Source organism: Zosterops lateralis (genome assembly GCF_965231275.1).
Source record: "Zosterops lateralis genome assembly, chromosome: 3".
Lineage (NCBI taxonomy): Eukaryota > Metazoa > Chordata > Aves > Passeriformes > Zosteropidae > Zosterops > Zosterops lateralis.
The window spans coordinates 78,664,479-78,736,567 of NC_139764.1; the positions used below are offsets into that span (position 1 = coordinate 78,664,479).

A 72,089-nucleotide genomic window follows, 5' to 3' on the forward strand; every position below is an offset into this window, starting at 1 on the left:
ATAAGCAACAAGTTTTATAAATTCCATGTTTTACATTGTACTATAATGGTAAGTTTAATAACCAGATGTCAAAGATGGATATTATCGACACCAGGAAGGGAAATAAACAATGGGACAAAGGTATTAAAAAGAAAAGACAGTATGCTGGGTAAAATGTGCAAGGAAATACTGATAGAAAAAGGAGTAAGCAAGCAGAACATACTGACAGCCTCAGTAAACTCCATGTATTCCAGACTTGCCTTGTTCTTTATCTTCTTATTCTGAAAAGTAAAAGCAAAAAAATAGGGGAAAAAAAAGAAAAAGATAAAATATGTTGCAACTTTCTGAGCTGAGCTGTTTCTCTTTCCTTCATATTCTTTTAATAGTAAGGAAAGGTTTTCTGGGCAACCTTATGGGAAGGCAATTCTTTGTCTACTTCAACTGTTAAAAATAGTAGTCATAGCTCTGAGCCTACTGATCCTTGAAGCCACACAACTTTTCTGTCCAAATGAATTTGAGTTCAGGGACTACTAAGTTTGTTTGCTGATCTTAACCAAGTGTTAGGATCAACCTGTTTTCACCAGTCAGAATGACTTTATACCCAGAAAAAATGTAATTATAACTGCATTCTTTATTGCACTGTGCTGGATACATTTGTATTGCTGTATCAGGAACCCAAACTTAGAACAAAGGCTTGCCTTTTTTTGTGGGAGGGAAGGTCTGCTTTTTTCCTTCTTTAGTTCCTTTGCTTGTAGAAGTAGGTCCATACCCACACATTAATGAATACCACAGGCCTTCTGTCTTTCATGTGGGACAAAAAGTGATGGTGTTTTTCTTCTTTGCATTAGTTTATTTTTCAGGAACATTAATGTGAATATATATATTTTTGCACATGATTTTGTGGCTTGATTATGAAGCATGAATACTGATACATGTGAATTTAATAAGTGACATTTAATTTTTTAAGGTTGTGGTGAAAGAAATTTTGGTTATAACTCAGATAGAAAGAACTTTAAGAAGTGAATATCACAGAACATCTACAGTATTAATTGCCAATTAACTTTTCAGAGTGTGGACTCCTAAAATTCAGATGCCAGCTAGGGGAGAAGCACATGAAATTTAATCAGCAGGTTGTGGGCTAAAACTTCTGGACCTCCTCAGCTATACTGTAATTAGTTACAGTGGTATGAACACCAAATTATCTATGCACTAAGCTCAAGACACAGCCATAGGGACTTTAGGGCTGAATAGATTCTGCTTTGTTCAAATATAGCTAATACAAGCAACACATCTGCTGATGATTAGAAACCTCAGTGTGGCTGGGAGACAATGTATTGTAAATTGTATGAGCAAATTACTGTTGGCTCTGCCTGTTACTATGACAGTAATAGTGTGTAAAATATGAAGCTACAGCCAAGGTCAGAATGGACAGTATCTCAGTGAGTAAGATACTAAGGCATGGCTTTCAGTGCTATTCTGGCCAAGTATAAATTTATGCTTACTATGTTTTTTAATGTGGCACAGCTTAGGTCTCTGAAGATGACAGAACAAAAAACCATGCTGGCCTTAATTCTCAATTGATTTATTTAAATATAATAATAGACACAAGTAACCCTGTATAGATAGCTGTTTCATATGGAATATTTACCCCTGTTCTCTACAGCCCTGTCATAACAGTGCAAAATCTACTGAGGCATTCTGCTTATGTGAATTTAACAGATGACATAACTTATTGGTGCTAAGATTTGCTTGTATCTGAGCTGTCAGAAATATGAGATCATCCTTCTTTCTTGCTTAGGCTGACCTTTTCCTCCAGAAAATATTTTAACCATAATTTCCATTACAGTCTCACTTTAGGCATTACATACAAGAAAAAAAAAAGGACAGAACATTTAAAAAAAACCCCCCACTTTCATCCTCCTCTCCAAACTTGAAAAGGGTACCTATCCTGACACTCCACATCAAATGGAAAAAGTAAATAAAGAAGAGAGAACAAGGTAAGCTAGCAACTAGTCCTGAACTGTGTAATAAATAAATAACTGTCTTAGCACCCCAAGTGAGAATCCTCAAGAATACTTGTCGTAACTTGTTTCATATATTATTCACCTTATGTTGCTGAGTTACTTATAATTTCACTGCCACAGTCTACCAATCATTTCAATTTATTTTCAGCTGTAATATATAGTAGTTATACATCCAGGGGTAGCAGAGTAGAAGTTGCTCAGGCAACTTAATGGCAAATTGCTGAATCTTGTATTTGAATTCAAGAATGAAGATTTAAAACAGTCTGGAACTAACCTGTTCCTAGGTCCAGAAAACTGCAGACTTTGGAGTATGATGGTGGAAATCACTATCTGGTTCTTGCAGGTAGTTTTATAACAATGAATTTTGAAGGTAGAGTAGAATAGCAACTTTGTTAAGACTTTGTGCACTTTTGGTTTAGTAACACATATCTTTAGAAATATAGCAGTGACAACTGCAATTGTTCTCTACCTGAAATTCTTGCATTGGTCATATTTTCTTATACCAGATTCCATGACAAAAAGTGTTGGAATGCTGGAAAGCTGACTGGTTCAACAAAATGTGATGTTACTGCTTTCTTTATTGTGTGGGTGAGGTTGAGCTCTTTCCCCACATCACTGTCTGGCTTGCTGGCCTTTCTAGATCTGGAGTTTTGCTTAGTAATTGTCCTTCCAGTGGTCTAGCTCTCTTGTGCATCTCTTTGAAGTGTTTCAGTCACTGGATGTCTGAGCTGCCAGCTCCAATCTCTGAACAGAGGGCTAGTAACCCTACACGATTCCTTGGTATATGTTGTCCTTCATTACTTGTTTTAGCCTCTGAGCTCCTTCTTGGATAGAGTCAGTCTGCTCCATTCCTTATTAAATGTTGAAGGCCTGCCCAAGTCCAGCCTTCCCTTTCGTATATTAGATTGCTTGTCCAGACTCCCTCTTCCTCAATGGTCTCAAAGGGAGCTTCTGATTTCTTTTCTCATTTGAAAACTCTAATTTCTTCTTTTCTCATTTGTGACTTCAAGCTTAAGTGGAAATTTGTCATGATCCTTTTGTAATTTTTTCACTTCTTCTCCTTTCTTCCTACTTTGTAGTGTCTTCCTCTGCTTGCTCTTTCTCTTTTGTCCCTTCCCCCCATACTTATATTGATCTCATCCTGTGCATGAACACATGCTTTTCTGAGATGCTGAGGTCAGATATTGCAAAAGGCTTTTGTTTTTTTCCTATTCCTTCAATTTAGTCTCTCTGGGCTAAAGTTGTGAGCAGTGGGCAATGCTGTAGCAAGCACCTTTGTGAACAACTGCAATATATTTAAAAGTAGCTCATAAGACAGCACATGAGCAGAGTACATACAGATGCAGTGGTCAAAATTAGCAACCTTTCTGCCTTTGTTGTCAGGGTGCACCAACTCCATCACTTGGGCATCCTCAGATTTGGTGGTACACCTCTGATGGACACTTCCAGCACAAACTAGTGTGGTCAGTACAAACAACCCAGCAGTCAGCACCACTTCACAAATACCAGCGTATTCTGTGCTAAAGAGTGGGAAGCCCAGAAGAACTCTGAAGGAGAAGGATATTGACCAACTTGCCATTGTAACAGGCAGTTTCCAATCTTCCTTTTGAAGCTGGACTGCTCTGTAGAAATAAATGCAAATTTCCAGTAACTTTGATAGGTGTCTGTATCTGAGTAAGTGAATGTTACTTGGGGGAGACAAGAGCTGAGCTCTAATCAAGTCTTTCAGGGCTCTACATTATTTTACCCAAAATTAAAATCCCAAATGAACAGGGTATGAGACACTTTTCTGTAGCATTTTCTGTTGCTTTTTCAGTATGGTTGCCATTCTCAATCTAATCTTCACCTTCCCGATAGCCGAGTGTAGAGAACACCAGTGGCTGTTCAGTGCTGTGGAATTGATACTAGTGGCCATGCTGTGTATAAGACAGTCATCATTTACCTGGGTCCCTTTGTGGGTCAAGCCCTGGCTGTCTTATTAAAATAACGAGAAAAGATAGACAGGGGGCAGTGCATCTGCAGTCCTCAGAATTTTGTTCCTAACAGTGGTCCACCTCCTCTCCCAGAATGGATTATACTCTTCTCTTCACCTTTGTAGCTCTGCCCAGTCTGCAGCTTCTGCTCTTTGCTTTTATTTCACCCAAATGTTCTCAGTCACCAGCTGGTTCTCCCACCCCAGTCACTGGATCACAAGGCAGACTAGGGCTGAGTGACGTATTGAGTAGTATCTAAAAAGGTAGTAAATAAAAGCTTATTCAAAGCTTTGAAATGAAATACATAATAATGAACAAATTAATTGATTTTAGCTTAAGAAAATAAGTCTAGTGAGATTTATTTGAAGTATAGATCTTTATTATATGTGTTTATTTTTATAAAAAGTGCATGGATGCCAAAGTTCCAGATATTTTTTAGAATAAGTTCATGAAGTTGTCAGATGCGACTTTGAAGCTTTTCCCAGCCTTTTGAAAGTTATAAAACTGGGTGGGTTCAGTGCCTCAGATGGAATCTCCTAGACGTAAAATCCATCTACTAAGGTGTTTCATATTTTCTAAAAGCCAAAATCGTGCAAACTGCAGCCCGAGCTACGAGGTGCTTGTTAAGCGTAGGCAGAAAACAGTGTCAAATGTTCTTTAGGCTGCCTTTCATAATCACTTGTTGGCTCCACTCCTGCAGGACCTCCTAGAAGGAGGTCTTGGCCATGTTCTAAAATAATACATTTATCCATAAGCAGCAAAGGCTACAGCTGCAGCCTGGTGTTTGTGTGAGATTTAAACACCAATGGAAAGGCCTTTTAACTTCTCTGAATTCCTCATTAAATTGCTGGAGTAATTTTCTGCAGCCACCTCAGCTAAGAGTAGCAGTCCAACAAAGAAGCACTGGAAGAGATTGGCATTGTATAAGTCCTTTTGAAATGTGGCAAACTGAGGAAGAAATTTAGATCTCTCATCAAGAAAAACTGGAGCAGGAAAAGTATTTTCGCCACTAGCTGCTGTGGGGAGGGATTCTGTGGGGACAGCTCTCCAGCAAGAAGCTGGTGGTGAGAAGTTCTACAAAAGACTGTAGTCTCAAAATGCTGAATGTCTTTGGGGTGCTGTTGTCTTCTTAAACAAACAAACAAACAAACAACCCCCCCCCCCCCAAAAAAAAAAAACCAACCCAAAAAAACCCAAAAAACAAACAAAAAAAAAACCCCAACAAAACAAAACCAAAACCCCAAACAACTAAAAAACTTTCTTAAGTGCAATGTTTTCCCTAGCTGGGCTTTCCACTTTTTAACACATGAGCTAGTCAGCCTTTGCCATCTGTTCAGATCTCTGGGAACTGCAGAGAAAACGGGATAGAAGCTTCAAGGCTGTGCATCTATGTGTATGGTTATGAACAGATTTATTTGCCCAAGGAATAATGAAAAACAATAGCCTGAAACTGAAGCCAGAAAAAGTCATATTGGAAATAAGACACTTATAAAATAAGATTTTAACAGGGAAAAGACTAACTTTTGGAAAATACCCCTGTAGGGAATATTGGTATCTCCATCTCTGGATATCTGCAAACCAAACCAGGGCCCAGGTCTGATTGATGTGCTGCACTCACAGGGGTCAGCCAAGCTCAGCCTGCTGGGCTCAGCACGGGAGCAATAGGGGTGAGTTAAAGACCTGTGAAGTCAGACCATGAGATCCAGATCTAGCATGTTCTCCTCCCTTTTTCGGTATGAGAAGCTTTGTCAAGATGACAGGCTTGACTTTTACATCCACTTGTTTTTACTAGATGTGTTATGATATAGTTAAGAGGTATAATAAATAGTTTTATTTCAAGTCTTCTAATGTGTATGAGCTTCTGAAAGCAGTTTCCCAAGGCTAGCATGATTTGTAGAAGTTTCCTGAGGCAAATGTAGTCAATTTTGACATATTTTTATGACTTCTTCTAGACTGTTACAGATTTCCTACCTGGTCCCTGTGAAGTGATAGTACATCTACCATATGAAGAAGTCCTGAGCCTGTTGGATGCACAATGTAGGACTCTGTGACACATTCAGGTGAACTGAAAGGGGTGGGACCATCTGCTCAATATTAGGATGAAATGTTCAGTCAGTGACAGTTAATATTTCTTTCTCACACATGACCAGAAATATTTTACCTTTGGAAAATACCATCTGTTTTCAAAAACTAAAACTAAAAAAATCTGAATTTTACATTATTACAATAAATATCATGACATGAGTCCATGGTGGCACTGGATGGGCCAGATTTGGATGTGAGTGTGAGTGACAGCTGTAAAAATTAGCCCTGTTACTAGAGAAAATACTTAAAGAGAGAGGAAAAGAAAGTTGAAAACAACTGAAATTAAAAATATTTTTCCCTAACATCCCTTGAAGAGAAATGTGTGCCTATATCCCTGTCTTTGAGGTGAAGTTTAAAAATGTGTTTGATTTTATTTTGTTTAGAATATCTGTGATTCTGTTGTTGCCATGTCCAAAAATCTGCATTAGATATTTTGTCACATTTCAAAATGCATCAAAATTTCTAGATGTTTCACAAATCTGCTTAGCTATACAAAGCTTTTTTAAAAGGATTAAATAATTTGACATTCTCTTGACTTTGGAAAGGCCACAAGATTTATGTTTAATAGAGATCTTAAAGTAAAAGTGATCATTTTGTTACAGAATTAGGGAAAGAAATCAGATTGCAGCTAAGATGAATGTTCATGCTGACAGGTATTGGGTCTGAAAAACTTTGTACTGCTTGTGAAATGGTGGTTTGGATTTCTTTTTTTTTTTAAATTTTTTTTTTTTTTTTTTTGGTTTTGGTTTTGGTTTTGGTTTTTGGTTGCTTGGGTTTGTTTTTTTTTTTTTTCTTTATTGTGGAGGAAAGAGTGAAAATACATCAGTGCTTATGAAAAAGGTATCATATATGGTGAATTATCACTGTGCAGTAAATAACCAAAGGGGAAGAGATCTACAAGACTTCACCTGGAATTTTATTGGCCTTTATATATTTCTTTCTTCCCAGAAGAAGTTGAATCTGGTTAGGAATTGTACTGGGACACATATGTGGAGGGGTAACCACTGGTGAGAGTCCAGTAGATGCACCAGTCAGAAGGGAAAGAGAATCCAGCTGTGTAGCTGAGGACATTACCCAAAAAGACTTTGGAAAAGAAAGGTCGTCAAACTGTGACACTAAAAGGCACTGTAGTAAGAGTTTAAAGCAGGTGTAGAACAAAAGGAGTGTGAGTGCAACTGAGTATTTGCTCACATAATTATGTTCCTCCTTCCGGTTCAGATTCAGTAGCACAAAGCATTCATCATATCCTGGCCTAAAATACTGTGAAGACCTTCTGTGCTTTGCTAAGCATTTGTGACAGGTTGTCTTAGAGGCTGAGCACATTTCAGTGGTGTATGAAGAGGTCCCCGTATACATTGGCCATGTATCAGCTGAAGTTTGTAAAACACTTTGGAATCCACTGGGCCATAAATCCGCGTAATGTAAGGCCATTATCATGTTTGCTATGAAAGCTAGATTTGTTGCCAAAAATGACAAAGTCTCCTTTAAACTTTGAAAGACTGTAGCTAGACTCTCCATTAAAATAGGGCAAGAACAAAGTAAGATGGGACTAACCAGTAATTTTTGTGTTGCCTTGCTACTACCTCCTCTCCCTGTAGGCAGTGTTGATCCTATTCCTTTTCACCTTCTTCCTCTGGATTCTCCAAAGTCCGTGGCTATAATCATGGGGTGGACTTGGCAGCAGTGTGCAGGACCTGGAATGTGTTTTTCCAGCAGCCGTGTCTGGCTTTGTGGCTGAGTTCTTTGGCTGACGCTGTGGCTGGCTCTGCTGGCAGACACATCTTTGGGGGCTGCTTTGGGTTCACGGGGCTGTCAGCTTACTTTCTGTTCTGCCCTGGATGCTTTTTTCCTTGAATCACACTTCCTTTTTTTTTTTTTTTTTTTTTTTTTTTGGGGTGGGGGGGAGGACTATGTTTATGGACAAACTTTATGAAAACACCTGATACAGCAAAAATCTTCCCATATTTCAGTGTTCTTGTAATTGTTTCCCTGGGAATCAAGTGTAAATGTGCACATTTGCTCAGGAAAGTAGCTGCTGCTGTACACATGGTCATTTCCAATTAAATCTGCTCAGCTTGGGACCATCTGTAGCAAATTCTGTCACTGGTAATGCAGCGAATCTCAATTTCCATGACAAACAGTGTCCTATTGTGTCCTTTGCTGAAATAAGACCTGGATCTGCGAAGATATTTAGATGACTAACCATTAGGTAGGTGCTTCATTTTCACTGACCCCTATTAAGTGCACTGGCTGCTTTGGAGTGTGTGGGCATTAAACGTTGCAGAGAGTTGGAGCCAGCAGGTCATGGCTGTGATGCCAGCTTGGCAGAATGGATTCTCTTTCTCAGTCTTTCATTTCCACCTGTTTGCTCCTTTGTTGACTAATTGGTCTGCTGAAATTTTGGTAGATTTCTGTGAGTAGTTTCACCAGGAGATGAGATAGGAAACTGAAAGACCCTCCCTGGATCCTGGTGAGGATTCTCTAGATTTATTTAGCTTTTTCTGATATTTTGAAATACATTTTCCATGATCAATTTTTATTTTCTCTCTCACATCTTTCTTCCTCCTTCTCACTTTTCCTGCTTTTACTTTCTAGATTCATTCCTTCTGGTATGGCCTGAAAAGTAAGGAAAAGAAAAGCTAAAAACTTAGAGCACTGTAAATGACACAAAATACTTCAATTTGAAAAATCTGTCTCTGCTTTTTGGAAATGTTTGAATGGAGAATGTTGGTCACTGTAATCTTAGGAAATGGACTCAGGCAACAATTCTCAACCTATGTTCAAATTATTTTTTGGAAGAAGGGGTTTCCCTTTCTGTATTAGGTACTCTTACAAGCATTTTGCATTTTGGCGTCTGTACCCCTTAGCTGAAGCTGTGAGCACGTACTCTAGGCTGTACCAGAATGTCAGCAAAGTTCCTTTGACTTGTACCCTCTTTTGGCTGTGGACCCTGGTTCCTAGCTGTAGAGGCACTTGTTTACTACCGGACTTTTTTTTTCTCAAATGAGACAGCTCTTGGTATAATCTCCTCTCCTGCATTGTTGAGTACTGATTGACTAGCATGGAAGTCAATCTTCCTAAGGAATTCTATAAGACCTTTAACCTCCCCTCTCTCTGGGGAGACCTTGTAGCCCCTTCCAGTACCTAAAAGGGGCCTACACGAGAGCTGGAGAGAGACTTTTTACAAGAGTCTGTGGTAATAGCACAAGGGAGAATTGCTTTAAATTGAATGAGAGTTATTTTAGATTAGATGTAAGGAAGATATTTTTCACAGTGAGAGCAGTGATGCACTGGAACAAGTTGCCCAGAGAGGTGGTACTCCCCCTATGCCTGAAAATATTCAAAGCCAGGCTGGATGGGGTTCTGAGCAACCTAGTTCTAGTAAAAGATGTCCTAGTTTGTTGGAGTTGGAACTAGATGAACTTCAAAAATCCATTCCAACCCAAACTGTTCCTTCCAACCATTCTGTTTTTTATGTCCTTTATTCGGCTGAGCTTGAGTCCAATTATTTCCAAAGCAGATTTTTTTTTTTTAATTTTTTTTTTTTGAGGCAAATTTTCCCTGGAGTTCACCTAGAGTACATTTTTATCTTTTACGCCTTCTAATCCATCTTTAAAACACAGAAGCAGGACTAAGAGGGAATTAGTAAATAATGATATGGCTTTGTGTAAGAGGATTGGGAATATCAAGTTTCTCTTTTGAAATAAATGGGAAATCCAGCCTTTTGACAAGGAACAAACTTTTCTTCTTACAACAGCAGGGCTGAGTAGCAAAGGAGAAGTACAAAAGAACATTTCTGAAGCTGCAGAGGAAAAGAAGACCCCCTGAATCTTGATTACAAATGCAGAATATTCTGGTTTTCTGTTAGTAGTTCCAACTTTGTGTCCTAAACAATTGTGTGGGAACAAATTTTTTTTGTTGGTTTGTATTAAATGTGCAGTGCTATTGATTTTATTATTTTGAAAAATATCTGACAGAAAATGTCTTCAGGAAGTGTTTATGAGTATAGTTTGCATGAGGGTGTTATTTTCTTTGCTCCAACATTTTAGAAAAGTGGGGTTAATTGAGGTAAATGGCTATTTCAATTAATTGAGTGACCATTTGTCTTTTGCATTTTGATTTATAAATACCACAAAAGAAGATATTATCAAACAATAATAGCTATCAAGCTCTCTTGCCAGCCATCCCAAAATATATTTTTTTTTTTTTTAGTGATTTGTCTAGTTTACTCTCTAAGTTACAAAGAAAAACGAGACTCCTGCTGCTTTTTTTCAGATACTTGTCTGTAATTAACAAAGCTCATTGTTAAGAATTTCCCCTAATATATTTATTTTCTGTATTTTTAGTTACACCTTCTTGTTCTAGCCTATTTAATTATTCCCTTGCTTGCTGTTTACCCTCTTCAGATACTTGAAGTGTTTAACATATGGCTTTTGGACATTGTGCAGACAATCAAACATCATTCCTTTAATGTCTCTTCATAAATCAAACCCCTAGCTGTTCAATTATTTTTATGGCCTTTTTTTCCCCCACATGCCCATCTTTCTGCTGCCTTTTTCTTCTATTAAAATGTCCAGAATTGTGCAGTGATTCCTGCATATAATCCCCCCAGAGGGAGGCTGAATCATTCACCATTTGCTGGTACAGTATCTGTGGCCTCATACACAGCTAGCTATGAACTTCAATTTGGGTTGCCCTCTGACATCTGATAATTTGGTGCTTTGTAACGTGTCTTTAATTGTAGTTAAATGAGAAAAACGTTTTGGACTGTTTGAAAGCCTGAATAAGTAAATTTATGGTATTTAGAAATTTTAGAAGAGATGCTGTAAACTAATGAGCACAGATTTGCATAACAACCAAATAAATAAGGACTAAATGTGATACTGCAGTGTCAGAGAAGGAGACCTAAATGGAACAAGCTTTTTAACATGGCACATAGGAAAGACGTGTAGTATTCACATACAGTGAAGGATGATTGGTAGTATTAATGAATCAGGAAAATGAGTCTGTAAGGATCTAAGACATCACCTCATCCATTATCCTGTCTAGAGGTAGGATACAGTATAGCTCTGTTGCTCCTGAGCAGTTTATCTTTCCTATTATTATGCATGTCTACTAAAGAGGCTGTAATTCCTACAGCAAATCTATTCCAGCATTTACAAAGTAATCTTACTAGAAGGGTTTTTTTTTTTCTGTTTTCTGACCTGCATAATGCAGATGTTTGATTAAAAGTTGCCTTTTTTTGACTTGAAATGACAAAGTTGATGAAATATGGGGCTGGGACCTGGGTCCACCTGTTTCTTGCAACAAGAAAAAGGAAGACATGAAAGAAATATCATTACTGTATAGCTTATCATTATTAATCTACTTCTTTAGTCATAAAATATTTGAGCAGCCATAATCAGTGCTCTTGAGAATGACTGTCTGGAAGGGAGATGCTGACAAGGAGAAATGCTATTAATTCAACAAGAAAGGCTCTACCCATGCCAGAGACCCAGCTGCTGATAAAGCTGATTGCAGTAAGTGCTGTGTTGATTTGCTGCATTCAAAGGTCTGTGATTTATGTAGACTGAGTTTGTTTGAAAAGTAAAAAACTGTGGTGTAATTTTTGCACGAATTCCTTATGTGTGTACCCCAACTCTGAACTAACTAAACTTCACTTCCAAAGCACTATCAATTAAAAACTGTTCTAACAGATAAAAATAGCAGGGCAAGATGCAAAGCCTGCAAAACTACTCTGGAAGTACTGTAAGAAGCTCTTTCTATTTAAGTTAAATTTAGAATAATAAATTATTTAGGGAAATGGGGGGTAAGTACATTGCAAGTGATTTGTAGCTTTATTGATACTTCAATTCCACATTCTAGCTAGTGTCAGGAAATGCAGAGAGATATCATGGACAAAATGCTACCCAAGTCTAGAAAGTGTTTTTGTGGTCTAGGAAATGGACCAAATTAGATATTAAAGGCAAAATGTAGCACATCTTTTGAAAGTCTCGGAAGTATTCCAGTTTCCATGTAAATATTGCCATTTACAGGAAATGTAGTACAGACATACACGTGAGTCCTCCTTATCCAAAACCAGACTAATTTGATGAATAAGTAAACACAGTTTTAAAGTAGATGCTCAGTTTCTCAGTTTTGAGGTGTGGTTATTGAAGAAATCAGATGTTCAGATGATTACATGCCTTACCCTGTTGCCCTTTGCTACTCATAAATGAACCAGCCTTAATATCCTCTCTGTAGATGAGCCTGGGAATTTTTTTCCAGATTTTTTTTCTCAGAAAACATACAAGAAATGCTTCATGCCTCAGAGAAGGGTGCAATAGGTAAGAGTAATTCTTCGGAATTTGCCCCTATCAAATAGCAATAAGGTCATCAAATATGTCAAGAGCGTGAGCCAACATCCTCTCTTCCTTTTAAAAACAACAACAAAGGAAATCCAATAAAATGGCCCCATTGCACAACTCCATAAGCAAAGATCACAATCAAAATGCCACATAACCTTGTAGAGTTTGGTTTACACTACCTCACTTAAAGCACCCAGCTGAAATGCCTAAATACTGAGAAAAGTTCTTCAGGAAGTTATCTACAGTCAGTGGAAAGAGATGGACACCAGTAGAAGGCAATATAGGTCTTCAAGTCTAAACTGTAGTGGTGGTAGACAAAACTTCTACTTGCTTCCCCAAGTCAAACCTGAATATATATTTAAATTAGATAAAGTAATTCAGTTTACCAAGTAAACCATGCACATGTATGTTAGTAGTCTGCTTCCATCGCGCAGACTGAAACTTTCCCACAGCCCTTTCCCACTCAGCCCCACTGTGGGATATTTTGGAGAAAGGGATACTGATGTACAACAGACCTAAAAAGCAATAAAATTAGACGCTGGGGAAAAAGTAAGGAAAGAAATTTTCAGAATCAAGATTTTCTTATGTAAAGTGTCCTGTATCTAATATGATCCTTTCTTATTTAAATTGGGATCCAGTCATGTTAATGATGGAATTCCTGCTTTTTAAGGATGACACTTAGAACTGTATAGAAAATTGTTTTATACTACTCAAAATGTTTGAAACCCACAACTAAGAATGTATGTTTCTCTATATTGTGCATTTTATATATACGTACGAAGTACATAATAACCTATTGTATTTTTCAAATACATTTCTGGTTTTGTAAGCCCATGCCATCATTGACTTCTTCTATCTTGAGTGTAACTGAGAATCAAAACCTGGAAGCCTTCAACTGGAAACTTTTTCAAGGAAAACTGTATCTAGCAGTATGTTCTTTACTAAACAGTAGTCCTCTACAGTTCTATTTTACTGAAGTTTTCTGTTCCAAAAATGATATTCATCTCTTGCAACTGACCCCATCTAAATGTGGATAGAATGCACCTAACCTAGTCAGCTTCATCTCCATTTATATTCAATGAAAAGAATGGGCATCCCCAGGGAGCAAATGCATCTGTGCCTTTCTTTTCCTAAAACAAAACCACAGAGTGGTGCAGGTTAAAAGCAAACCCTAGAGTTCATCTAATCCAGTTCTAGTTTCAAAACCAGGCCAGTTGCTCAGGGCTTGTCCAACCTGATTTTTTGAAAATCTCCTGGGAAACCCATTCCCAGTGTTTGATCAGCCTGTGGTAAAAAGTTTTCTCCTTTTATGTGATCAGAATTTCTGATTCAACTGAGCTTCAAGGGGCTTCTCTTCCATCTCATTTTGTGCCTGTACACCTCTGAGGAGAAGCTCCCTCTGTCTTTCTTACTCTCTTTCCTGAGCTGGTTACAGGCAACAGTAAGGTCCACCCAAGCCTTCTGTTCTGAAAATTGAACAAACCCAGTTCAGGCAGCCTCTTCTTGTGCATCCTGGGCATTGGTGTCCTGCTCATCCTTCCGACCCTCCACTGGGCTCAACCCCAGCATGTCCATGTCTTTGTGTTACTGAACAGCCTAAAACTGGGTGCCCTACTCCAGCTGCAGTCTCACAAGGGCAAATGGAGGCAAACATTTTGGCCTACAGAAACAGTATTAATTTTGCCCACATGGTTCAGTTGGCCTTTGCAAAGGGACACTGCCAATTTTCATTCAGCATATTGTCCATCAGGATGCCCCAGTCCTTTTCTGCCAAGCTTTTCCAGATGCTTGAGCCCCAGCTCTTATTTCTGCCTGGAGCTATTCTCTCACAGATACAGGACTCTGTATTTGCCTTAGTCCTCATGAGGTTCCTTCCCAGCAGTGTAATTTCTTCAGCTTGTCCATGTCCCTTTGAACTGCAGCCTGTGCTCCTGCATGTTGTCTTGTATTACCTGCAAAGAGGCTGAGTGTCCTCAATTATTAGTAAAGACTGAACAGTATCAGCCTTGCTGAAGTCAAGATGTACAACACCTTTTGTTCCTCCAATGTCCACGGAGCTCGTCAGTTCGTCACGGGAATCAGTGGGATTGGTTGGGCATGATTTGCCCTTGCTAAATTCCCTTCACCTTCTTGCTTTTCATGTGATCAGCAATGGCTTCCAAGAGGATTTGCTCCATAATGTGCCCAGGGGTTGAAATGAGGCTATTTGACTTGAGTCACCCTGCTTGCCCTCTCTGAAGACGGGTGTAGTGGTGACGATTTTTTCCTGTCTTCAGGAACTTCCCCTTGCAGTGACCTTTAAAAGATGACATCTCTTTCTAGAATGATGTCAGACAGCTCCCTCAGCACCCTTCGATGCAGCTGATCTGCTCCTATGTGTTGCATGTGCCCAGTTTGCTGAAGCTGTCCCTGACCCTGCCTTCCTCTACAGCAGATTCCACGTCATTCCCATAAACTCTGCTGGTAGCCTTTGAGAACTGCAATGCCTAGTGAAAAATGAGGAGAAAAAAAGAGATGGACAACCTCTGCCTTTTTCATGCCTGTTGTCACTCACTCCCTTCCTCCACTGAGCAACCTGCCCACATTCCCATTAATATTTTCCCAACTGGACATATTTTTCTCCAATGAATTTAAAGACAGAGTAGGCTGATTAGCTTAGTCTTCATTAATTTTCAAAAGCCTAGAAAACAATGGCATCAATTGTATCTCAGCTCCAAATAAACCTTTGTTTTGTGAATGATTGTTACCATTACCAACCTGCACTGGGCTGTTGGCATATTTGCAGTGGCTGATAACTGCCTTCAGCAGCCCAGCAGGCTAGTGCCACCACATTGCACAAGAAGCAAGGGCTTTGATCAAGCATCAAAACCAGGGGTTCCAGGCTTTTATTCTTTGTTGTGTACTGACTTGAATAATGGTTTTAATTATTTGAAGAGTGATTCATGGCAGGGGAGCACAGCTACATCATCAGTGCTGTCTCAAGCAGTTACTGAGCCTGTGATGATGTGGATCACCAGAAGTCTTCCAGCTCTTTGGAGGTTCCTGATGGTGTGCAGAGAGACATGTGCTTGGCTTACTTGTCACATACAGGAGTTCTATAAGTTTAACTTTTGACATGAAGTCAAATAAAGATGTCAAACACTAAATTTCTCTTATGAACTAGCACTAGAGTAAGGTGATACAGAAGGTGACTAACATATTTAGAAGCAGTTAAGGGAAGTCCTTCTGCTGCTCTTCTGTGATGCTGGTTTTTTGGGGGGGCAGTTTTACTCACAGGAGTACAGGCAGATATTATCTTTACTTGTTCTTCCAATGCTCAGTGTCTCTTGAATGTTGGGTGTGCTTTTGGATGCCTGATTTAGATCATGTTCTAGACATCGATTTAATGAAAAAATCAAAACATGTGACTTAATCTGAACAGAGAAAAAGACAGTTTCTACCTTCAAGCTCCTAAGGAGAATGTTCTAAATAATATTTAGGGGGGTTACAGTGAGGGGTGTTATGACAATAGTGAGTGGGAGAAGAAGTACATGTATGAGAACAGAAAAATAAATTGGTGAAAAAGAAGAAAAAGGTTATCTCATTAACCTCTCTGCTAGTGCAGTCCTTCCATAATATCTGTTGTAATAACTTTTCCAGGAGATGCTTGCCTGCCAAAAGAGCAGTGTTTCCATGGAGCATGCAACACGCTGAGGGTCTGTGCAGCTTCCGGTGAGGGTGAGGAACGAATTCCAGGTGACTTTAATGCCTTTCCAATCCAGGTCTAAAGCCTACAGTTAGCCCAAGACAACAGTTAATTGTGACCTTAGTGTGTTTAAAGGCCCAGATCCTCCATAGTAGGCAGTGCCAGATTAGTAAGGCAAAAATTACTTTATAGATCTTTAGGCTGTTGTAAAGCTATTATAAATTAATCTTGGCTACTTGTGACCCTGAAGAGTACATCTGGCAGCAAGAGAGGAATGTGGTATTGATACTGCACCCTCCAGCTGAAGAAGAGAAGGTGGCATGCAGCCACTATTCCTGCTTTGAATTATCCAGTATTTCCCCTGAGGAAAGACCATCAGGAGAGCAAGACTGCTGGGTCTCTGGCTCTTTTGCACTGCTGAAGTGGTAAAAAGCAGCTGAGACAGACCTGAGAATTGAAACTGTGCAGCTCATTTCTTTTAACACACTAATATGCTTTCTTCCTGTGTCTGAGCTATATGAAAAATGGAAAAACTTTTGATTGGCTTTAATTGCACAATATGTTAAATTATAACTAAGCACTATTCTTTCATTAATTGCCCACAGATTTCTGAAGACACTTAGTGACATGGAATAATTACACAGGAGATGTGCATCTCTCATAAAACGGCTAATCATCAATAAGTTTATTTCTTGCAATAATTATGTAATTGTTTTACATTAACTATATTTAAATATAGTAGCATAAATCACAAAATACTAAATTATTATATAAAATAATATTTAAAAAATCTAAACTGTGTAAGTTAATCCTACAGAAATATGTCTTCAATAATCAACTGGTGTTTTTGAAAAAATGCAATTAGAATCTTATTAAATCTAAATTAAAAGCTTACATGCGAAACAATTTAAAAATAGATATTGAAACTTAAGAATTCATACTCTTTAGTGTTTGTTCCTATTATAATGCAGACTTAAGAATTTAATAATTTTTTCCAGGTGGACAAAAACAAAAAGGGTTTAAATTTGTAGCTAGTTTCAGATTTTAAAGTAAACAGTCTATTTAAATGGAAGGACATGGCTTGCTGTGTTGTACCCATATGGGAACATTTAATATTAAATACATCATAAAAATAAGGGAGATTAACATTTTTAAGCAGTTTTGTGCCATTTGAAGGGAGGTTTTATTTTTATTTCAGGCACTGAACTGAGCTTGGTTTTTCCAACATATGAATTCTGAGTCAAGGAGAGACATGGTGAAGCAAAAGCGAGGATGCAGTGGACAGGCATTCCTCTTCACAAGGTGAATATCAGAGTTAAGACATCTGTAGAGAGCACAGGCTACGAGGGCATAAAATATAACAAATGTGCTCAGTCACTGGAGTTGTGCTAAGCTAAATACAACTGGTTAAGCCTAAAGCCATGGTTTGCTCTCCTTGCTTCTGTAGAAGGGTTAAAATCCCATTATTAGGAAGCAAATTTTGGGTAAATATACTTCCAAACTGGGCTATTATGAGGTACTTCTCTTACCACGACAAAATATGTTTATGCATTGAAATCTGTGCTTGGCATTTCTTGTGTCATGTCCACAGGGCAAAAGCAGAATTAGACATACAAGCAGAGGCGTCCCCGTAGAGACAGCAGCAATGGCAGAGTGTGAATTCTTCCTGGTATTGCATAGTGATGTGTAATATATGATCTGTAGTTGGAGGCTGTAGTTTTGAGCTTGGATGTTCTACAGCTGATAGCTTCACATACTGAGAGCTATCAGGATAACACAATAGCTATATGACAGTCATGATTTTATTGACTTTCCAATACTGCTAAATATTTTTCAGGCTTTATGGGAACTTTTTCCATCTTTACTATACAGTTAATAAGCACAGACATCTATCAAATATCCATTGTTCTCAAAGGATTGCCTTTAGGAACTCAAGGGATGCTTGCTTGCTTTTTTTGTGGAGGGAAGATAATTAACTTATTGGAAGAAAATCAGGCACATTGGAGCTGGGTATACTTACAGTGTTTCCAAGAGTTTGTGGTGGGTTTTCTGAAACATAAATTTTCTTCTCAGCCACAGGATTGGGTCAGTGGCTCCTGATGAAAATAGTGAAGTGACTAGAACATGGTTTTTTCTCTCTAGAAGGTTGTAATAACAAGACTGTATCATCATCTCTATGACTTGTCTGTCTCACTTGATGTCTGAGGAAAGGAATGGTCTTGCAGCAATAAAACAGAGGCATTATGAACAAACACAGTGTGTTGTTTGATCTTTCACAACTATCATGTAACAGCATATCCTCTGCATCTCTCTGTGTCACCCTATGTGCAAAGGCCTGTAAATGAATGTAAATAATTAGATGTCAATCATGCTGGGGAGTTGTTTTTTGGTTTAGTTGCAGAAGAAATGCTGAGCTACCAAAGCATATGGGCAAGTAGAAATACCTAGGAAGAGCAGGGTCTCTATGATGTGGGAATTCACTGTCCTGCTGGGAGTGTTTAGGCTGGCCAAAAGTGGATGTCTGGCAGGTGCATAGACTGGGTTCTGTGATAGAGATCTCTCAGTATTTTGAAATACTGCCATACACGAGTTTCTATGCAGAACTGCCCTGGACAGGCACTCTGAAGGTCTGAACCAAAGAGCTTCTCCTTTTCTGGGGGAACACTTGCTTTCCATTCTGGTCCCATTTAAGTGTTCTGTAGAAGCTGCTGATGTGATTTAAATATTCATTAGCTTAGAAAAGACTTGTGTAACATTGTCCCTTGTGCTTTCATTTTTGAGCTGTTACAATGGATGGGCTAGATACTCAAATCCTTCTTTTGTCTAGAGGAACACTTTTATTCTGTTTTACAGAGGACTTACTTTCTAAGAAAGGATTTGTAAAAAGTGGTTTTCAGTCTTTTTCTGGCCTCAGCAAGCTGTTACCATTACCAATGAAGATGTCCCAAGTGAAATATCTGCCTGCCTAGCAGCAGCTGATTAGGTTTAAGGATCTATTTGATCCTCCTTTCTACCTTTCTGAGCCTTTGATATATGCTCCAGATAAAGACTTAAACCCTACTATTGTGCTCCTGCAGAGGTCAGGAAGGAGTCTTACCATCTAAAGTGTGGGATTGCATGAATGTTCAGTTCCTATTCCTCAGTCTGTGGAAACTCAAACCCCAAAAACTGGATCATCCTTATGGCAGTGCCATTGGACAACCTTTGAAGAGTCTGCTTAAGGACCGCCAAATCAAGTTCACTTTCCCTCTTTTCCAGATGTTCATAATCTCAAGTGACTACAAAAGAGTCTGGACAACCACCTTAGTCCAAGATGTCTCCTTTGTTTAATGCTGGGCAAGTAAAGTCCTGCTGCAGAATCTCCTCACTCCTCAAAATCTCAGCCTGAGTATGCCTTGTTGAGGTGTTTAGTTCTATTTAATCCCTTTGCCCCTCGGCCCACTCTCCTGAGTTACTCTAAACTCTATCACTGAGAGTTTAGGAAGTTTCCAGCTTCCTAGCTGGAAATAACTCTTTTCTGAAAGCATCCTCTGGCTTTCTCTCTAAAGGATTAGTCACAAAATATGTATTTTTAAGGGACTGGAGCCCAAATACTACAGCCAGGCGAACGGTGGATAACTCTCATTCTGGAATATTTTATGGTAGAAGTCCTAGAAGAAATCTCAAGTATTTATTCATAAGAAGACAAGGTTTCTTAAGTTCATTAATTTACATTTTTCTGTAGTATCCATCTAAATGACCTGTGACCCAAAATTTGACCAGAACTGAAAATAGGTAAAGGAGAGGAAAGTATATATAGTTCATTATCATTATGATACTGAAGGATTTTAACTTTAGTTAGATGGATGAGGCAAATACATATTACTTATAGGAGACATAAAAATTCTAAGTGCTTCTTTATAGAAAGAAATATGTGTTTATATATTTCTCAAGCTCACTCTCAGTTTGGCAAACCTTGATTCCTTTTAAAATTGTTTTTGTATGATGGATATTTTCTGATTTTCTTAAATCTTTCCCATACCTTATAATTAGAGGCCAGGTAAGTCAAAGGAGTGGATTTTCTTGGGCTGCAGGTCAGGCATCGTAGTTTTAACATTGTGTTCATAATGCTCCTATTTGCCTTTTCTCATCATCTTGCTGATATAGACCACTGGTGAGCATGAGATGCTTTTTCTTTTTTTGCGACCTTCTGATTTGCAGATCTTCATTGTTCATAAACCGTAATATGAGAGGGTTGTTAGAGAATTGGATAGTCATTTCATTCTCTCTTCAGAGTCTTGCCCAGGGTGGATGGATCAGTATGACAAAGGCTATATAATGTGAGAACTTCTGAATTATTCAGGGATTTTCAAAGGCTTTCCTTTACTGTCTGAATTATTAATCTTGTTCATTTATGTCTTTTAAAAATGATGAAATTAAAAGTGGAGTATGAAAACAGTGACATTCTTTTCATATTTTTCCAACTGCAGGTTTGATTCTTTTTCCTCCTGATAGCTCTGAGTGTATATTTGTACCTCATCGTCAGAATTTCCTGTGGTTTGAAATTCTTTTGCTGACATGAAAACAGTTGTGATTTGAAAAACAGAACAGTGTTGAAGCTGGTAATACGTAAAGCAGTTGAACTTATTAATATGACTCAGAAACAGGATATAAGTAAAAGGTGCCATTTCCTATGTGTAAATGGAAAACCTGTGAAACTAAGGTCTGGAAATCTCTTGTGATTGCATTGACAGACTGAAAATAGCAGGATCCACTTATAGAGACTGACTTGAAGGACCTGAAGACAGATCCAGTGTCATCCCAGTAGCAAAACTATGTGAAGCTATTTGTAAAAGGAATTGCTATTGATGTAATGAAACAGCTAAATGCTCCTTCAGAAACTGTCTCTTTGGGAACCTGTGGTTACCTTTAAAGGGATGGATAGCAGGAGAAGGGATGTTCCCTTGCTTTTTGCTGAAAGAGTCCTAGAAATAATAAACCTGTACTGAGTGTGCATGGCAAGGTTTTGGAAGCAGGAGGCTGCAGGGGTGGCTTCTGTAAGAAACTGCCAGAACTTTCCCCATGTCTGACCCAGGCAGTGCCAGCTGGCTCCAGGATGGACCCACAGCTGGTCAAGGCCCAGCCCATCAGTGGTGGTGGTGCCTCTGGGATAACAGACTTAAGAATGGAGGAAAAAAACCTGTTCAACGATCTGGGAGAGAGGAGTGAGCATTTGTGGGAGGAACAGCTCTGCAGATACCAAGGCCAGTGAGGAAGGAGGGAATGAAGTGTTTCAGGAGCTGCAAAGAGTCTCCTGCAACCTGTAGGGAAGGGCATAGTGAGGTAGCCCTTTGACTGCAGCCCATGAAGGACCATGGGGGGGAGCAGAAATCCACCTGCAGCCCGTGGAAGACCCCACATCAGAGCAGGGGGATGCCCAAAGGAGGCTGTGATTCCATGGGAGGTCTGCACTGGAGCAATGTCCTGGCAGGACCTGTGGATAGAGGAGCCCACACTGGAGCAGGTTTGCTGGCAGGGTTTGTGACCCCATGGGGGACCCACACTGAAGCAGCTTGTTCCTGAATGATTGCACCCTGTGGAAGGGACTCACGCTGGAGCAGTTAATAAGGAACTAGCCCATTGGAAGGACTCATTTTGGAGAATATTGTGGAGGAATGTGTCCTATAGGAAGGACCCCATACTGGAGCACTGGAAGAGCATGAGGGTTCTTCCCTCAGAGTAGGAGGGAACAGCAGACATAACATGATAAACTGATCACAACCCTCAGTCCTTGTTCCCCCGCAGCACTAGGAGGGAGTAGGTAGAAAAAAATGGGTGTGAAATAAAGCCCAGAAAGAAAGGAGAAGTGGGGAGAAGATGTTTTAAATGTAGCTTCATTTTTCATTACCCTACTCTGATTTGATTGGTAATAAATTAAGCTAATTTCCCCTAACTGAGTCTGTTTTGCTCATGATGGTGAGTGAGCTCTCCTTGCCCTTCTCTCAGCCCAGGAGCCTTTCACTATATTTTCCCTATCCTGTCTAACTGAGATAGGGAAACTATAGGGTGGCTTTGGTGGGCACCTGGCAGCCAGCCAGGCTCACCTACTGGACAATTGTATTACCTTGAATTTGAACCCCACAAAGACTTGAAGTTTTCTCTGACCACTGATAAGTATTGCATCCCTTGGAAACCTCTGTTTCCTGTTGCAGACAGAGACGAGACTGGGCTGGAGACAGCTGAGGCCATGAGAGGCCTTGAGGCCATGACAGGCATCACAATTCAGAGCTTCTGCAGGAAGAACTGCCTCTTCTGCACTTGTGTCATGGTGCACAGACACTTAATGCTGATCTCTCTGGGGTTTATTTTCGTAGGGAAGGGGTATACTCCCTGTGTCTCCAAGCTTGATAGGAGTGCTGATCTGCTGGAGGGCAGGAAGGCTCTGCAGAGAGATCTGGACAGGCTTGAGTGATGGGCCAAAGCAAATTTTATGAAGTTTGAAGTGCACAAGGCAAAGTGCTGGGTCCTGTGCTTGGCAGCAACCCCATGCAGAGTTACAGGCTTGGAGAAAAATTCTTGTCAGAAAAAGATGAATGGGTACTGGTTGGCAGCCAGCTGCACATGACCCAGCAGTGTGTCTGGGTGGCCAAGAAGGCCAATGACGCCCTGGCTTGTATCAGCAATAGTGCGGCCAGCAGGAGCAGGGCAGGGACTGTCCCTCTCTGCTTGGCACTGGCAATGCCACACCTCCAGTGCTGTGTCCAGTTCTGGATCCCATCACTACAAGGAGGACATTGAGGTGCCAGAGTGAGTCCAGAGAAGGGCAAAGAATCTGAGAAAGAGTCAGGACTACAAGTCCTGTGAGAAGTGGGTGAGGGAGCTGGGGTTTCTTAGCCTGGAGAAAAGAAGATTCCGGGGGAGTCGTGGTTCACTAGGACTATCTGAAAGGAGGTTGTAGCCATGTGGACGTCCATCTCTTCTTCCAGATAACAAATAAGAAGGCAAGAGAAAATGGCTTCAAGCTGCACTTGAAGGATAAGTTTAGGCTGGATATTAGGAAAAATGTCATTGTTGATAGGGTTGTCAAATATTGGAACAGATTGCCCAGTGAAGTGGTTGAATCACCATCCCTGGAGGTATTTAAAAGATGTGTAGGTATGACTTTAGGGACATGGTTTAGTGGTGGGTTTGATAATCTTAAAGGTCTTTTCCAAGATAAACAATTCTATGATTTTATGATTCTATGGTTTGTGTCCGAAATGAAGCATTTCAGTATTGTGAAAGGAAATAGTGAATTGAAATGTAAACTTACAGCTGCATGATTTGTTTTAAAATGTATGTTCAAAAAAAGTTTTTTAAGGGCAATTCAAAGCTTAAAACATATTCAAGGCATAAGCATTTCCTAAATTATTAGGAAATTGGATTTACTAAGAAAAAACCATTGCACATCTTCTATGTGGGAGCCGACAGAGCAGCAAGTATGAAGATTCCCATTGTATACTCACCTCTGTTGGTGTCAGAAATGTTTAAATCCATTGAACTTAAGGGATTTAAACTGAGATAAAACTTGTTTGAGGACATAAACAGGCTTAAAGCCTAGTACTGTGACAATCTAACTGAGAACCACAATACAATGACTCTGAAAGCAAATCCATGTTTTCAATAATAAGGCACAAACATTGCAAAGGCAAACAGTTACAAGTACAAAATATTAATTAAGTTGTTAAATTTACAGAGAAAATCAAACTCTGTTTCAGGGGAGTTAGGTTGTATGGTCTCCATTAGCTGGAAAACACACAGTTAAAACTAATAAACAAGCAAAGGAACAAATAATTCATCAGCACCCATGACTATTTTGTGTGTCATGGCAATTCCCCCCCAAATTGTTTATTCCCTCATCGTTGCTGGCTTTTTTACTTCTTCATCATGTTCACACTTTAATGAAAATTGCCTTCCCAGGTTTATTTTCCTAATGAAATATGTAAGTACAAGTGTCGTGGTTTGAAAGCAAAACAAGTGAGAGGCTCCAAGTCAGAAATATAATTTAATAAGAAGAAAGGTAAAAAAGTAAAATAAAAGCAATAATACAAAAGACCACTGACAGAGTCAGAATACAACCTGAGCAGGATGGTGGAAGCAGTCCAGATGAGGTGGTCTTCCTGAAGCAGTGATCCCATAGAAAGGTCTGGGAACCCAGTGGGTAAAAGGTTGCTTGTACTGTCCCAAATCCCAGATTATATCCAGGTGAGAATGCTTGGCTCCTCCCCCTGGGCAGAGCATCTCACAATGGGATGATGAGTGTGCAGTGGGTCCTCGATGGCCCATTAAACAGAGATAACTCCTGGAGGGAGTTACCTGTGAGTCATGGGCAAGGCATTAATGGGCCATTAGCAGAAGACACCCCAAAGGCAGGGGGCCTGGGAAGAACACTTCTCCATCTGGCTTCAACAGTTCATGAAGATGGTGATAGAATAAATACTTGTGTACATCCTACACTACAACCCAGGACAACAAGTAACACAAGTTAAGGATAATATCTGTATTGGTACAAAATGTTGAAAATCACATTGTCTGCCCTCAGTGCCTAATTTTGTGCCTAAATATACATGATGTTGTTCTGCTACAGTGGCATCTGTTTTTCTGTGTCTTTGGTGTGCTCCACCAGCATGGTGTATCATGGTGTTTGGCTGGTATCAGAGGATACACAGCTTAAATCATACAATTCTTTTGCATTTGGAGGATTTTCATTTCAAGATTGGATTAATCTCTCCCACCTTCCTTTTTTTGTTCTCTCCTTCTGTCCACCCTTGTTTCTTACCTGCGCCTTCAACTCTTTTTCTTCAAATGATTTGTGGGTGTTTTATTTATGCAAAATTTAACCTTAGAATCTCTGTTTTATTCCCTGACCTGGTTTGGTATAGTGGGCATAAAACTGGAAGACTTACATCTGTAGTTGTAGGTGTGTGTTTGAGCTGAATGAAGTTTTTCTTGGTTTTCTTACTGAGAAAATGAGTTGGGTTTTCTTTAAACTGCCTCATACTTCTTATGGTAAACTTTTGCTGTTGGGGCATGGGGAAAGCTGGTGTTTTTGAACCATTGACTGTAACAAAAGAGCAGATATCTGTATGTTCCTGTGTTGCCCCCAGCAAGGAAATCTTTCTAGGCAGGGTTTCTCTTGGGGTAGCCTGTTGCAGCCTGGGGAAAGGTGACAGCTGGGGAGAGTCAATCATGAGGAGGTCAGCACTGCCTTTATCAAATTGCCTCTGTGTTGGGATGTGAACATTGTCATATACCGCCTTTAGAAGGTCTTTAAACCTCATGTCCTGACGAGGCAAAGGACTTCTGGCAATAATTCTATTTTCCATCATGGACCATGGAGGTACTTTGCTTGTACTTGTCATTGCTTGGACATTTGAAAAGTGAGATTGCTTTTTTGCTGGTGTGGATGGGGATTTCTCATGAAGACATGGCTTTCTGGCCTCTGTCAAGTCTTCAAAATCATTCTGATTGTTCCGAGAGTCCAAAACTGGCTGATAAATGGGCTCACATGGCATACTTTTTCTTGATGACTTAGGAGGCCTACAGTGGACCAAGTTTTTACCTGCAAATTTGGAAACTAAATAGAATGTAGAAAAAAATCAAATCATCTTCTGCTGGAATGGTATTTTCAAGAAAACAACATGTTATTATCAAATCAGATTCATCCCATAATAAAATCAGCATTTGTAAAGGCATAAATAAAAGTAAATCTTGACACAGAATGAAATTCTGCACTGATAATTTCAGGCAGATGGTGATCTTCAGGTAGGCAATTGTCAGTTTTTTGGTTGAGTGAGCAGTCTTAAATGAGCCTCTCTACGTGAAGTTGTCTGGCTTAATTTTACTGAGTACTATAGAATCAAAGAATCATAGAACAGTTTGGGTTGGAAGGAACCTTAAAGTTCTTATTCCAATCACCATTCTCTAGGTCAGGTTTCTCAGAGCTCCATCCTACTTGGCCTTGAATACTTATAGGATTGGGGCATCCACAGCTTCCCTGGGCAACAAATGCATTTATGCTTTTGGGGATATTTATCACATCATTCGAAGCATGGCACATATCCAAATAGCTGTGAGGGTGCAATAACTGGAGCAGAAATAATTTCAGATATGGAGTTCAATTATCTAGTATTGGGCATCTTCTATATTTTTGAGACTGTGGAAAATGATGTAATGAATATGATACAACCACTCACTGAATATAGTGAAGTTGTGACACTTGCACGATGCTCATGTTCATCCTGGGAATGTAGATAAATGCCCTTTTTTACGTATAAATGTCTGTTCTTAGAAGTGCCTTAGAGGTACTAGTACTGTCCCAGGGACACTTGTAGAAGAAATAACCCACATATGGACATGGAACATTTATTTCTGATCAGTATCTGCAGAGTATGCACTGGATCAGGTGTTCATCTGCTGATTACTTCCCCTGATCAAAATTAAATCTATCACCAGATTTGGGCCTAGTAAACAGTTGGTCAACATACTCGCAATTTCAAAACAAAATGCAAAGATATTACTATAGCATTTTCTGGATTTTTTTTTCCTTTTTTTCCTCAGATAGATCCCCTTTTACCCTTTTGAACTAACATGTTGAGACTTATTTCAGAGCAGTACCTTTTGACAAGTTTTCTTGGTTTTCCAATGCAATTGTGATCTCATTTTCCTGAATAGCATTTTGCATTGCCAGGGTTAGTGCAGTAGGAAATGCCCTACTGCGATAATTTCTGAGGTTTTCCAGAGTGTCCATTTCAGCTTTCTGGGAAATCTTATTTTCTGACTCCTTATTCAGCTGCTTATCAGAATTAATACTGTGTTTTTCTGCTTCATATTCCCTCTGTAAAATGATCAGACATCATTTGATTTGAAGAGAACAAAAAGCACCTAAATTTTAAAAGAAATCACACTATAAGGTGTAACAGGAAATCTTGTTTTCACGCAAGCCTTAGTAACACACATTAACATCTCATCTGAACAGGCCCTACACCAGAGGTTCTTCCTGAAACCCAGCTGTACATGGGTTGGCAGACCCTTCCCTTTATCCTCAGGCTGTAGGGAGAGTTTTTGTGAAAATTCATTGGCCACTAGAATGCCATCTTTGGAGAGCCCATAGTACTTCCTTCGAGGCTTATGGCTCACAGTCTCCTAAGATGTGTAAGGAAGGTGAGGGTATTACAGAGCTCAGGAGGCAAAGCAGAAACATCACAGAATGCTGTGAGGCATTCCCTGATCCAGAAGGAAGACTGTAGTGGGCAAGTTGCCTTTTGCTGTCAGGACAAGTAGTCAGCGCAAGACTAAAATGGATCTGGGGAGGCTTTGCAGTGGAACCGTAGCAGGAAGACCTCCATGGAGCTGTGGTAACAGGATTGTTCATCCCAACATCCTGAAGAACATGGACTTCAGGACTCATTCCTTGCTGCAGTGCCACTTCCCTCACTCCTAAAAGTGTCTTCCAAGCACATGGGATAGGTTCTCATAGGGAGGTCACTTGTCTATCCTATGATCCAAGTTTTCAGACTCCTCACTGTGTCAGCCTCATGCACACTGAGTTTCAGTTATCAAAACTTTGTGAAAATGCAAGGGCTGTGAAATAAAATGTTAGATTTTTAACACATTTTTTCACAAGGGGAGCACTTTGCAAAGAATAGATGAAATAAATCTCTTCCTACTGAACTATGTCTTGTGATGAGCTGACTGCTCTGTGTGCTGCTTCTGTCATAGAACATCTCCCTTCAGGTCTGGCACCTCTGAAAAAGAAATTTCTGAAACGTAGTTTCTGAAACCAAGACTACTACCCACATGGATCTTTCAGTCCAATACCAAGCTTTTTTTGCTGCACTCCATATCATCTTTGACAGACCCACTTTGTCGTTACATGGCTATCACTTCAAGGATTATCTCCAGTGACTTTTGATTTTTTTACAGCCATTCCTACATAACACAAACTTCTTGCTTCCAGAATCAGAGAGGCAATTAAGTTTACTATGGTGTGCTTATCTTTTTCATGATTTTCTTCCAATCTTTGCGTTGCAAAGTACACCCCTTGTGAAAAATATGTTTTTAATCTAATATGTTGTTTTAAAAAGTGGGTGTGATTTGTGGAGAAAAGGCACTTTTCATAGCTCGAATGTATTTTGTGAGTTAGCAAAAATGTTTGGAAAAATTTGAAGGGCCTCAAACCTCATATTTGTGGGGTCACCCCATCCTTCCTACATACTTGTAGTACCCAATCACAATTAGGGAAATTATTTTAAGAGTATTTATAAAAAGAAACAAAATATGTTTAAGTTGAGAACATTTTGCTAAAACCACACTAGATCAATTGGGAATTTGAGATGTCATAAGTATTTTAGGCAATGCAATCAAATAGTCTCCCAGGATTTTACACACTGCTAGTTAAGAAAACAAATTTTCATCTCACATTTTGCAAGCTGTCACCTTATATACAGTATATCGGAAAACTTGCCATGACTGGTTTTACTGCCAGACCTCTTAAGAGCTAATTGGTTAAGCACCTGGGCAGGAAGCTTTTTGGCAGAAATGCTATTTTCTGCAAGGACTAGCTATAAAGTTCTGGATGGCAAATTGTAATCATTAAGGCTCCCTCTTCTACAGCAGAACACATAAAATGTAAATACATTGCTTGGAGAAACTACGATGCATAAAAGGACAGGCTGTGTTTTAAGTTTATCCAATGACTTATGGCTCAAATTTGAACATGGAAAGGATCTTATGCTTTTTTAAGGTTAAAGCTTTCAACAGACTTTTCTAATTGCAGCCAGAAAAATGAGAATCACATCTGTTAGCATCCAACAAAACTATTATTTGCATGTTCAACTGTTAACTTCTGTATACAAGGAGGTGGTGCAAATATAATGACTTATACTGTTTTTTCAAATGCAGGGGGTTTGTACATGAAAAATAATTTCCACAGACTTTTTTCTTCAGTTTTAGATTAGAATTTCTCATGAAAAATTTTCCCCAGGAAATTATATGTTTCTTGGTATTGTGTGAAAAATCATAGCATATTCTGCTGCCTGAAATGGGTTGTATGTACTGTTCTGTGAATATGCATTTGAATTTCAAACAATGTCTGGGCTGATTGTGTTGGTACAATATTTTATTGCTTGGTATTCATAGGCATTATTATGAATGCAATTACTTTTCTGTTTGAGTTGATAGCTGATATGTTTTGTTCTTTTTGGACAGAATATTTGGAAGAGCCAGATGCCAACTTTTTCTGCAAGTCACTGAGAGGAAAGGAGGTTTCTAATTTGCTCAAAAATACCAGAGTATTTTTTTTTGCTAAAAATTTGCTCTTTTATGGATATTAGCTCCCTGTAAATATCTCTTTTCATAGGCAAACAGAAATATGCAGTAATATTTATGGTCCTAGGAAAAATAGTGTAAATAAATGGCAACTAGTTTTCAGGTTGCTTCATTTTACCTGTAACTCTTAATTGTAACTTGTCTGTTTCCATAATTTAGGTTTGATTTATATGAAAATTCTATTTTTTTTGCTTTAATTTTATGCACACAAACTGTCTTGTTGAGCTCAGTGAAACTATCCATATCCTTAAAGTTAAAGCAGATGCATACATTTCCAAGATCTAGAGAGCTGAAAGGAAATAATGTGATTTAAAGATGGATCACACACTGCTAGTAATAAATAGCAAATAGTTGGCTTTATACAGTATATAGAGAACATCTATCTATGCGTTTTGAAATATCCTTGGCATAATTTATAACACAAATATCAAATACCCATGCTGTTGTAATTAAGCTCTAGTAACATCAGGATCTCAACAAAGAGATGAGTAAAAAGTGGGAAATTTTCCCCTTGCATGCAGTTAACAATCTTTACTCTTCTTCCTCAGTTTCAGCTCTCTGTGGCTGGGTGGTCAAAGAAGTGCATTTACAGCCTGCCAAAGAGGTGGTTGAATTTGGCCTCTTTTAGACCAAAGCAGAGAATCCTCCCCACAAGATAATCTTCTGCCGGCTGCCTCCTTCCAGAGCCGTGCCAGCGCAGCATGGGCCAGTCTCCAGGGGAGCTGGGGCTGCTCTTGGCTCTGCCTCTGCCCAAAAACGTCATGCCACCCATGTGGGGCTCCGCCTTGGGATCCAAGAGATGCATTCTTTTCTTTTCCCTATATACTTCACATATGCTTAGGGCTAAGTTTTGCCATTGTGCAAGTATGTGCATAAAGTAGCTTTAGCTGTAGAACAGACCAGAGGATACTGGAAAAATAAGAGCATTGATTGAGTAAGAATGCCCAGCTTGATTTCTTAGACAGCCTTCCTCTCTTTCTTCCCTGTTTTTGCCCAAATTCCAGCCTTGCTGGGAAATATGAATATTATTGAATGTTGGAGAAACTGGTATAAAATCATAGCACTGATAGCCATGATTTGAAAGAGCTCCTGGGGAGGACTGATTGCATGGGTTAATTATGCAAAAAGCTTGAATAAGAAGCAATCAAGAGATGATTCTTAACTGCAAAAAGTTGCAGAGCCTAACTACTAGCAAGGGAGAAATATTAATTTTCATAATGGAGAAGAATGTAAGAGGGAATAGAGGGACAAAAATAAGAAACAAGTTATGTAGAGTGATTATCTAGGGATAAAACAGTGCGTTTACCAACAGTCTTAGATGACAGAATGATCTCTAAACTGTGCTAGTAGCAGGCTTTTTGTTCATGAGTTTAAAGGTAGCATTTACAAACTTTGTGATGATGGAAAAAGGGAAGGAAACTTTTAAGAAAATGAAAATATTGTAAATTGGTCTGTTCTAATTTCCTAATTTGTATGTCTTAGTAACAGATATTGGATGGTATTATTTGTGGTAGAATCCATTCTGACAAATTTAGACATTTATCTTGTGCTTGTATTTCAAGTTATCAGCAAAGATGCCCTACTAAAAGTAATTAATTTCCCAGTGCAACCATCAAAGGGAGATTCTGTCTGCAAATTTAAGAACTCCCCACATTGATCATGTGAAAATTTGCAGATGAGCATGGTTTTGTGGTGCAGAAGAAAGCTCTACACACCTGGGAATTATGGGGAAGCTGTAGAAGTGAGGAGTTGGGATATAACATAATTGAATGGACCCCAGGGTGCATATCCAGTTTATTTGTTTAGATGTGTCCCTGCTGGGTTTAGTCCAGCAAGGGAAGTGCAAAGTCCTGCCCCTGGGGAAGAGCAACCCCAGGCACCAGCATATGCTGGGATCACTGGGCTGGAAAGCAGCTGGAGGTCCTGGTCATCACCAGGTTGGCTGTGAGTCAGCAATGTGGCCCTGCTGCAGAGAAGGCTGATGGTATCCTGGGCTGCAATAGGAGTTGTCAGTGTTGCCAGCAGGTCGAGGGGGGTGATGCTGCCCCTCTGCTCAGCACTGGTGAGGCCACACCTGGAGTGCTGCATCTGGTTCTGTGCTCCTCAGTAAGAGAGACATGGGCATGCTGTCGAGAGTTCTGGGACACAGAGATGGCTGAGAGACTGAAACACACACCAGAGGTTCCCTCTGAACATCAAGAAACAGTTTTTCACTGAGAGGGTGACCCAGCTCAAGTTGCCCAGAGGTGCTGGTGCTCATCCTGTCCAGTTATGGTTCTGGGCAACCATCTGTAGGTGGCCCTGCTTGAGCAGGGGGGTAAGATCAGATGGCTTCCAGAGATCCCTGCCAACCTCACCCTGTCTGTCATGATGTGATTTTGTGAAAGTCATCACTGTTTTGAGCTGGAAGCTGGTCAGATTATTTTGCGTCAGTACTGGTTTGGGTTTAAACCTAACTGGAAAGATTTCAACACAGAGAAAGAAAATGTCACTCCTTCATTAAACCTCCTCTCTTTTCCTCCTTGCTCTCCTTTCATTCTGCATGGCAAATGTATTTAATAGGACTCCAAACCAGTATTTTTTAGTGTTATCAACTTACAATCAGAGCTATTTTAAGGGTCTGTGCTTGAATTCAGTTTGAGTCTCTGCCTTAAGAGGGCATTCTGGATGTCAGGAGTGGCAGGAAGTATCACAGACCCTTAATCAGCTTGCAACTTTATGTACATGATCACTTCCCTCTTCCACCTGAGTAGGATGCTGAAAGAGGTCAAACATGACATGAAACACTGCCACTTGCCTGGAAGGTTAGACCTCTGCTGCCTGTAAATCAGCTTGATATCCAGTGGTATTAGAAAGCTGGTCAATAGCCTTCACAATATGGGTCTTTTTGAATGACTTATGATTTAGCAGATCTTACTTAAAATCGTAATATGAAAAAATTTGCATATGTGAAGAAAAGCCTCCTCTCCCTAAGCACGCACACACACACTCTCCAACTCATATTTTTGAGTTATGGCTCTGTCTGCAGACACTGCACAGACTGTTGCGACCTTGGGGCTGTGTGCTGGCATGGAGATCTGCATCTGCTCAAGCTCATCTGAATAATTTCTAGAGGAGTCAACTGGACCTTCTCAAAATACAGCTTCTCCAGGGTGAAGGCTTTGAATGGGAGGCTAATCACTAATGTGTGTGTTTTTGTAGCTGAAACTTTTCCCATTGCACTTGTGTGTTAGAAGCTGGAATTTGGCTTCCTGTCTGCCTACTTTCTGCCTAAAGCAAAATTTTTATGGCTGAGCTGTGAACCCCTTAGTGGAGACGGTTGTAAAAGAAAAGCTTACAGCCTTTTTGACTAATTGTGGCCTTACCAATGATTACCATAATTTTTTGAATTTATTTTTTAAATGTTTGTCCCCTCTGATCTCACTCCATGTCTCCGACTGAGCTGGAGCTCAAGTGTGAGAATAAGATACAGGGGTAAAAAGATGAAAAAAAAAAAAGACGCTGGGAAAAGATTTTACAACCTACACAGCTTCCCACTCACCTCCCCAGACTTTGGATTAAACTCTCACAGACCAGTCAGAAAGGAAAGGAATGGTAAGGTCACTGAGATGCTAATGCTCCTTTTCCCAATGGAAAAGTAATCTTATATGTAAAATAAAATTATTCTCAATCCCATTACAACCAGCAGCTCATTTAAAAAATTCATTAGTCATAAAAAAAGGTATATTTATCTCTGGGAATAAGAAAATCTCATAAATTAATCACCTCTGAGAATGCCAGAATGTAGGTTTCTCGAGACTGCACTTGGATCTGCAATTTCATAACTATTTTTTTGATGAATTTCCCCCCGTTCCTTGGATAACTACCTTTTTCATGTGTGCTACATAGCTGCTGCATTGTTCCTCATAAAAATCCAGGGAGCACTTTATGCCTCTTATGACTATAATATCTTACCTGAGCTCTTTTGCGATCTTTCTGGTACCTGAGCAGTTTCTTCAGCAATAAGCAATAAGAAGACATGGCAGGAGAGGGTCTGTTATTTATTAAACTGTTGATAACTTCTGAAAGACTGAACTCCATAATGTCTGTCATGTAGTTTAAAACTACAGGATTCAATCCACTGGGGCAAAATCTGAAATATTAGAAAAAGTATTTTAATGCAAATGATGCGACCGGGTATAGTGTCAGAATTTACAGTAAGCAGAGAATGCACTTCTTGTGATGCAGCTGGAGTTGGCTAAGTTGATTTTACAGGCACATTATGATACACAGTTGTGCAATAATCTTCTCGTCTGGCTGTGCTAACTTCACTGCTGGGCTGAGGCTCTGTTACTGCATCATTAAACATCCTATTGTTGATATAATTGATTACTCTGAAAGGACACCCACCAGGATTAAGCTTAAAAAATTAAAATATGGAAAACAGCATTTTCTCATTTTAATCAAGTGTGTGTACTTCAGTTCTCAGTACAGTAGCATCAAATGGATTAAAAGGGTGATAGTGTGTGTGCATGTACATGAGAAAGCCAGGAAAATCTCGAAGGATGAAAGAGAACTAAAGAAAGTACAGTAGGATTCTAACTTTTATATAAATCAGATTGTGAAATAAAACATGTTTTGTTATAAGGATAATTGTTTTACTCACAGGCTTCTGTGAGTAGTCGTGTCTAGGAAAGGCATTATAGAAATCATCCTTAGCTTATGAGACTCCTGAGACATTTTTTCAAACTTCAGTATGAATGAGAATAGACATGTGAGGGAAGGAAGGAAGGCAAAGGCAGGAGCAGTGGGCAATTCTCACAGAAATTGTATATAGATTTCTAACACTTCTGGCTGTGACTGGCAGTGCATCACCCTGGTAGGAAAACCTGTTAAGAGTCCTCTAGATACCAATGCAGATGGTGCAGATTACACAGGCCAAATTACCCTCTTTTTCAATTAGTGTGAAATGCTGACCTTTACAGAATAGTTTGGGAATAAAATATGTGACCCATTGCTAGCTACTTTCAGCAGTGAGTATGATGTAAAAGGTCCATCACCGAATTTAGACATTTAAAGATATGCAAAGTGTGCTTTGCAGCCTCCCAATATGAAAGATTAATAACGTCTTGAGAGTTGGCAACATTTATGTGAAGTGTTATATTGCACATATCTATTTCAAACTTTTATAATAATCTTAAACCATAAAGTCCCTTGCTAAGAAAAAATGGAGACTAGTTAAAACCAGTTACAAAGATGGATGAGAGTAAAAAATTTTAGAATAATAAGAATTTTGGTGTAATATAAAAATATTTCCTCAGGTGGGCATGTGAGACCTAGTTTTGTAGGAAAGGATTAGAAGCACACTGAAATTAGCGGCAGCTGTGAAGCATGTTAAGAACACAATTATTGATACAGTGCATATAAACAGTTCTATAAGGATGTTTCCTCTTAAATAAAATTTACCCACAGAACTGTTGATGTGGTGTTTTCTGAAGTAAAACTCTGTCATTTTGGAACAGCACATAGTAGATAACAAAAATCTTCCAAAACAAACAAACAAACAAACAAACACACACAAACTAACTCCTAAAAACACTTCCGCCCCAAATCCCCTATCCTGAAATCCCAAGGTAGAAGACAGATATCAAAACTGTTACCTGTTCTCATAGGCAGCAGAGTTCAGTATTTTCCTGCCAAAACCTTCATTCAACCATTTGTCTTTTATTGCTTCTTTGACTTCAGGCCTCTTAGCAGGGTCAGGCTCAAGTAAAGATTGCATGAAGTGTACAGCTCCTGTGCAGTATTTCAATAAAATGGCTTGTTTGCTTGCAATATTTCACTATCTGACCACTGCATGTTTGTCCTGCTTCTTGACCTGCTTCTCCACATTGTAAGAGCCTCAGCTAAAATTCAGTCTCTAGGGCTTTTCTCTGAATCTGCTGTGGTCCTGTAGGGTGACCCTTTTCCCCCAAGAACAGGGTGGGCAGCAGTGGCCAAACCATGCTGAGATGCCTTCTAGGGACCTTTGGATGCTGCTGTAGATACAGTACTGGAACTCAGTTCCTAATTTGCTTGATTTACCCCAGTGAATGCAGCCTGTGACATCAGGAGTAACCTCAGCATTGTGCTTACTCAGCATTTGATCAGACCTCTGAGAAGGAGAACTTCTGAGCCAGCTGACTACACAGGAGTAATGTTCCCTACCCAAAGAAGCCAATTGCCTGGATAAAACTCTCTGTAATGAGGGACAAAGATGGACTCGTGCTTACTTGATGTGTTGTGGTTTGGTTGGGACAGAGAGCTCAAACATTCCTGGATGTCAATCACTCAGCCCCAACATTGCATAAAGTCCTTCTCTTTTTGGGTTGGTTTTTTGTTTTTTGGTGGTGGTTTTTTTTTTTTTTTTGGTTTTTTTTTTGTTTGTTTTTGTTTTTTTTTTGTTTGTTTGTTTGTTTTTTTGTCTTATTGGGAAAACTTTACTGAATTCTTCCATATTCCTTTGGGAAGTTTTGAAATTTAAAAAAATGGCAAGTGAGCATTAAACTGGGAACATACTGCTTCTTTCACTTGTAATCTCCTTCAGAAGAATTTAGATCTAAAGTATGCAAAGCCAGTTTATTACTGCTCTCTCACTGAATTCCCAGTGGGCAAGAGAACAATAGAATTATCCACAATCTTCCACTAACTGTGTGGGCTTTGTAGAAAAGCAGAGATAATGCATTTATTAGTAGAAGCTATTACAGTAACATAAATAAGAAAAATTAGAAATATAATAATTGTAGCTATTGAGGGATTCTACAAAAATGCAGATGCTACCTAGCAACTGATGTCTAAAGAAAGAGAAACGAGAGACTAATGCACAGACATTCTTGACAGCTATGGTAGATATCCTTATTCCATTTACTAGGGGTGAGAAAGAAATTGAATCATCACATTATCTAATACTCCAGACTAGATCCATCTAGCTTGGTCTGGAAGTGTACTGCTGCATCCCAGTGCTTGGCTGCAGGCAGCTGCTGAAGCTAATCCTGGTTCCTAGGATCATTCTTGCCTAACATCATGGCCTCTCAAAACCATGGGGAGATCTGAACTGTTGCTGGTGGACAGCTGGGCAAAACGTGTCTCACTCTGCTCTGCTTTCCAACTTGTCAATGAAGCTGTACCAAGATGTACCACAACAGCTGTCAGAAGAGGCCTAAGCCTGTGATGGTCAACAGAGAAGATGCTACTCCAGGTGGAGAGGAAATAGGGATTAAAGCCAAACGTGTATAAAAATCATTGCGAAGCAGCAGAATTTTGAACTTTGAGTAAGTAAACATTGTACTGCTGACTGAGAGTGTATGCACATCAACATGAATTCTGGGGTTTAGAGTCGTGGATTGTAATTCAGGCTAGAATTTTTGAGAACTGTCTTTCTCAGTTGTCCCAAAAATACTTAATTGACTGTACCTCATTAAAGATTGTCAGTAAAATTAATTGGAAAATGCTTAATTTCTGTTCTTTCTCATGAAAAAAATGAACAGACTCTTCACAAAAATAGCCCTCCCATGTCTTTAATAATCTCAGTGTTGTAGAGTCTGTCAGTAGCCAAAAGATAAGGTCTCCAGGAAAAAAATAACTAAGGTTTAGATAACTTATTTGTGGGAAAAACAGGAAAGAATGCCTGGTTGTGACACACAGCATGGGACATACTAAACATGGCAGTGTTCTCATTTATTGCAGAGCTGCTCCACTTATGTAAAAGCAATGTACATTTTATTCCCCCTGTAAATAAGAACCAAGAATAATGGTCTTTTGAAAAGACAACAATGTTATTTTTCTTGTAGCCTGAAATAAAGTGATATTGCCACAGCCTCAAAAAAGTTATTTCTAAATGCAAACAAAGCAACTGGAAAAGGTACATCTTAATTTCCAGAAGACTGTGTTATTGATAAATTCACATAATTACATGGGTTAAAACTTTTTTGCATCAGTATTCCTTATAAAAACTGAAGTGCTTTACCAGGGGAAATATCTGATGGAATAGGGCTGATTTCTCCAATTAACATCTTTTGATGTAGTTGCTTGATATTAAAAGGCTCCACCATGAAGGGCAATGTGCCAGTTAGCATAGCAAACATGCTCACACCTCTGTCAAAGGAAAAGACAAATATCAGAGCTTCATATAATGCTAATAAACACTTATTTAAAAATCTCACAATGCTATGAGTCAGTTTTCAGAGAGTTGCCCTCAGCATCACAAATGAGGTTACAAATTACTTCTAAGCAGAAATTTGTACTGAGTACACATGTTACGCCTTTTTTTCTTGGTGTAAATGCATTTTATCTAGAAAAGAATGTTGTGGGAAATGTGCATAAAATAGAGTGTACAGTGAGTGACGGGAAAGCCTGCGGTGTTGAAAGTGGAGACCTGCTGTTTATTTTAAAAATGAGCTAATTGGAGTGACAGTGTAATGTACCCAGCCCATCAGAATAAAGCATTTTGGTTTGCAGGCTGAGTGACAACATGGAACTGGGACTGATGCAATAGATCTTGTTCCAAATAGTAATTCAGTTCTTCTTGCTTTGCTCAGATTGCTAAATTAGGTGTGACTTATGCCTAGAAGGCTTTCGTTTGGTAACAGCTTGCTGTTGGCTAAAGACTTCAAACTTTAACTCTTGCAAAAGACTAACAGTCTGCTAGCAGCAATCAGCAAACTTTGTGAAGGTTTGCCATTCAGTCTGGAAAAGTACCAACATTTGGAAATTTGCTTAGCTGTCCTGAGTTTGTGAGCAGGGAGGCTTCCTTGTACACTCTCCATGGTACTTCCTTGCTCCAGCTGAACTGCACCACCACAACAGCTCTCTTCTTCACCATAGAATGAATCATTGAACCATAGAATGGCTTGGCTTGGAAGGAATCTTAAAGATCATGCAGTTTCAATCCTTCTGCTGAGGGCAGAGACACCTTTCTCTAGACCAGGTTGTCCAGACCTCTCTCCAACTGTCCTTTACCAGTTCTCTACTGAGCTCAACAGAGACAATTATTTTAGGAATTCAGGCAACTCTAATTCAATTGACTTGTTGGTACACTAGTGCAGATGATATCTGTGAAACAAATCTGTGATGTGCTCAACTATGATTTTTTTCCCTGATATATATCTCCTTTTGTCTTTAATGCCCCCAAACTGAATGTCACCCACCCATTTATATCAGTCTTGTCTAAATCAATCTGTGCTGAGAGTGTTTCAATAAGGACATTTTTAGATCTACTTACATGGACCAGACATCTACCTTTGGACCGTATTTCTTATGAGCAAGAAGTTCTGGGGCAGCATAAGCTGGGCTTCCACACTGGGTATGTAACAGCTCCTGGGAGAGACCCTCGAACCTTGCAGTATTGCTCAGTCCAAAATCTGATGGTCATAAAGCCAAAGCCAAAGAAATTTTAGTCTGTTTTCAAATTACTTTATCAATTATCTGAAAGTAGAAGAAAGACAAAGCCAGCAGCTAGCTGTAGCATCTATTGATGTCTCAGCTGTGGTTGCCAATTTGGGTTTGAACAAACATGCCATGAATTAGCAGGGGACTTACAGTGAAGTCACCCAGCCATGGCACTGCCTTGGTTGATTTTGGTTTAATTATTTTGGTTTGCCTCTGTTGACTGCATGAGCTTAACAACACAGCCACGTTAGTATGGCTTAATGAGCTATGACATTGGGCTCAGCTCTGTGTGCTTTAGCCCACAGTAAATGTGGGGGGGAAAGTGTTACCTTAAGCCTTTTTCTCTGTGTATGTGCATGTGTGCAAGGGGGAGGCAAGAGAAAGGTGTGATTGTAAATGACTGGCTGGCTATAAAACAGGGGTGAAGAGTTGGTGCCTTTTTTTCTCAGAGGTGTTAAGCTTTTAAAAGTTTGGGAAACACTGAGTTAAACATGTGGCTTCTCTAAGATTTAGCATTCCTTGTGGGGATTTTTCTGTGAGGTTTCCATAGAATAAAATTAATGTTACTCTGAGCTGTGTTAACTGCTTGGTGCAAATTCTCTCATTTTTATAAATGTTTGCTTCACAGCCCTAGTAAGAATTCTGTTAGTGACCAAAACAGTATTTTTTTAAATTTTTTTTTTAACACATACCAAATGATGAGGTCTCTAGCTGAACTAATGACTCAACAGAAACTAATGTGTCCATACCTGTGTTTCACCCTAGAAGATTTATTTCTTTGTCTACAAATCACTTCTGCTAGGAACAGCTTTCTACACATAAAAGCTATAATTGTTTCTTTGTTCACCAGCAATAGACAAGGGAAAACAATAGGCAAAATTGTTTTCCTTGTTCTCTTAAAAATATGTTTTCATAAAAGTTCAAATAAACAAGCTTAGTTATACTTCATAACTTGAATTTATTCTAAAAGCTCAAATATGTTTATTGAATAATCACAAGCTCACGCATCAAGTATGGTGTTTGAACACTAGCTGAAGCTGCACACACACACACACAAAATGCAGAAAACAAGCCTCACAGATAAGCAGTACACCTACCAATGATTTTGATATTGTTGTTCTCATCAAGAAGAAAATTTTCTATTTTTAGGTCCCTGAAATTAAGACAGAAAACAAACTTTAGGATGCCTGATGTCCCAGCTAAACATTTGCAGATAGTTTTTGGTAAAATATAATTGAAATTATAACAATAGTTCTGCAAAGCCCTGCCTACAATTGTAACAAGATCCTTATTTCTTCCTGAAGTTTTCAGTCAGGAAAATGGAAACTATCTGTTCAGGGAATATTTCAGGGAATATTTTATGAATATACATTTTAAATAAAGTATTAATTTTAGGAATCATCTGTTTTATTGATTTAGACTTTTTTCTTTTAATGAATTGCATTTATTTCTTCCTTCTTTTGAGTAAAAAAGTTGCATATACTGTACCACAGTTCTTTTGGCTTTTTGATGCACTGAGCACTGTTGAATATTTCTGATTTCTTTTCAAGTAAATCATGCCTGAGAAATGTGAAGGATGAGAGGAGAAGTGGACAGTGAGATTTGCCTTGCTTGTAGAAGAGGGGAGATGTACTAAAGCTGTGTTGAGACAGCTGCCCTGAAAGCACAGACATCTTCAGTGATGTTTGTGTAAACAGGATCAGCCAGTATCAGCCACTCCCTACCAGCAGGATGTAATTCAAGCTGAAAGAAAAATGCTGGCTCAGGTACTTGTGTGAACATTTACATATTTCAAAATTAAAAGCAAAATCCAGAATAATGCCTCACTATGGGGAATGCCTGAAGTGGCAACTGAAATATTTTTCATGTTGGAGGAGTCCTCATCCAGTGTAATTTCAGAGTTGGGAGTCAGTCAAAAAGCTTGCGATGCTTTGCTAAGTCCTGGATTTCCCTCCCACCTGCTCTGAAATTGTGAAGTACTTTTGACAGCTCTTGGAGAGACCTTGGAGGACAAACCAGAAGGAGTGAAGGGAGCATGGAACGAGAGCTGGATAGACTGGTGCTGCTTGAACAGCACTGCATTGCTGCAGGGGATCAAGCCTGGAGGTGGTCATGGTGGGTGGGTTTAGGGGACCCACCCACCATGACTTTTAACTCTGTGGCTCTGGATGGGAGACCATTGCATTCAAAACCCTCTGCTGCCCCAGGCTGAGAATGAGAATGGGGATGATTTTAATGATATCTCTTTAATAAGTTTTAATTTGAATAGCATGTTTTTTGGAGTGGCAAATTAGCCAGTGACCAAAAGCTGAGAGGTAGATTTAAGGTAAGTTTGTTCATAGCCTGCCTGTGTCATAACCCTATGTACTGAAATACTCCAGTTTAAGACTAGTTGTGTTTTGGGGTACTGCAAATCTGACATTACTATCAGATTTTGTACCCCACAGTGCACTCTGACGACTTTTACTCACTGCCATTAAATAATGTTATGTTGGATTGCTACAACTGCTCTTCTATAGGCTGAGCTTACTGCTCACAGAGTTAATAAAAATATAGACTTGTTTGTCTGAAAAACCTGATAATGGTCACTATGAATGTTTACATAATGTCAGAAGTTATCTTGCATCAAAGATACACCATGTTCTTTTTTTTCCCCAAAGGAAACTTTCCAAGGCATGCTGTAAATTTAAGCAACACCATGATTTTTTTCCTCCTCATTCCCATGGGGACTTCAGAGAGACAGAGCCTAGAGGGCAGCTTGTGATGTTTCTCCAGGACTCTGGTTCAGTAGGGATTCAAAGGGATATATGACATTTTTATATGCAGGAAGGGAAAATATCCAGGAAAAGCAGCCAGGAAAAATTAGGAACTGTACAAACAAGTAAGTTACTGTCACCTCACGAGCGTCAGCGGTAGGGGCTGGTGGCTGACTGCGCTCGCGCTACCCCCGTCCAGTTGCAAGGCAATGGGATTTAGCTTACATGTCTTTATTTGAGGTTTCTAAGCTCAGATGCATTACCTCACCACTTGGCCGCGTCCAGAGCAGGCATAGGGATAGTAAGCAGAACTCACTTGATGAGTGTTAGCTTGTGGAGCTGTTGAGCCAGATCTTGTGCCTGAGCCTTCTTATATCTGGCACAGTAAAATACTGGGAGACAATGCTCCATCTTCTGGGTCGTTTTAGCAACTGTGACAAAAAAATAAGCCGTGATCTTGCATGGACAAGAAAGGTTAACCTTTACTCTGAAATGCGGACTCAATTTAACCTGTAAGGATGTTGCATCAGTACTGATTTTAGTGATGAATTGGAGAAGCAAAAGTTAAGATACCAAATAGCTGTCTGAACATAGTGTTGAATTTCTCTTGAGATATATCAGTTTGGACTAAAAACAGCTACAATTTTTGCCAGTTTTTCATCAAGTATATTGATAAGATAGTAGAAAATATTGCTTTTCTGAGATACATGCAGGGTTAAAAATCAGGAATGCCCATAAGACACTTTTGAGAAAAGTAAATTAAGTGAGCACATTCCTAAGTGATGAGCTTAGGGATGAGACCCTACAATCAGCAGACACCTCAGTTCTTGGCATAGACCCAAACATTGGCACACAATTATCCATCTCATGAACTCATAACTGGTGTCATTCTACCAGGATCCTCCCCATGGATCAGCAGCTGTTCCCAACAAGCAACTTGAGAATCCTCCTTCCCTTGTGTTAAAGCAATGCAAGGAGTTGAGCTTTGCTCAGTGCTTAGATGGGAAAACCAGCCTGGATTTGTGAGGTAACTTTCCTACTTCTTTGCTCGTCTTTCTGGAAACATAGATGCTTTCTTTTCAGAAGAGGATACACCCACAATTATCCTTGTTGGTTTAACCTCTGCAGCGAGTTGCAATAAATGACTGCAGCTGGAGCTGAGCAGGGAAGCCCTTCCAGATCCTTCCCAATCTGCGTCTGGTAAGAGGTCAAGGCCACAGCTCTGAATCTCAAAGCTAGCAGCAGGTCATGAGTTGAAGTAGTGCTGACTGAACCTACACCTGTGACTGGGCTCCTGCCAGACTTCATAAACCCTATGACAAAGTGCTGGAGAGCCAGGAATGAATTTTCCTTTGGTAAGGGCAGTCTGATAGTAAATCAAGTTGTCAGAGGAGCTCACACTACTTTGTACTTGCCTAGTCTCAGGGTGTGCAGCAAAAGTCTTCTCTCTTACAAAGCTTTTCCAGCAAAGCATGAACAACAGAAAAAGAAAGAAGTAGGGCAAGAAGTCAGGCTAGTCTCCAGCTCACTGGGAAGAATTATTCCAAACAAAAAGATGGGAACAGGACTTGAGAGAAAGTAGTGGCGAATGTTGTCATGGGAGGAACATAAACATTATGATCGTGAGCATTGAAGAAATGCTGTAAAATAGATTAGCTTGGGAACCAGCAAGGCAGGGATGTCAGTCTGGACTAAATGGGTGAAGCCTCTTGGGTTCTGGGGTTGTTTTCTGGTGGGCTTTTTTTTGGTTGTTATTGTTGTTCGTTTAAATTCTCCTGGTCAGATACTATTTCTTTCTTCACCATTCCTTATTAATTGACAAGTCCAATATAATGAAGTGCTGAATTGCAAGCATTTCGAGTCACAAAGCACTTGTAAATGCTGAGACATCACATTTACAGCTTATTTGTTTCATGGTTGCTGTAACGATGGAGTCAACTGGATTACTTTTTAGGTCTTGTGGGCTTTCTTGGTGAGTGCACTCACCATTTAAAATTAAGAATCTGATTGACTGTGAATCATTAAGTAAACCAGAAAAACGGTGGGAAAAACTGCATCTTGCTTATTCTTTCAGCTAAAATGGAAGTCTTATTTTGCTGCTCTTGGCAGCAGATCCCTAGGTTCCTCTAGGGTTCTCTCTAGGTTCATAGGTTCCTCTAGCATTGACTGAAGTCATGATCTGTCCTCGTAATGCAAAAGCCAACATAGCGAGTCATCAACCTGTCCCAGACACAGATCTGCAGGACATGTCCTCTTGACAAGTGGAGGGCTGTGATTCTTTGGATTTCTGTTCCTATGAACAGTGATGTATGGTTATTTCAATATTTTGTGGCTAACCAAAGGACAACAATATTTATACGCATAGCCACGCTGAAATATTTGCATTAGATACACATTTGTCATGAACTAATTCTGAGACAATTGTGGCAAAGTATTGGTTTGTTGTGCTCATCATGTCTTGTCCCTGGCATAAGTATCTTTCTACTTTACTGCCCAAGGAGTTCATAACAACTCATAGCAGTACTAACCACTTCGGAGAATAAAATATTTTATTAATATGAGATGAGAGAATACAGTCTTCTTTGTAATCCCTGTTTTAATGACGGAAAAATTATTAAATGCTCTTGTTGAAGAAGAGCACTATGTTCTTGCACGCTTCCTCTTCTTACTGTTTGAAAGAGGAGAAACATCTTACCTGTGAACAATCCCCTGGCAATGCAGGTGTTCTACTGCAGACAGAATTTGCCTGGTGTATCTCCTTACTTCCTGTTCCACCAGCCTCTTTTTGTCACAAATTCTGTCCAGGAGGTCCCCACCAAGGCACAGCTCCATCACCATGTAATAGGAGTTGTCAGTCTCCAAGGTCTCATATAGCTGAACAATGTTGGGGTGCTTAATCATCTGGTGTATCCATGGCTCACGCTTCATGTTTTTTAAAACATAGTAATCCTGCTTGGCTTTCCTCTTGTCAATGACTTTTATGGCTACCTAAATGGCAGGATATTTGCAAATTAGCAACAAGCTTTGCAACAAGGATTAGTTTTCAGGAGGACGTGGAGTAAAAAGACTTGGGGGAGAGGCTTTTTTTGACATGGTGTTGATAATCAGAATCACAGAGGGAGATGTTCCTTATGGAAGAATGTGCTTTTTATTTCTCTTGAAGGCCAGGACAAGAAGGCTGAAGTCTATCATACTTGTCGCTCTCATTGCATTAATAAAGATGCATATATGAAATATTCTGAAATGCAAAATCCCTTCATGTTTGACTTGTAACTGCATCTGAAACGTACCATATTTTTTTTCTAACATGCTCCCTTCTGACTTAGTCTAAAAGCCATTCCAGATACTGGCTATTATGGGATGGGATTGGACTCTGCAGTTTGGGGAGCTAGACAGACAGTGTAGCTACTAAAGCCACAAGAAAAATAAAAGTCAAAAAGTCACTTGAGAGTAACCCACTTTTCCACACTTGTGTCTAGTGGTGTGTTATTTTTGCCCAAATGAGCTGGATATAACTGATGCTATCTGTGTCCTTCCATACAAATATGTGCTATTGGAATGGCTGGCTTTTCACTCAGTGTTGTCCATAACTTTAAAGATAAGATGCATGGCACTAATTCCTCAATGAGGATTATTAGGCAAAGCAGACTTGAAACTGTCTTTATGCCATCATCCTTTTCCCTTTCACCAGGAGGATATCTTTGTTTTCTATATTTTATAATTGTGAAAATAGTTGCACTCAATACGTATTCACACGTGATTGATTATACATAAACAATAAACTGAATTTATGAGGTTAATTTATGACGATAAGATTCAGATATAATTCACTGAGTAGACTGTGGTTTTCAGATTAAAGAATCTGAAATTTTCTGCAGTAAAATAGTGTGAAGTTACTTGCAATTCCTAGTGCATGTTACCCTCTTGAGCTTACCTTCTCCCCTGTGAAGAATGAGCTTACCTTCTCCCCTGTGGGAATGTGCAGTCCCTCCATCACCTTGGCAAAGGAGCCCTTGTTGATCATTTTTCCTACTAGGTAATTCCCGACTTTTTTGGAGTGAGGGAAAGTCTTCCCAGTCTCTTGGGGCATCTTGTCAAAAAGAGCAGGTATTTTTACATCCTTTGAGTTTTTCTCCCATTCTGGTAATATCTCATCCAAGTTGCCAGTATCTGTCATTTTGTCATCCAAGCATGCTTTCTTTGCCATGGGCATCCCTGGAGAGTTGGACTTGTACTGCTATTTTCCAGGTGTAGCTTCTGATACACAGCAGATCCAGGCATTACGTCTGAACATCTTGTGCAAATGCCATCCTGCTGATCACAGAGCAACTTATCCTTTTCCTCTGAGACTCCAGGTTTGTCAAGTGATCCCTAGTTTGGGCACACAGATCTGCTCAAGCAGAACCAAGTGATGGATTGTTAACCTAACCTGATACGTGATGCCAGTTAATGCCCCAGAGCTGTCAAGTCAGGTGACACATAATTCCAGCCTTAGCCTGGAATATAAGGCTCTCTTCCTCCCACAAATGTTCCCTAAACACATGTTCAGTGCAAACTAAACTGAGTCAAAATTTTCCTTGCACTTATATGACTGGTGTGCAAGGATACGAGTTTTCTCTAAAAACACTGTGGTAGCATGAATGCAAAGCTGAGTTTGTGGAGCATGTATATGATATAGAACATATAACCATTTATGCACTTGTAGCATATTTAAGTACGGGTCTGACTCCAGGTCGCACAGAGGTCTTTTATGTTTCATGGGATGTAATTGTTGTTCTCTGTCCAGTGGGGTCTCTGCGTGTCTCTGTGTATATGCATGTGGGAGCTTTTTCCTCTAAACAACAATGACTGATAAGAAAGAAAGAAAGAAAGAAAGAAAGAAAGAAAGAAAGAAAGAAAGAAAGAAAGAAAGAAAGAAAGAAAGAAAGAAAGAAAGAAAAGCTTTTTCTTTCCTACAGCTGTTGTCTATCTATATCTGTCTTCATCACCTGGGTTCTTTCCAAAGTCATGGAGAGAGAAAAGAGCTTTTCCAAAGAGTGCTTTCACATACCTGCTATTTGAGATGGGCGTTGCCATCTCTCTCCACTGATTACAATGTTTGGGACCCAAAGCCCCTCCCAGAACTTAGTGCGATGACAAACCCTTTCTCCACCCTTCATCACTTGGAGCTGAAAAATAAGCAGTGTCCTGCTTGCCTGATTTGACTTGTGAAGCTCACTAAGGGCTAAAATTTCCCAGGATGAGTGAAAATTAGAAATAATAATAATAATAATAATAATAATAATAATAATAATAAAAAGTGTTTATACTCCCAAATGGATTTACTGTTTGCTTTGCAGTTCAAACTCTCCTGGGTGAGCTCAGTGCATCACCATCTGTACACAGCTGCTTGCAGGCACAGGACAAACACTTGTTTTTTAGTGTCTAACTAAAAGATAATGTCCCACTAGTTTGAACGGGTTGTCACACTTTGAGATGTATCTGTTTGCCCCTGGAATGGGACTTAGGATGCCCTTAGCTATTCAGTACAGAAAACATGAAACAAATGAGACTTTTTTTTAAGGAAAGAACAAGGAAATATTCCCTGAATTGTGTTACTATTTGTTCTGCCTCTTTCCTGTCTTCCTAAATCACTGTTCCTACTAAAATCAGGACAATGAAAGTGAGGGCAATCACTGTATAGAGCAGAAACTCCATGTTTCTGGCACATTACAGAAGAAAGGGAAAAAACCTCATAAAAAATATAACAAACATTTAAAACATGATAGCTAGCTAACTTAACTATTGCGATTTTTGGGGAAAGTCCCAGACCAACACCTTTAAAAATGTTGAAATCAAAAAGCTTCCAAATACCTTTCAAAGTTTGGGGTTTGTTTTGGCACAGTGGAGGGTTTAAAAAAAGGGAGTAGGGCAGAAGGAGCATAAGAGAGTCCATCTCTCTATTTGGGAGTCAACGGCTACTGATCACAAGCCAAATGAAGCTGAAATGCTGGATGAGAAGGGAGGCGCCCTCCAGTGCTAGTTGTGTCTCTGCTCCGTGGCTCAGCTGTGATGTGATGTGCTGCAATGCAATGCGAAAAAAGTGTGAGGAGAGACCAAACCAAACAGATCTCTGACAGAAGAAAGGTGCCAGTACGGAAAAATCTCCAGCAAGGAGGAGGAAAAAGGAAGGCATGACCTTCTGAAGGAATGACCATAGAAGGAATGACAACCTTAGTGGCTTCAATAAACAAACAGCCTTCCTCCCCAAACAAGCCCTGTGGAGTAACCACCTTGCATTCATTTGGGGGTATTGTGAGAGAGGAAACAGTTCTGCTTCCCTGAGAAATAAAATAAACCAAAGTAACAAACCTGCAGATCTGAGTAAGGGCTACAGTTTTGCTACAAATGAAAAAAAAATTCTATAAATTTGAGACTAGCTCCATGCTTAAAAAGAAAACTTTTGCTTTATCACTCCATGTCCTTACTGCCTTCTACAGAAACTGAAGAGTGTTTCTCATGGTACCTGTGCTACTGATCCAAAAAACGTGAGGCCATCTGGGTGCAAAAGGCCACTTTATGTTAATTACAGGCTTGTTTAGCAGAAATTAAACAGCGCAAGCAGGAATTTGTCACTTTGCAGCCACCATCTTGGATTTTCTCCTGTGAAGCAAAATCCTGCCTGCAGCTCTTTCCAAATCTCTTCTTGTTTTACATTAGAGATGAGGAAAAGTGCTTCTGGCTTCTGAATTTTGCTATTGCAGGATGGAGCCTTGGCTTGATGAAAGGTTGGGGTTTATTTATTGGAGGAATTATTTTACTCTCGTGAATACTGCCAGTTTTGTAAGATCTAGTGTGAGATTTTTCAAAAGGGCCAAAAAGTCAGATTCTTAGAGCTGTGAAGTCCCTCTGAATTGACTGAAGAGTTGCTCCAAACCCTAGATTTTTGGGATTGCAGAGCATATGCCCTACCTAGAGATGCGCTTTCCACAGGTAAACTTGGTGCAGTCAGTGTTGTGGCACGGGAGAAATGCTGCAGTGGGCTGGGAAACAAGGTTCATTAGTCAGGGGGTAGCATCCCACTGGAGACAGGTCTGGTTAACTGGGAGGTAGCATCCTGCTCGCAGGACAAAGTCAGCATCTCCTGGATCAACACTGTCATGGAGATGTATTGGCATGTACAGAACTAACACGAGAATCTCTTTTCCAAGAGTGATTCTTTATTGCACACAAATTCTTTGGTGCTTTGCCAATGCTCCCCACTTCCCTGTATTCCTACTCTCCCACTAACTGGTGCTGTCTGCTGCTTGAGGTATTAATGGTGCTGGCTTAGGTCCTGAGCTTGGCCTACTGTGGAGGTCTTGAAGGTTGTGAACAGTTGGTATTTCCGCATGGCTTAGGTTACCTGGCTGTAGGATGTAGGCTCAGCAGCTCCTTCTAAGACTGAAAGCTTTTCAGGTTTTGTGCTGAGAAGTAGGGATTTCCTTTACTGAGAAGGAAATCCAAGATGGTGGCATCTAAATGTGGTGAATGGAGCAAATAAGGGGGAAAAATTGATCTGAAGACATGGTAGGAGGAATTTAATCTAAATAGCAACTGCACAGTCTGTATCGTAGTAACTCTTAGATCCTGGAACCATTTCAGTCTGTGTTTTATAATGTACCTAAGATATGCCCTTATTGCACTGTAACACCTGCCATATTGTAAGTTATTTCTGACTTCTCATACACTTTTTGGCAGCCATAGGGTTTACTTTAGAAGTTACTGCATGTGCAAGTTCAGCAGCTTTTCTGCAGGATTTACTTACTGCCATGTGTTAAGGAGTTAAGAAAGCATGCACTCAAGGGCAGGTCACACTCTCCTCCCACAATGGAGTAAATCAGGGATTGCTCTCTTTGAGAGTCCTAGTACTTCCTTAGTCAAAGAAGTGTCTGTTCTTCACCACCAGAAGACCAGTGAAATCAGAAACATATGGTCCGTTATTTTCTCTGTATCAATCTGGTCCAGCATTCACACAAGTGAATGGGAATATTTCTTTTGTTTCAGGGCTTGGATCGGGCTCTTAAAGTGCAAAAGACTTTATTCTCCATAATATATTAAATTTTAGTTCATGTAAGAGTATTTCCAAGATGTCACTTGTGAACATATTTCACTCATGCCATCCATACCACCACTAAATTTACATCTGATTCTGCATGGATTCCTTAGGGTAGTGGTTAAATTTAAAGATGAATAGGTTTACTTTGCAGAGTCTTTGTCTTCTGCAATGCAATAGATGCTTAGCAGATTTACAAAAATTTTGTCATGGATATTGATATTTCTTTTAAGATCATTTTCCATTTCTAGGAAAGAAATCTTGCATGTTTCATTAATTGTCCTTGAGTACTGGCTCATGATATATTTCAAATGAACTATTTATGTCAGATACATTATTTTCTCCAAGTGTGGGTGTCTATTTTTCAAACAAAGTGACAACTTTGGTCTAATAATCCCCACTTTACTCCTTGTTTTATTCAATTACCTATAGTCTGTTGAAGAGAAGGACCAATTATCATGCATTCAGAAATGGGGTATTGCTATGGTTGTTTATTTTTTGACCTGTGGTGTTTCCATCTGACTTTGGTGGAATAAAGTTCAAGAATAAGATACCTTAACTTTATGGTTTACAGTTAGGTGTCCTCATGGGGGCCAGTAAAAGGGGTCTGTTGGTTAAGTTTAGGCACTTAGTGGTGTTTGAACTGCCCACAGATATCCTGTCAGCTTTCAGATTCTGCTTCAGACAGACATGGTTATCCCCAGGGTCCCATGTCACATCTGCCAGCCCCAGGGGCATGCCTTGGATACCATGCAGGGTCTCAAGTAATGCCAGACAGCTATTTTAGACAATGGGACTGATCTTTCAGTGCCAAGATAAGGATGAGATTAATCACTGCTGAGGCTTCTCCAACTGTACTAGGATCTCCACGGAGTACAGCAGGAACTCTGAGCCTCCGTGTGGGAATTTCCGTGTAAGAAATTTGATCTCAGACAGTAACCATTCCTCAGTGTGCTAAGTGTGTATGTGTGAAGATAACCCCTTGCCCTTGATAAACTGCTAATTTAAAGGTGGTTTTTATCACTGTAGCATCGTGAAGTTTTACATATAACATTATGATTGTCAGCAGCTTGATGATGAAGCTTCAGAAGATGAAGTTGTAATGCCGCGGCTATTTACTGATGAGATAAAGTCATTCCTCATTATTACCTTTCTCCATTAATGTCTTTTGGAAAGGGATAGGTATGTTCCCTTTTTTTTTGAGTTTGTCTTTATTGAACTCAGGGGAAATCAACAGTATCAAACTGTAACTCTTAATGAACTGAACTTAGAATGAACTCCCTTTTTTTGGTCAGATTTTTGTTGCTTGTTTTATATTTGCTTTACTGCTCTGAATATAAGAAAGTGATATTATTATTGTCTGGAGCCTATTGTAATCAGATTTTTTTTTCCTCCCTTAAAACTTTCAGTATAGACCTAACATTGTTCTTGCTCAAATAAATGGAAAACTATCTCTCAATGAAATGGGAGCAGAATCATGGCGATAAATAGTCATGAAATCCCACTGAAGATGGGCGGAGATCATTCCATTTCCTGATAGACTTTAATGCAAACATATGTTGGACTTTCAATTAATAATGATCATTGGAGGAGAGTGGACAATAAAAAAATTAAAAATTTTTTAGACATTTTGTTTGTGTTCAGAGGTTTAATATACTGCTGGCAGAAAAGAGGCAAATGGGAGCCATTAGTTCATATGACTGTGAGATTTATCTTTGGTTTCCTGCTTTCTGAGTCTTCACCACACAGAGATTTCAAGCTTGCAGGAGTAGGAGTGATGCCCTCTGACCTGCACCCAAGATTACTGACTTCCTGAACATGTAAAAGTACCAAATTGTACAAGATCAATGCATGTTTTTGTGATGTCAACAATACAAAGAATTATATTACAGGATCCATGTTCTTGGCTGTCCATCTGCTGCTGAGTTCTGTATTGAATTGCATCTTCTGTTTGTTGAATTGTAGTTTGCAAGAAACATAATATGCTGTTTACAGGTTGCTTTCCTACTGCAGCGTTGTTTCGAGGCCAGATAGCCACCACTTGCATGATCACTGAGCACAGGGAAAAATGAAAGCTGCAGAGATTGTTGCCTTTGCAAACTCCATAACTTCTGTGAGGGTGACTTCCCTGTTACGATCCTGCGAATTAAGAGATCATGCCCGGGTGATAGCCAGGATGCTGGAGTGGTATGATTTTTCAACCAAGCTGAAGTCTAGTCCCTTTTACCTGGATGAAGGGCAAGAAGATAGGAGAAAGGATGTATCCCTTGATCTTACTTATGCATCCCTTGATCTTACTGACATCCAGTTCCTGCAATAGGGAAAGAGTGTGCATCTTTTGTGTTTTCTTCTTACCGAGGGATTTATCACTCCTGAGGGAGACAACTCTTATTGTTACACCCGCCCTTGCTCCCAGATGAGCAAAGGAGAGATGTCAATACTGTCTGGGTGGTTAGGGGGAAACATAATTCCTCAAATAACAGCATGAGACTAAACTATCAATGAATGTTGTGAAGGACATAGTCTTAGTGGAAACCTCTATCCTCTGTCCTCACATGTGTTCAACTCTTTTACAGGATCCTTTTCCTCATTTTACAGGATCCTTTGTGCTATGCTGTAAGCTTCACATGCATGGATTTGTAATTTCTGAACAACACTAAAGTGGTAAAATAATAGGGAAAATATTAACCCATTCTCTATGTATCTTATATGGGTTGTCTTCTTAACATGTTTTCATTAAATTGATTGGGGATTTGATTTTAAAAGTAAGAATAAGGACTACAGGCCATATTTACAAGCAAGTTATTTATTTCTTTAAATGGACGTCTGCAGATTTTGTACTAACAAAGTGAACAACAGGAATGGGCTGGAGAGTAAAGTCTATTGTGCAAACCTATTGACAAGCTTTCAAGTTTAAACTGTCCTGGAATTTTTTATACCATGACAATACAGTGAGAACATGACAGGGATGCCCTTTTACAGAAAGAGTTACAAGAAAGAAGAGGAGATAAAACCCTTTTCTTCAAAAGAACCTGTGCAGAATGAAGTTTGTACTGCCTCCAGGTTCTCATTCCTCTGTGGATCAATAAATTAAGTAGCACATCAATACCAGATAGTAAATGAATCTCTGCAAAGGAGACCTTCCTGCTGCGGATTGCTGTCTTGCCATGAGAAGTGTTTGATCTGGGTGTGCTGTCAGAAAAAAAGAGCTATTTAATCATCTTTGGGGATTTTTGATTTACTAGCCAAAACTGATGGGATACCTGTTTCTCAGCCTTAATTTGAGATGGTATGTTTTTATTAATTTATTCCTTTGTTAGAGGGTTTGCTTTTTGGTGCAGAATAAATAACACACTAAGTAAATAGTTGGAGTACTTGATTGTCTTTGAACAGGCAGTCCTAAGCCGGCAGGCCAAAGGCAGATGAGGGCAGAGCAATAATTCCTGTAAGTCTTCCTTGTGCTAGCAGCATTTGCTGGGGCCAGACTGCTAAATCAATACTGAATGCAGGACTTTGGCAATGGTTAATACTCCTCGTGCCTCGCTGGATGGATCCCTCTGCATGGCCTCAGGGAGAGCCAGCAAGCTCTGCTGGGTGTGTGGGAGGGCTCCCTGCCACGAGCAGCAAGGTCTCCTCCATTAAACCACAGCAAGGTAATTCCCCACTGATTTATATCAGGGATACAGTCTGGGAAATGTCTGGTGCAGGGTGGGGGTGCTTACGCTTTCGTGCACATGCATGTAGTTTTGCCTCCTGAAACACCTTTCCTCTGTGAATACGGAGCTGTGTTGTATTCCTGGCCGCTCTCTGGGAGTAAATCCCATGTGCTATGGGGTTTCCTTGGGGTCTGTGCTGCCACAAGAGCAAGCACAGCGGCTGGGGAGGGCCTGGGGACACAGCACACCCCTGCAGCTGAGGGTATCACTTTTTCAGGACAATGAGGCAGAGGCGTGTTAAGCCCACAACCTCTCCTAGAAAGATAATTTAGCATGCTACATCTGTCAGACAAATAACACGTGCATGTAACACATTGCTTATAAATCAGATAATTAAAGATGTAGCTGACTATAATGTCTTGAAGGAAGCTTAGTATTGGGCAGTGACTTTTATTTACAATTTAACAGTTAAACGTATTATACCACATAAACCTTGAAATGGCTTGATTATAAAATGTGTTTTGGAAAGTCCATGTGCCTTCCCCACAGAGCGCTAAATCTGGTGAAAAATGGGTAGCATCAATAAACACCAAACCTTGTACCAATAAACGTGTTCCCTTCATTACTCAAAGAGCCCAGAGCTATACGGAGGTATAAAGGGCCCCATTCTCCCCTATAGGGGAATAACACATGCAGGGTAGAGGAAACTCAATGAATTTCAGCATGCAGTTTCCTGCTCATTTCTCCATGGGAGGGGGATGGGTAAGTACTTGCGTGCATTCTCCGTGGAACAAAATAAATATCTGCCTCTCTAACTTACAGATGGAACACCTTTTCTAATTAGTTGTCCTACTGCTTCTGCAGTCATCATTAGGTGGCCCTCAGAAAACATCAGGAAAAGAAGCTGAATGTTCCAGTCTTGCCATTAGAACTAGAGGGGTGGAAACTCCGTGTCCATGCAGCACTCCAGGCACCCTGGCAGACCTTCACACCAGCACAGTGTTTGGCTGTAAACTGCAACCTTTGAATTCTCGCAGTCCTAACAGGCAATGTGAGGTCTGCTGTGTTTTTGAATAAAATAAAATTGCACTGTTGTCATAAAGTTATGCTGTATGGGTGTAATGCTCCTGATATTATGTGTGCTTTATAGAGAAAATACACAAAGACAGGGGATGTGTAATTTGTCTCAAGTATCTAAAGAACCCTGTTCATCTGGCACAGGTATAGTGTCATTTGTTGGTTCATATCACTACATCAGCATCTACCTCTTCTAGCCCATGAACTGAGCTTGGGTATGGCCCCAGACCCACCCCTGTGACACATGAAGGTGTCTGATGGGAGGCAGATGCTGGCTGGAGCAGGGGGGAAAAGGAGAAGACTTACAATTCCAAGTCACTGTCCATAATTTTCTCTCTGGTTTGAGGAGTGTGTGTGTGAGGGGCACGTTAGCCTTTTCAACCGTCTCCTCCTCCCTCTTGCTCTCTGCAAAGGTGGATTACTGAAAGACCAGGGTAAAATTGTGCTACACTACAGTGACTGAGTTCCCAAATGACATTTTTTTGCAGCAAAATTTCTTCCTTCAGTTGGCCCATATCTCAGTTTGAGCCTAAGAGACGTCTTTTCCCACACTTTGAATTGGATCCAGAGATGGGTATATACATTTTCTATGTATTTCTGTTGAATGCTTTAAAGTATCTGCAAAGTTATGACAACCTTATTCTTTTTAGATTATTCCCTTTAGGTGAAGATTTTTTAACCTGATATATATATATTGAATAAGGATTCCCCCATGCAGCTTTAGCCTTGGTATGGAAGAATAGGTTGAATTTGCTTCAGTTGTTTGGGGTGGTTTTTTTTTTTTTTTTTTTTTTTTTTTTTTTTTTTTTTTTTTAAGCTTCCTTTTTTTGCAACTGGCTTTCTCAAATGTAAATCCCAAACCAAGCATGAAGGCAGAAATGCTCCCCTCTATGCCTCTGTGCAATCTTTCTAAAAAGGCAAAGTGGGAGCCTCCCCAGACATGACAGTTGTTGCAGATGCATTGCCCCTGTGTGGCAGATGAGAGAATAATCAACATGTAGGACCAGCGAAATGCTGCTCCAATGCTGTAGCAATGAACATAGGACGAGCCTCTGTAAAGCAAAATAGACTTTTTGCCCTAATCTCTTTTCAAGTACCATAAAATTGCACTTATTTCAGGCACATTTCCTTAACTCTTGCTTTCATTATGTTGTTCTGAAAGATTCAAGCTACCACATCTGAGCACAGACTCCATGCAGTTCCTTGGATCAGAAAGATGCTTATCCTGAAAATTCAGTTGAGCTGCTGAATTTCACGAACTGGCTTTTCCTTTTCCATACCAGGGGTTGCTTTCCCTGTAGCATGGTGGAAGCCAGCAGCTCCCAGCCATAGCTCATGTTTGTTCCCAAAATATGCCAGGAGATGCTGTGCAGACTCCCCCCTGCTGCCTCTGCCCTGAGCCTGCCACCCACACCAGGAGGGTGCTCAATCCAGAGCACACTGTAGTGGCTGTTTCATCAAGGAAGGGCAGACCTTCTCCTGTAAGCACTTCAACACAAGTGTGTTACCTCCGGGAAAGGTGCTTTTGTTGCTAAATATCTGAAAAAGATCAAAGAACTTAAAATTTTGCACTCTGAACCTACTTTGTTAGTGAAAGCACAAGTTGTTATTTTCCCTTGCTGTAGACAGCTGTAACAGTTATAACAACTTTGCTCTTTTGTTTTCCCCACTTGGAGAAATCCTCATTACCTAAACATCACCTCTGACCTTCTTTTATACTTTCCGCATGCATTTTATTAACTCATTTTTCACATGGGGCACGTGGTGTCAACCAATTGGTGCAAAGAAGACAAAGTTTGCACTTCAGATGCGAAGAGCAACAATGAGAAAGCTGGATTCTTCCCAACCGTCTATACAACTCCCCCCGCCCTCCCCCCCCCCACCCCCATCCAAAATTGTGGGGATGGTTGAATTCAATCTGTGAATATGCAGTCAGATTTTCTTCGGGTTTCCTGCTGGAAGAAACCCATTGCACTCAATGGGATTCAGCTAGGGAGAGTGGAGTGCATCCTTGTCCCACCCTCTGCATGTAGTTTATGCAGCGATGATAAATTTCAATCAGTTGCCTGAGGAATTTATTTTCACAGCACCTCTTTACTTCCCAGGCTAAGAAACAAGGCATCCAGCCCTTTTCTGCCAGTAACACTGGAGGTTTTGCTTTTATTATGCATTTGGTGAAACAGTATGCGACAGTGAAAATTTACTAGATGTTGCAGAAAGAAGCAAGGGAAAGTTAAAGCACAGCCTAGAAATAAAAAATGAGTACTGTTTGCATGTACTTTTATTGATTTCTGACAGCCATGCTATTTTCAGGGACAACAGAAGGGAAAAGAATTTCAGTCTTTGAATGGATGAGTGATATACTACCCTCTCCTTTTTAACTAGTCTTATATATTTATTTTTTTGAGCTAGTGTATGCATGTGCAGTAGAGTGTCTACCTAATTGGCCTCAAGAGGGGATTAAAGTAAATAAAATCACGGCCCACAGGGGGCCTCTAAATATGGAATTTTAATTTGAAAATTTTTGTGGGTTCCAGTGTAATTCAAGCTTTTCAAGCTTTATTAGTGCACAGTCGTTTGTGCAGCTTGCAAAGCTCCCATCTCGGCGAGTTTGATACGCCTGCTGCTCGAGCAGAAGGCAGAGCCGGGAAACGCACCCAGAGACACAATGAAAACCCTGCTGTAAATAAAACAGTGACAGGCAGCGGCGGCAGAAAATGGCGAGGCGCACCCAGGCAGAGATGCCACTTGAAAGAGGCACTAAAGAGAGGCAATGACAGTCAGCAAACATCTCTGCTTTGCCTGCCTCAGAGGCCCTAGGAGCAGATAGGAGTCAGTACCAGTGATTTTACATGTTCGCTTGTAGTAAAAGTCAAAATATGCAGCTTGGTGTAACTAATTGCTGTGGAAGGAGAACGAACCAATAGTGCTCGTTGCTGTGAAACTGTTAATGGAGAACTTATGGAGAGAAAGTCCAAGTTCTCTCATCCAAATTGGAATGTGAAAGAAATCTGTTGGAAGGTGATGACAGAAATGAAGTAAAACAGTTGTTTCCTGATCCATGTGCCAGATGTGTCACATACTGTGATAAATAAGATCTGCATCTTACACTCCAGAAATTGGGGAATATTACAAGCGTTTATTATAGTGAGGTACAAAAAAATGTTCTTGAAATGCTTTGTTTCTCCTGGCACCAAGCAGTGAGAAGTTATTGCACAATGCCTGGAGCTGCTAATTCTTTTGTTTAGGTTCAATCCAACACAGCCTATTAAAAGCTTAAATTCAATTTTATTGTTAAGGTATTTATTAACTGATTATGAAAAGACATTAAAGGGCTCATAATTAAACTATTAAATTGTTCCTTACCTTGACGAATCCTCAGTTTTCCAAAACTGACTTCCATAGTATAAAATATCAGGGTTTTAATTTGGAGAACGCCTCTCACAGGAACACCCCTGCTTTTACTTCAGCTCTTGAGTTGATCCCAGGCTGCCTTGCTGCTTTTCATAAGCCCAGAATATCATGGCAGACAGCCTAATGCATTGGTGGCATTTCTTGGGAAGACTGCTCTGTAGGTTTGTGGCATGTTGTCACACATTTGCAGAAATAGCTGCATGTTGATATTGGATAACCCAGTCTTATTACTCAGGAAAAAAGAGTCATTGACTTTTGGCCCATATGCTTTTGAAATTGTGTGCTGTGAACAGCTTGCTAGCCCTGCTGGGACTGAGGGCATGTGCTTCCAGGCAAAGCAGATTCCCAGAATAAAATGCAGGTCCCCCAGATTCAAAGCCTGGGAAGACAGTGGAAGCTGAGTGACTGGATCTCCCACAGTAGCTCAGCATAGGACCTCAAAGAATCTGCAGACCCTCCAAGCCAGTAATTTTACATAGGCAACTGCATTATGGCTTCATCCAGATGACTGATGTTTGGGTGGGGTGAGATGGATGCAGGAGGCAGATAAGGGAGTTGAGTCTCTTTATGGTTTGCCTTTGGAAATTGCTCTATTCTTCAGAAAGACCATATGTCCAGCACCTGCACCAGGCATAAAAGAGTGACTGGGTTGTCCTCCCAGAGCTCTTAGAGCTCTCGGTTCTCTCTGGCTGTCTGTGTCCTTGCATAGCTTACCAGCAGAGCTGAGATACTCCTTTCATACAGACTCCACTGGGACGCTTTTGCTATGAGAACAGACAGAAAATACATGTCTAATTATCACAAGTAGAGATGAAAACTTGAAACACCTCAAAAGTGTGATTTGGGTGAACCTCTGCAGTCCCAGGAAACTGATGATGAACAGTAATTCCCAGAATATGTGAGTTGTCTTTAAAATAGAAAACCAGTAAGTTAGTCTGTCCCACCTTGGTGATGGTGACGTCACCTACGACCTTTACTCACATTTCAGAGAAAAAGACCTCTGCATCAGTTTTATAATTGTTTCTTGGAAATAAATTTGTTCTTAGGTTGTGTCTTTGCTACTGGATGAGTGTTTGCTTACTCAATGGTAAAAACCCAATTCAGAGAAGCACAGGTAGCTTTTTCTTTGAGATAGGTCTATCACTCCTCCTGGGATTTGCCTTCATTAGTCATCTGCTCTTTTACCCTCCTTTCCATTGAAATTTCCCAGTGAGATGCTGAATTTAGCAACCCCATTGGAAAAACCACCCTTTATTTTTGGCAGAGAAACCGCAGCTGTAAGTGTTTATGGGAAATAAAGATATCTGATTAGGAGTTTTTTTTACACACTAAGCTGCATACCCTCTGGTAACCTTATTATTTGTTATACTGCTGGAGGCTGTGGAAGAATGGAAAGACTGTAGTGTCTCAGCAGCACAGCTAGAGCTGGCTCACCTTTGAAAATACAGAGGTGCTGTTGCTTTTCAAAGATACTTTACTGAAGAAAGTGATACTGTTTTTGACTAAACCAAGCACAGCCTTACAGAAAGGGCTAGTTAGGAGCCTCAGCAAAATGGTATTTTCATTTGGAGTCACATTTACCCTTAGGGGAAACATTAGAAAAGACAATGGACAGTGAGCCACACTGACAGCTTATGCGAGGAAATAAATGAAAGAAATAAAGCTTCCCATGCTTTTGTGAAGCTGACACAAAGACAGCTGACAAAGGTCAGGACTTTATGGCTTTGCAAAGGGCAAAACAGTTGATTGTCCTGACTTGCCATGGAAAGTGAAAACACCTATCCTGCAGGCTGAGTATATGAAAAAAGAGATGATACTGCAGTGAATAGTTGGTGATGAATGTGGTGAATAACACGTGATGCACTCTGCCAAAGCCAGTGAGCAGATCCCTTTGAGGGAGGAAATATCTTTGTGTTGCTTCTTTATACAGTAGGATTTGTTTCTCCTAAATAGAGAACCTAAGACCTAAAGAGTTTAGTCCAGCCGCTTTTCCAACTTCACAGGAAGCTAAATTCCTTAGGTTCTTCCTTAGGCTGAAGACTCCTGGAGAAATGAATCTTAGTGGCCAGAAATACCTGTTCTGGGAAGGGAATGCTTATCTGCACCCACACACCATCCCAGAGGTCTGTTGCGACCCAGAGGTAATTGGAGAAAAGCCTCAGCTCCACTTGGGGTCTTGGTGGAGTCCAAGCATGGAGATGCAGTAGGGATGAGGGGAACTCCATTTGCTCCCTGAGACAGGGACTGGAACCTGAAACTAGAACACACACATTTAGAATCCAAAGGACTGGATGCACTGGATTCCTTCCAGTATAACCAGTGACACCGTGATTCAGGTTCACAGAGAATCTGTGCCACAGGGCTCACATGTAACAACTGGGATTATTTATGTTTTCAAAGTTTACATGGTGGATTTCTTGGTCTAGCACAGATTTGATCTAGCACAGATGGTCCAGCATTGCCAAATAAAGTACATTCCTAACTCCAGCTAGATAATCCAGCTTCACTCTTTCAATCTGAATTCACTGGGAAAACAACATGACTTGTGTTTTAGGCAATGCCTGCATCTTAACACCAGCTTTATACAGGAGACTGGAGCAGCTCACTCAGGCTGTGGTGGGTTTGGGGTTCTTTTCACCTAAGTCAGGTAAAATGGAGCAGAAAGCTCTTAGGGTCCAGGAAACTTGTAAGATCTCTTTAGAATTCTGTCCTTTACTCAGTTGTATGTTGTGGCTCAGTGGCCATACAGTCAAGGCTGTGCCTGCAGCTGCAAGAGGTGCCCAGGGACAAAGGGATGGATGTGGGACCCCACCCAGTCTGGAGAGTACCTGGGGTAGCTTTCCTTCTGAGCACATGCCATGGTTTGTCCATTCATATTTCACAGTTTGTACTGCTCTTTGCATTTAGGAAATAAAAGCTGGTCCTGTCTTTGCAAACAGAGCACTGAGTATGGTTCGAGTGACCCCTCAGTGAGAGCAGGGCAGCGTGGGGTGCATGAAAAGTCCAGTGTCTCTCATGCAAGCCTGGGCCTGCCATCAGCCTGGCTGAAGAAATGTGTGCTGGCAGTTCCTGTCCATACATGTTACTGACTGACAGATAGTGATGGAGGCAGAAAATTGTCAAAGTGTTAGAAAAGTCAATATTATTAAGACCTTGCTCCCTTTGCTTCCCTGTTCTGAGTAGTTTCTTGAGTATGACCAATTACATTCTTTTTTTATGACCAGTCAGAAAAGCAGTTTTTATTAGCTAGTTTGCTCAATGATTCAAATGTATAGACTTTATTTCAGCCTCATTTGAGTTGGAGGAAAGCGTACAAAGATTTTTGCTGGCTTAAATTAGTGGAACTGCCCCTTTGGCTGAATGACAGGGCCCGCGCCTTTCAGAGCACAGCTCCAGCCCCGTCTCTGACTTTTGCCTGTAAATTAGTTTGTGAAGTGGTGTTTATTGCTACATTGGGAGGTTAAGACAGCCTAATTGTATGTTTGTACAGGAGAAAACATCATGCCAGAGCCTTAAGCAATTATTCTTTCCATGTCCTTTCACTGTTTAATCTTGACACTGTTCAGAGGGGAAAGGAGACAATTTGTCTTCACCCTACAGCAAATTAGCAGTAAAAGTGCAGAATGGCTAATGCAATATCTATCCACTGAAGTGCCATCATCCATTCATCAAGATAAGATCCTGAAATAGCATGCATCTAGAACCCCTTGTTGGGAATTGTTCTGAGTCCAAGACTCATCACAGCCAAGGATATCTCAGTGATTTATAACCAGCATGTGGTTTCAACATCTGACAGTGCTCAGCACCTCTCCTCCCACTTTTCCTCTCCAGTGGCCACCTTCTCTTTATGGAAAAGCTATTCTCCAGAGGAAAAGTCTTTTTAACAGACCATGGCTCACTGGAATGTTTTGTCTTTTTGAAACAGCTATGGTGAGTCACAAGGAATTACCTTTCTTTTGCAAGGAGGCTATGCCAAATATAAGCCAGACATGTAGTGTCTTCTCTGAGTTGACTGAAAAGCATGACACATCAAAAGTAGTCCTTTGATATGAAAGTCACTCTGTTAGAAAGAAGAAATGTCTCTTATGGATGATATAATTTACCAAAGTGGCAAATCTCTTAAAACCATCCAGGTCTTGAGCCCCACATTTACATGCAGGGATCCTACAGAGACACAGTCAGACCCAAGGTAAATGACAGACACCAGTGGAGTTCTGGTCATGTACACATGATCTCTATTTGGTTCTGAATGTCCAGGATTCAGTTTCCTTGAGAGTGTCTGCAGGCAGGTTTTCTAGTTGGTTTTTCTTCTTGTTGTTCACAAAAATACTTCCTTTAAAAGTTTTAAAAAACCCACCAGGTCTGTCTTCCCCGGGGCCAGCTCAAGAGGGCCCCAAGTATTTTTCACTGGATGCTTAGGTATATGCAGTAAGAACAAGGTCATGCTCCAATTTTGCTTTCAGTTGGCAGGGCAGAAATTTTCTGGGCTCTTGCCCAAGAGTGATCTACTCCTATACGCTTAAAGAGGTTGAATTCAGCCACTGACTGTTGGTACAGGTAATTGCATTGCATCAGGAATGGGCACGACCCCTAATATCACTGTTCACTCAGTCCTTAGTGTGCTTCATTATCCTGACCCATTTTGCTGGAGCAAACAAAGTTTTCTCTAAAAGACGCTGAGTCTTGATACAGGAAAACTACACTTTTTCAAAGAGACTTTATTTGCTGCATGGAATAAAAGGGAGGTGCCAAGAACGTTTTAATCAAATGCTCATTATGGAGAAGATCCAAGAAAAAAAGCACTGCCTGCCCTATTCCTTTCCAAGTCAACAGGCTATTTTGAAGGCTTCAGCATCTTTTTAGCTATGTATACATGCACAAGATGTTCTTAAACTTCCAACAAAGGATGAGGTGGAGGAGGACTAGTGGTTAGCAAGATGGGAACAGGACTGCATGTCAGACAGATTTGGGAAACGTTAGACTGTTCCAAAAGCTTTAATTCTGACCTTTCTTCAGGGGGGAAAGAAGTGCTTTCTGTAAAAACTCTCAGATCTTTAGCTTCTCAGAGAAATTTTCTTTTGCCAAGTAACACAGTCACTTACATTCCATACATCTCTGCCAGAGGGTATGTCCCAGCCCGATGTGCTAATAAAATGGGGAGTGTAAATCTGGCTAGGATGCTCACGCCAACCCTGCGGATGTGAGAGGAGGAGAGACAGGCTTTAAAAGTGTCACTGCCTCAGAGAGTGCCTGAGAAGGTGCTCGTGGGTGCTGCAGTGCATGTGGAAATTCTGCTTCCCAGGTGCCCCAGGGACAGGAGAAATGACATCACAATGATGTCATGCCCATTCTGAGCTTCCCTAATGTTAATCACAGCAGCATCTGACCCAGGGGAGCATTTCTGAGAGAAAGGTGTAAAAAACATGACACTTTCCAACTCTAGTCAGAGTGGGGAGTTTCAAGCAGCAGAGCACTGATGCTGTGTCCCCTGGGGCCTGAACCAACTTCTCTTCTAGGTGTCTGACTGTCAAATGTGCAGTGGCATGTGGTTTTCCTCTCTTTCATTTACTTTATTGAGGACGGCACTGGTTACAGCTGTTTAAAAAATATCTGAGCACGTTATTATGGGAAAGGACAGAAGAAGTTCTTGCTGCCCAAATGCAAAATTCAGATGGTTTTCTTTGCAAGGGTGAACATCATTAGTGGTTTTTCTTCCTGGGCTGTTTCTGGGGAGGGGAGGCATCTTTGGTGTGAGAGAGCTAGCAGAAAGGGGAGTTGGGGATTTTGAAGAGCTGACTGCAGCTCTGGCACTGATTCCCTCTGAAACTTAGCTAAAAATTTCAAACTGGAGTCTCTGAAAGGTCAATAATAATAAGTAATAGGGCTGGCCAGAAAACAAGAATTCTGTTTTGTGAAAAATGTTGTGGTTTCAAAATTTGTTTTCATTCCAGTGCAGAAAGAATATGAGATCTTTCTTCCTTTTTTTTTTTTTTTGTTTTCAAGGGAGAGAGGAGAAAATAAAACAATAGGCATATTAAAAAGAAACTTAGTAGTCTAGTAGGATAGTGCAGTGGTTCAGATGAGGAACTTGACCTGACATCTTCCCATCCCAGGTGCGATGAGGGATCTTGGCTTTACAAAGGTGGTTCTCCAACAAAGTAATTCTATTCCAGAGAATAAAAAATTTCTTGAAAACTTTTTCATAGAAACATTTGTGTTTCTTTAAAACGTTTTAATACTATGACTTTATTTTTCTTATTTAGAAAGAGATTTGGGACAATTCTTGATCATTTCTAATAGCCCCTTGCAAATGTACTTTTATTATTTATAACAAATGCCACATGCAGAGACAGTCATTTATCTCTGAGATGCTATCCAAACTCTTGTTGAAATTACGGGCGATACAGACTGGCAACACTGAGTATTTTGCCATCTACATATAAGGTTGTTAAAAATTCTGGTTGTTCTGCAACTTCAGACAGATGTGTTAGAAATACAGGTCTTAGCATCTCTGACCACCTTTGCCACCTCTGAAATGTTGATGGTAATACGAGGATCTTTTCCCAGCTGACATAGATGTTGATAAGTTCATTTAAATCTGTGCAGCTCTAGGAATATGAATATGAATATGCAGTCTTAACAGCAGTTTTGAATGCCTCACCTCAGTTAACTTTTGTGAAAAAGACATAGGTGTAATCAAAGATACTGACATGCAAAAATATCAGAGGAGCACTCCAGACTGTCTAGAACAACCCAACCCAAACAAAGGTCTGGTTGACAGGCCAGCTAATGGCTGTTCTCAGTTTTGGACATGGTACCACAACACAAGGTTGGTTTTAAACAGCTTTTCTTTTTTTACATTTTGTCTGATTCTTTTAATGTGAAAGCTTTGGGGAATTCTTCTAGGTAGAGTGAGCCATTATGAAGTACAATGGGGATGAGGTGCAGCCACAGCTACTACTTTACTTGTTATAGCTAATATCAAGTGCTTAAGTGGTGCTACAGGAGACGAGATTGCAATTGCAGGAAACTGACACAGGAAACAGACTTCTCTGTAAAGCATTGCAGGTATTAGACTGCAAAATGCAGCCTGTGAATTTGTAAAGTCATTTCAAAATTCAACTTTCCAAAGCAAAATAAAATTTCTGTAAGCAAAGTAGATTTAGCACCTATTCTTGCATAGCTGTGAGTTTCCTTAACTACCACTGAAACCAAATCAACTTTAAAAAATATCAGACTCTTGGTATATAATAGTTTTGTGCTGACTAATTTTCAGATCACAATATTTTAAGCCGAGCAGAAGAAAAATCCTTGAGAGGCCAGTCAATTCTGTTTGTAGGGAGTGTGAGATGCCACCTTGTATTTTTGTAATATAGCAGAGACTCTAGTGAGTTAGTCCTCAAAAAAAACCCTCCAAAGTAGCTTAAATGGGTTGAAGTGGGAAGATGGGGTTAATACAGTCAAACTTGGGCTTATGTGGAAAGGCAACTAAATATGAGAATCTACAATTCTTCCCCTCGAAAGGCATGCTCTGAGCTTCTTTACTTAGTATGTCCAGGTTCAGAATTGGTTTACAGGATGCAGGATGTACTCTCTGATCTTTCTTGAGGAGGCCCAAAGTGTGCTTTTACCAAAATGAATATTTCCCCAGCTGCTTAGGGACAGGCCTTGGTTCAGCCCTCCACTTAGACCCAAGAAAAGAAAAATACATGTCCTCTTTTGGTGGTGAAGAAGGTAAACATAGGTAAAATTAAGCCAATATGATTATTTTATAACGTAAAAGATTTGGGGAAAAAAGTCTATGCCTATCTTCTACATTTGGAAATTCCTTGACATTTTATGGGTATTGCAGAAACAGAAGTAGCTGGTCCATGATGCTGGGCACAATTATGCTATTGAATAAGGGAATTACACAGAATAATACCTGGACCACAAGCAATAATTGTTACATTAATACTCTGCTGCTCTGAATTCATCCTATTTAGCAGCTGAAGCTGGTCTTGCTGGTATTTAGACTGTGCTGCTCTGTTAGGTTTAGATGTACATTATGATTACAACTTTCATACCAACATTGGCTCAGAAATCTAAAAACCAGATGATTTGAACTGTTAATGCTGCAAGAAAAAAGCCAAAGAGCTAGGAAAAATCACTACATTTAAGGCAAGCCCCTCCCCAAAATACCTATTTTAAGGCCTGGATCTGTGTTGCCATATGGAAAGTGTGTGTAACTGGGAGACTGGGAGGGAGCTACAGGGGATGGCCTCAGGCAAAGAGCGCTCGCAAACTTTTTTTGACAGTATTCTTGCTGCCTCTCTTATAAATATGGTAAGTAAACTCAGACAAATAAATACACATACCCCTGTGATAGTAGAGCTATGTCTCAGGACATATGTTACAGTTTGACAAAGTGCTCAGAAATAAACAAAAAAAAATCCGGCGCAATCCTTTTCATAAACACAGGAAAGTAACTGAAAGTTCTCTGCAGGAGTAGGGATGTGTTGAGGGAGGATACTTACCCCAGGAAACAGAAGACTTGGCTGTTGCCACAGATCCTTTTTCCCAAGATTAAAAATAACACAGAGGAAGAGTTTGTGGAACCAGCTCCTGAGACATCAGGTTTTCAGAATTTGGAATCAAAAAATGACTCTTTTGGCCCATGTTTGGTGAAAATAGTGGAAAGACTAGATTTATTTGAAAGAGATATTAAAAAAAAAAAACAAAACCAAAAAAACATGAGCAGTAATAAAAAATAGTACTGACTATGACAGTAGAACAATTTATAATTGGGGGTCAAGTATCCTATTAGTTTGGGGCTATTTCTCTTTAAATAGAAGACCAGTCACAAAGGATTCCTGAGAGATGATATAATCTGAAACTATATTGGAAAAAAGTTTGCTCCTCTCTTAAATTACCAGGGCCTTTCGTATCCTAGTAAAATACTTTATTACTTGATCTGGCTCTAGAGAAACAGTGATTCCATAACAAACCTTTCCCAGGACTTTAATTATTTCCTTTATTATATCCTGAAAAAGGACTGGGTCACTTCTGAAGGCCACAGAAAGAGTATGATTTTTTTTTCCTGGGCAAACGAACAAAAAAGAAAGGAATGTGTCTTTATATCAAAATACCAAATTGAAGTTAGGTTGCTACGTACCAAGAGTGCAATAGTTCTTCTCCCAGAAACACGTCTCAGATTATATTTCAAAGAATCATCAGTCTTCCAGTGAATCTCTTAAAAACAGCCCTACCCCAACACAACTGTGAATCTTCTTTGCCACTATAAAAATAAGGAGGGCTTTCAAATGAAAGCCCACATGGCTTGTGAATCATTGAGGGGCTTCTATAAAGGTCCTGGCATTTGAAGTTTCAGCGATGGACCCATCTGTGCATCACAGCACATGTTCATGCTTTCAAGAGGCTGAGGGGAGACCTCACTGCAGTTACAACTTCCTCCTGAGGGGAAGAGGAGGGGCAGGCACTGATCTCTTGATGATCACTGACAGGACCAAAGGGAATGGCCTGAAGTTGTGACAAGGGAGGTTTAGGCTGGATATAAGAAAAGGTTCTTCACCCAGAGGGTGGCTGGGTATTGGAACAGGCTCCCCAGGGAAGTGATCACAGCACCAAGCCTGACAAGAAGCATTTGGACAGTGCTCTCAGGCACAGGGTGTGACTCTTGGGGATGGTGCTGTGCAGGGCCAGGAGTTGGATTCCATGATCCTTGTGGATCCCTTCCAACTCAGCATTTCCTGTGATTCTGTGAAATATCGGACAGCACTTGACCAGTTCCCTCTATGATAGTCTATTACATATCTTGTTGCCCTAAAACCTGCCTGCTGACATGGGCACTCAACACAGAGCAGTCAGTGAAAACTAGAAAGGTGTAAAAATGTTTGTCACCTTGAACAACAAACAGGCAATTCAGGGCCCTCCTGTGAGGTTTTTTTTTTAATAGAAAACTAGAGCTTAATCCACATCTCATTTGCTAACCTTCCCCCTTTCCTTTCCTTTCCTTTCCTTTCCTTTCCTTTCCTTTCCTTTCCTTTCCTTTCCTTTCCTTTCCTTTCCTTTCCTTTCCTTTCCTTTCCTTTCCTTTCCTTTCCTTTCCTTTCCTTTCCTTTCCTTTCCTTTCCTTTCCTTCCCTTCCCTTCCCTTCCCTTCCCTTCCCTTCCCTTCCCTTCCCTTCCCTTCCCTTCCCTTCCCTTCCCTTCCCTTCCCTTCCCTTCCCTTCCCTTCCCTTCCCTTCCCTTTCCTTTCCTTTCCTTTCCTTTCCTTTCCTTTCCTTTCCTTTCCTTTCCTTTCCTTTCCTTTCCTTTCCTTTCCTTTCCTTTCCTTTCCTTTCCTTTCCCTGCTAATTCCTTCCTCGATAGTGAACTGAAAAGCATTTGCTTATCTATAAGAGATGATTTCTGTATGTGCAGGTCATGATTTACATCTCCAAGAAGAAAAGGTGAAAAGAAAAACCACAAACCATGCCACAGTCTCATTAAATATGTAAAAAAATAACCATCTTCATTATGACTAATATCCTTCTATCACTGCCTTATATTTCAGGGCATTCAGAACCTGTTGTTTATAGAAATACTCTGAGTAATATGTGGTCCCTGATTCACTGCATGGGTGGAATTCAATCATGGTCTTCTACTGACAGGGGGAACCACCAGGGTACAGCTTGAGGCTTTATGAATGTCAGAAAAGCTCCAAGAGTGAACAATAACCCTGTTATTCAATCCAAGAATATATTTTGTTATTTATAGCATGTACACAATCCATATAGATTTTTTTTCAGGTGAAAAATGGCAAATCAGAGCAACAAAATAATCACTTCTAATTTCAAGTGAAAAATCTGTGGAGTAAGAAAGGAAAGGAGGATTAACACACAGTTGATACAAAATCATTGGGGTGTGATTGGGAGGGCTGAGGATGGTTTACAAGGAAATCAAAGGGAAAATTTAACTGGAAAATAAGCACTTTCTGTGAAAGATATTAGATGACCAACTACCATAACTAGTCCTAAAACCATAGTAACAAAACCCAAACAGAAAGACAGATTTCACCAATGGCTTCTCACCTCCAAACAACCTCAGGTCTGTTTTACTTTCAAGTGTGTTGTTTATAATGCATTTGTCAGTGGCAGTACCCTTCAATATCTCCTGCACTTGTTGCTCTGAGAGTACTTGCAAGTCTGGTTATGCCAACAGGTCTGGCATTTCAAGGGAAAGTCAACAAAGCACTGGTCTGACAGGCAGAAACTCTTGCAGATTTCTGACAGCATGAACTCATATGTATTTTTTTCTTTGTTTCTTTCAGAGTGTTTTATGAAAAACATTTAAAAAAGGTGAGAAGAAAAAAAGAAGTCAAGTGGCCATTACTTGTTTTTACTGGTGAGTTGCGAGCACTTTTATAGCCAGTGGTGATTCTTGGTTATTGATTCTCAGCCATGTGAAGCCTGATTCTTCAATGGACCAATTTAAACTTGTCTGGGGTGGCTTTGCAATCTGTTTACCTGATCCTGCTCTCCTACCATCTTTTCAATACTTTGAGCCTCATTTCCTATATAACAGTTAATAAAAACAAACTGGCAAGAAACCGTCTTTCCAAATTTATGAAACCATTGTCTTGCTGTTATTTCACTTTTTTTTTTTTCCTTTTTTCTTTTTTTTTCTCCAGGTTTTGCTTGCCTGTCAAACTCATTGAGTACAAACATTTTTGAATTTTAGAAACCTAAGTTCACACAGTAATTGGAAGAACAGTCCCATAATTTCCAACTCCAGGGGGAAGCTATCTTGGAACACAACAGCAAAAAGAAATCTTCAGCTGAAAGAAGAAACCTGGTCAAAATAAAATCACAGGTCATTGATTGAAAATGTAGATGTGATTATTTCTAATAAGCAATGAAGGAAGACAATTAGAAGAAACTGATTAGTTTAGAAGTACATTTCTGGAGCCTTGCTGAGAAGTGATTTTTAGAGTGACAAAGATTTATAGAAGATCAGGTTTAAAGAAATAAATGCAAATATTATGGGGACCTATTCTTCAGGCATGTGCTTAATGTTGCATCACTGGGATTTAACTAGTGAGTAGAGCAGAAAAGATCCCCGATGACTCTGTTTTTACTTCTTCCATGCCACCCTGAACAACTGCCTCTTTCTGAGTGGGAGAGTTGCTCTCACAGAAAGCCCCACCAATCTTATTAGCAGGTGGTGTGTTTATTGCTCTGATAAGGAAAGCTGAAAAAACAAGCATGGTCCAGTGTTTCCCTTGGCAGTGCCTTGTTAGGAATACTGACATTATTCACTCATAACCTGTCAAACTAACATCAGTGCTCTTCTCAGTCCTTGAAGTGGCTTCTCAGTCACCTCTGCTGATGCCTTTGTATTTTTCAAATTCGGTATTGCATTAGTATATCACTCCAAACCCCATATAGAGTGTTAGTTAACCGTCTTTGGGTCAGACAAAACAATCCCTCTAGGTCTGAGATTCAAGGACACCCTTCAGACTCAGGCCCAAAAAGTATAAACAAAAGTGAATTGGTGAGGAGAGCAAACTGAGGGTATATGACTTCATTACCTGAAGTTGTAATTGGAGGATACCTGATTGAGGTAGAAAGTGTTGAGGCTCACTCTGTATTTTCTGTACTCAGGAAAGCTACGGATGTTTTGTCCCATATAATCTCTGCCTTTGCTATCTGCAGCTTCTCATCCCCAGTCCCTGCTCTGCAGCAGGTGGTGATGAGGTGTTTCCTTGCCTGCAGGCAGTTCAGGATTTTACCTGGCAGAAATAGGCAACAAAAACAGTTCCTGGCTACTCTCTCCTGCTCCCCATTCACAACTTGTTGCCCTGGCAGTGGGGCTGGCCTGTGGAGCCATGCTGTAACCAAAATAACAATAACAATCCAGATTTAAAAAAATACCAACACATCTTTTCCAGGAGAAGGTCAATTTTGTTTTCAGCCTAAAACACTCATAGTTCCCACATGCATACTTGCCTCTTCAGGTAAGGGCTGGCAAACAGGAGGAGAAATGAACAGTTGCACGTAGAGGGGAGCATGAAAAAAATGTGACTTCACTGCCAAAAGAAGCATATCATGCATCAGGTTGGCTACTGAAATTAGACAGAGCAAGTTCTCGTAGTGTGCTCGCCAGGTCTGACTCAAGCACAAACAAAGGCAGCAGCCCTGGCTCTCCCTGGTCTAGGCTCTATTTTCATATCCCTGAAAAATAAATAACATAACACATACTTCCTACAGAAGTTAGCCAAGGACTTTTCCACACTGCATTGCACATTCTCATAGAACCTTCATGTCCAAGGAAAATTATTTGTCAAATTATTCCCCTTTTTTTTTCAATATGTGAAATATATCTAGCACATTTATAGATGAGCACAACAATTAGGAAGTACATTCCTACTTGTGAATTACCCTGAGATCCTGACACACTGTCTGTCATGTATAAAGTAAAAGATTGGAAATTCACTTTAAAGCTCTGAGTTTTTTCATGGGCGCAATTCCCCTCCTGCTTGGCAGGACCAGGATTTCACCCAAAGCATTGCTAATACCCAATTAATCAGCTGACACAAAGTCAACAAATGTAGAACTTTCCGAGCACAAGAAAGCAAAAGGCCACAGGAATAAAAATTTATAGTGGTCAAGCTCTCTGTGGAGCAGACCAGGAGGGTCATTCCATTCTCTATTGCAATTAGGATCATGTCACTGTTCCCTGTCAAAAGAATGGACCTTGCCATGGCTTTTTTTTTTTTACAGAGCTGTTCCTAGGGATGCAGGAGCTGCTAACAGGCTTTGCTCCAGGTGTTCTCTCCTATTAAGCTGGTCTTAATCTCTGCTCTCTGTCTTGAGTTAAACAGGCAGCTGCAAACTAGAAGAAAGGAAGTGGTTACTCCAATGCCTATGGGAAAGGCATTGATGTTGCAAGACGGCTTATCAACAACTTCTATATGTACAAAATTCATGGACAGCTCCCTCCCCAGGGGCTGGCAAAAGCGAGTTCCCACTTCTGCTGCTTCTGAGACTGGCTTTGTGCATAGACTTCTGCTGATGCTGTAATGTCAGTCTGCAGTATGGTAACTTTTAGGAAATAAATAAATAAAACCTTCAGTGGAATTACAGCTTGCAACAGCAAAGACAGACATTTGTTTTACAAATGGCATAGACTGCTTTATTATTTCAATCCCACCTTCCAGGACAACTATAAGATCAGGGGTGGGGAGATATTTCTGCACTAATTGCTGCAAATGGAGACATTTATAAA

At 40.1% G+C, this 72,089-nt stretch overlaps 1 protein-coding gene across 1 annotated transcript; it reads right to left on the minus strand.

Moving 5' to 3' along the window:
• Positions 1–14,780: 14,780 nt before the first annotated feature.
• LOC310907420 (hormonally up-regulated neu tumor-associated kinase homolog A-like) lies at positions 14,781–45,814 on the minus strand (the record flags this gene model as incomplete). The annotated part of the gene is made up of 11 exons (XM_083857635.1): positions 14,781–14,894; positions 25,018–25,673; positions 26,729–26,948; positions 27,128–27,256; positions 33,395–33,572; positions 35,080–35,215; positions 37,425–37,552; positions 38,679–38,817; positions 39,943–39,998; positions 44,297–44,589; positions 45,563–45,814. 11 exons carry the CDS (start codon positions 45,812–45,814, stop codon positions 14,781–14,783), a joined length of 2,301 nt encoding a protein of 766 aa, XP_083713761.1.
• Positions 45,815–72,089: the final 26,275 nt, after the last annotated feature.